This window comes from Lathyrus oleraceus, chromosome 7, assembly GCF_024323335.1.
Source record: "Lathyrus oleraceus cultivar Zhongwan6 chromosome 7, CAAS_Psat_ZW6_1.0, whole genome shotgun sequence".
Lineage (NCBI taxonomy): Eukaryota > Viridiplantae > Streptophyta > Magnoliopsida > Fabales > Fabaceae > Lathyrus > Lathyrus oleraceus.
The window spans coordinates 385,904,711-385,976,799 of record NC_066585.1 but is presented as its reverse complement, the minus strand read 5'-3'; the positions used below and the strand labels follow the sequence as shown (position 1 = coordinate 385,976,799).

The 72,089-nt window shown below is 37.3% G+C and overlaps 4 protein-coding genes and 1 long non-coding RNA gene across 9 annotated transcripts; 4 read left to right on the top strand and 1 right to left on the bottom strand.

The window, feature by feature from the left end:
• The first annotated feature begins 17,244 nt into the window (after nt 1-17,244).
• LOC127107798 (pentatricopeptide repeat-containing protein At2g06000) lies at nt 17,245-34,518 on the top strand. Its single transcript, XM_051045119.1, has 2 exons — nt 17,245-19,294; nt 34,387-34,518. Exon 1 carries the CDS (start codon nt 17,456-17,458, stop codon nt 19,019-19,021), a length of 1,566 nt encoding a protein of 521 aa, XP_050901076.1. The 5' UTR covers nt 17,245-17,455; the 3' UTR covers nt 19,022-19,294; nt 34,387-34,518.
• On the bottom strand, nt 20,734-21,720 carry LOC127107799 (GEM-like protein 7). The gene is made up of 3 exons (XM_051045121.1): nt 21,567-21,720; nt 21,133-21,443; nt 20,734-21,046 (listed from the first exon to the last, which is right to left on the bottom strand). The coding sequence occupies exons 1-3, from the start codon at nt 21,700-21,702 to the stop codon at nt 20,873-20,875; spliced, it is 621 nt and encodes a 206-aa protein (XP_050901078.1). The 5' UTR covers nt 21,703-21,720; the 3' UTR covers nt 20,734-20,872.
• Nucleotides 32,212-34,140, top strand: LOC127107795 (pentatricopeptide repeat-containing protein At2g06000). Of its 3 annotated transcripts, none has more exons than XM_051045114.1 (2): nt 32,280-33,718; nt 33,825-34,140. In XM_051045114.1, exons 1-2 carry the CDS (start codon nt 32,446-32,448, stop codon nt 33,902-33,904), a joined length of 1,353 nt encoding a protein of 450 aa, XP_050901071.1. In that variant the 5' UTR covers nt 32,280-32,445; the 3' UTR covers nt 33,905-34,140. The 3 variants fall into 3 exon arrangements, with proteins under 3 accessions (XP_050901072.1, XP_050901071.1, XP_050901070.1); XM_051045113.1 differs by having other exon boundaries at nt 33,821-34,140; XM_051045115.1 differs by having other exon boundaries at nt 32,212-34,140.
• LOC127107797 (uncharacterized GPI-anchored protein At1g61900) lies at nt 34,389-38,676 on the top strand. 3 transcript variants are annotated; one of them, XM_051045118.1, is made up of 7 exons: nt 34,389-34,545; nt 34,844-35,716; nt 36,692-36,832; nt 36,937-36,960; nt 37,830-37,976; nt 38,079-38,126; nt 38,356-38,676. In XM_051045118.1, the coding sequence occupies exons 1-7, from the start codon at nt 34,512-34,514 to the stop codon at nt 38,427-38,429; spliced, it is 1,341 nt and encodes a 446-aa protein (XP_050901075.1). In that variant the 5' UTR covers nt 34,389-34,511; the 3' UTR covers nt 38,430-38,676. The 3 variants fall into 3 exon arrangements, with proteins under 3 accessions (XP_050901075.1, XP_050901074.1, XP_050901073.1); XM_051045117.1 differs by having other exon boundaries at nt 36,587-36,832; nt 37,836-37,976; XM_051045116.1 differs by having other exon boundaries at nt 36,587-36,832.
• A 3,495-nt stretch (nt 38,677-42,171) lies between these two features.
• LOC127107800 (uncharacterized) lies at nt 42,172-44,811 on the top strand. The gene is made up of 3 exons (XR_007795825.1): nt 42,172-42,569; nt 42,665-42,884; nt 43,649-44,811. It is a non-coding gene; the product is annotated as an uncharacterized LOC127107800 (long non-coding RNA).
• Nucleotides 44,812-72,089: the final 27,278 nt, after the last annotated feature.

The window sequence follows — 72,089 nt, the reverse complement described above, 5'->3', positions numbered from 1 at the left end:
CTTGACAAAGTTATCTCTGAAGTGGGTCTTTGTGACAAGATGAAATCCATCATTATGGAAGTTGTTTCAAGTGTGAAGATGATTGTTCTTTGGAAAGGCCGTCCTGATAAATATTTTGCAACTAAGAAAGGCATAAGGGAAGGATATCTTATCTTTCCTCTTATCTTTGTCTTATGCATGGAAAATCTTTCTAACTTGATTTTTGAAGTCGTAGAGGATGGAACTTGGAAGAGCATAAAGGCAGGCAGAAGTGGACCAAAAATCTCCCATTTGATGTTTGCTGACAACCTCCTCCTCTTTGGTCAAGCCTCTGTTAAGAAAATGCAAGTGGTCAAGCATATTTTTGATACTTTATGTGGTATGTTGGGTTAAAGAATTAACTTTGATAAGTCTACTATCTTCTTATCTAAAAACACTCCTTCTAGTTGTAGACAGCAGATTATCCAAATGACCAATATGAAAGAAACCAAGTGAATAGGTCTTCATCTTGGGATCCTTCTCATTACAAGAAAAATGGAAAGTTATGACGATTATTTTGGAAGGTTATGGCGGTTTGAACAACGTAAATAGTTGTGTTGCGACAATTTTGATTATGTCAGAAAAACGTGTGTTGCTAGGTTGTATTACAATGGTTATTAAAACCGTCACTCCAACCATCCTTCTAAATAACGATGGGTAGTCAACTTCCGTTAGCAACATTATTGCGACTATTTAAACCGTCATTAAATTACTTGATGTTTTTGTACTACTACGAATCCATAGGTAAAACCGTAAGTATCTCTACAGGTAAATCTGTAGGAAATGTTTAATCAACAGGTAAGTCCGCAACTAATATATTTTTTAAAATAAAAGAAAATTATTTGTTAAAATTTATCAACCTTGACAGAGTAATGAAAATAACTTATTAAGAGATCATAAACTATTTATACAAAGTTATTCAAATTATAATGTCATAGGATATAATCTAATAAGCTCTTAAAATTATACCTTATAGTCAATTGTAATTAAAAATAACTTCACATCAAATTTTATAGCTAAACTAGGTTTAGCAAAAACATTGGAGCTTCCTACAACAGAGTAACTAGACTCCATTGGAACACATTAGAACAAACCAAACTATAAATTAAATATAGGCTCAATACACTGCATCAACCTCCATTTTATTCTCAAAGCAAGCAACATAGTACTATGAACCAGTCCTCGTGTCCATGCAAATATGGAAGCAATATTGTTTGTACTGGTACAAAAACCTTTAGTATTTGGAAACAATCAGCGCCATTGTTGCCACCGTAAACATTCCTTGAAGAATTGTGAACATTAACAAGCGATTTTGATCCCCGAGCAATCCACTTAGACGCCACCACATGTTTGCTTTATGGGATTTTTTAGAAAGTTCCCTATGAAAAAGTATGGTCAATAACAGTCAAATACAACTAATGCAGCCGCAATCACGATTGAATGCCACTTTTTAAAACTTTAGTATATTTGGCAAAACCGAATGAGACGAAACAACTTGTTACTTGTAGGAAGTCATGTGAAGTAGTACCTATAATACATTTGAAGTTGTTTTACAATATTTTCAATTATTTTCACCTTCAATTATAATTTGCAAAATATATTTCCCTAAACCTTCCTCTTGATGTTGTTTTACAATATTTCTAATACATTTGAAATAATCTCTTTCTATAATCTCCATATTAATCTATTGCTTTTGTTTGGAAAGTATCAAAAAAAGCTTAAGATATACTTTTCCATATTAGTACAATCACTAACAAGAACAAGAAAATAATAATATACGATAAGTAACGATCGTCCAAGAACATCAATAGGAATTGACGAGGCTATAACAACTTTGCTGTAAATTTGTTACCTGTGATAAAATGATTTTTGTACTTTGAAGTAAGTTCTCAAAAAAATCGCACATTAAACAAGCCACAAGCACCAATCAAAACTATTGTAGACTATAATACCACATCAATGAGGAATGTTTGAATGTAAGTATTGCAAGAACAATGTGTGCTTGTTCCGACATCATTTCAACTACTTTAAATATCCCAACAAGCCTTGGAAAATGTTGTGTATCTTGTAAATTAAACAATTTTTTCAACATTTCAGGGAGTGATACAAAAAGATGAAAAGTTTCTTACTCCTAACCTAGATTGCCAAATACGCAGTATGCGAATTTTGTAGAAATTTTCAAAGACATTCTGAAGGAGAAATACTAGTTTCCAAAGAGATGCATAGAAGCCAAAATATAGTATAGAAGATTTCACACCCTATTAACTAAGACTTATGGAGATTGAAACATAATACATAATAAAACCAAAATTATATCATATTAAGATTTTTGACCCTTCATAATAAGTACCATCAACATGTTAAAACAAGGTAACCTGCTTCTAAGAGAAGAAATCATGGTTGAAGGCTTTAGAGTAAGTAATAAATAAATTAACTCCATGTATTTAGGTGAAGAATAACATGCTTGTTCCTACACCATCAAACAACAACACTAAAACATGTAAGAAAAGAAAATAAAACAAAAAAAGAAAACTTGCTTAGTAAATCTTTCCTGTAGTTATGATATTATCACAGGTCAACATGAGGACACAGTTAATCAGAACATATTGCCACGGTAGACAAGGCTTGCCTCAGTTGTGCAACTTCAGCAAAGCAACTTTACCTAGAAAATTAACTAGATAACCAATCAAAATAAAAAAGATTCCACTAGGACTATCAATGTAACTCAAATTGAAATTGAAACCTGGAAATTGAAATACCTTCAAAATTGAATTTGAAACTTGAAAATGTAGTTAGTTGTAAATCAAAATCGAAACTGATATTGAAATTGAAAGAGAAACTTGGAAATGTAGTATGCATCTAAACCAAAATCAAAATCAAAATCAAAAATGAAACTTGGAAATGTAGTGAAAAACAAATCGAAATTGAAATTGAAAATTTAATGGGCTAAAAATCGAAAATCAAAATCAAAATAAGGGTGATATGTGATAGAAGACTTAGGTTTTGCAATTATGAGATTTAAGATAACAAGAACTATCTAGTCAAGGTTTCCAATTATAGGGAAGGAAGTCCTTTGACACCTAAATTAATTCAGTCAATGAATCCAAAGTATCGATTGGTTCTATGGAAGAGAGAGTTGCATCTAAAGTCGAGCATCGATCTCCTCTTGCAAAAGCTCGAGAACTCTTGCATACGACATACTTTTCAAATTAAGAGGAAATGGATTACAATTCATATTTAGGGGAAAAGTAAAGGGTGTCAAGCACCAAGGGAAATGAAAAATTTATGGAAAAATACTTAAAAAATGGTTGCGAGGGAGGTTACAGAAGCATCACTAGAATTTGAATGTTAGTGGTGTGAGGGAAGTTACAAAACTGTCGTGGGTTTACTTTTTAAATAAGATTCTCTATTTTTGTAAAAATTAGTTGAGGAGAATGTTAATTATCATCGTGGCACCCGTTACATATGATAAATAAGGGCAATTTTTATGTAACCATCACAACCCAAGTGTCACAAATCAACAAAATCCCTGTAGTGTCTTACTGAGAGGAATCGTAAAGCTAAACACTACCATCATTTAATTGATAAAGTCAAACAAAGACTATACCTTTGGAGGGCCAACCAATTATCTATGGCTGGAAAGATTACCCTTACCAAATCCGTTCTTGGATAACTGTTGGGTTGAAACAGGTATAACCCATCACAACTATATTATCAATAGTTTGAATATTCATCTTTCTCTTGCTGTTTATGATCTTGTGAACGATAAAAGAGATTGGGACTAATGTAGATCAAGGTTAATGTCCCTTTCGGACATTCTTGAGAAAATTGTGTGTATTCAACCCTTGAGGAAAGATTTGGGGTCAGATGCTTGCGTTTGGGGTAGAACCAACAATGACACCTTCACCACCAAAACTGCTTATGAAGCTCTCACTGATATTGATAGTAATAATCAACATGATAGGTGACCATTTATGCAATTACTACAGAGGAAAAGTTAAATCCATAACCTAGTCCTTAAGAGATTGTAGCTCTATAAGGCATATTTGTCTTAATCTTGCGAATAAAGCCTACAAGACTGTCTTTTTCAATACCAACGTGCATGATTGGATTCACCTTAACATGACCCCAACCTCAATAGGAACCCTGACTTGCAGTGGCAGGAAATATGGGCCACTTCTTCCCACTGCATCTGACTGTGGTGTAACAAGTGATACTTCAATGATCAATTCATCATGCCTTCTTATCCCGTTTCAAATGTATGGAAGTTGTTGCACCAGTATAAGCTTTGTGATGCGTTGACTCAAAATAACATCAAAAGCCAACTATGGTGATCTGCATTAAATGGGATCCTCCCGATCTGGGTTGGCTTACGTTTAATACATATATGGTTGTTGGGAAAAACGCGTTAGCTAGCTGCGTGTGTGTGTGAGGGGGGGGGGGAAGTTAGAAAGAACAATGGTAACTGAATCAATGGCTTCTCCAAAGGGCTGGGCATAACCAATATTTTGTAAGCTGAGATTTGAGGTATTTTCATTGGCCTGGATATGATCAAGAGTTAAACCAACATGAATTTATGTGTCAAAACAGATTGCAAGGAAGCTATTGAAGCCATCAATATAGGTAATAATTTAGATGGTATTTCTGGCAATCTTGTGAGATTGATTAAGAAATAATCATGAAGCTTCAAGGAAATCACCATCGTGAACATCCTGCGTGAAGACAATTATTTGTCGGTAGATTGGCTAGAATTGGCGACAATTATAGCATGAATATTTATTTGTATGATAAATGCCTCATAGAGATCCTGAAAGAGTTTAGAGATGATTTGGATGGTGTTTCCAAAAAGAAAATTTTACCTCATACCCCATAAATTATACCTATACCCCTATGTTATAACTTTTTGGACCAAAATGCCCCCATATAAATAGGTTATATTTATGAAAATTTCCTTTTTTACTTCACTTTCGCTTCAAGACTTTCGGAACATCACTTTTGCCGTTGTAAACTGGAACTCATAGAGTAAGTCTTCCGGTTCACAATAAACAGACATGAACTCTTAATAAAAGACTTCCGGTTCGCTTTATATTTGAAATGTTGAACCAAAAATCTTGTTGAAAGACTTCCGATTTTCAAACTGTTTACCGGAACTCTTCTTAAAAGCTTTCGGTTTTCATGTAATTCATCGAAAGTCTTATTAAAAGTATTCAGGTGTTCAAACTTTAATTTTTTCACACCAGAACTCTTTTTAGAAGTGTTCCAATGCATTTTTTTTTTTTTTTATTTTTATTTTTTTTATAGTGGTTCGAAGACGAGGTGCCGACGGTAGGATTCTAGATCGTAGTTTAGGACGGGGCACATCTACATCCGCAACAGAGCCGATTGGCTTTCCAAGAGGGTCGTACGATACGTCTCTTTTGGTAAAGTACGGGCGTCATGTTGCTCTACATTTATGGTTCGGTGAGGTAAATAAACGACGTATATTTATTATTGAATAATATTTGAATATTTTATATTGTGTTTTATAATATGTGTTTTAATTGTTTTCAGGAGAGAGGCCCGGAGAAAGAGTTAAAGGTTGCTGGACACAGGCTTAAGCTGACATCGAAGGTTCCAGAAGCTCTTCCATAATAGATGGAAAGTTGGGTTTCTAGGTCTGGATTATCTTCACTTTTTGGAGAACCAATTTGACGAAGATAAACACAAACTTGGTATCCGTATTTGTGAAGAGATGGCATCTAGAGACATCTTCATTTCATATGTCGTTTGGTGAGTCTCTTGTCTACTTCACTTGCCCATCAGGGTGTGTTATGGATCCCTCAAGATGTCATTAAAGAGGTTGTTATTGAACTTGTTGTTGACTACTTAGGAGTGTCACATAGTGAGGCACATGTACATGTTCGTAGCTACATGGGTTCTTACTATAAATTGGAGTGGTTATACGATTTATTCATACATCATAAAGTTGCTTCTAGCTGGGCATATGCGACTATAGCGTATTTGTTGATGTTGGTGGGTTCCACAGTTTTTGCCGACAAGACCTTTACGCTTGTCGAGGCACGGTACCTCTTACTATTTACAGATTTAGAGAGATGTTTAGGATACAGTTAGGGAGCAGTTGCATTGGTTACCCTTTACAGATACCTCGGAGATGCTTCCATGTTCAGTTGCAAGCAGCTCGATGGATATCCTACTCTCTTATAGGTATTTAATTTAATTTTGTTATTATATGTTAATTAATTTTATAAAGTATGCTAATTTAATTTATTTTGTTTATTATGTTTTTATATTATAACAGTGCTGAATTCACGAGTACTTTCCAACAGTTGGAAAAAGATGAGAGAATTGGAAACCAGTTGATAATATTGTAACAGTGTTGGATTCACGAGTACTTTCCAACAGTTGGATTCATGAGTACTTTCCATAATTACCACCTGATACAACAATAACTACATCTTCAAGGTATGACCTAATATGATTAGGAAATTGAAAAGTGAAATGTTTTTTTTTATTGTGGTTGCTTCTTTGATAATTTCAACTTCTTCGAAGCCTGTGATGGTTGAGATTGCCTCTGTGAAGATTGAGATGCTTGATCAACATACTCATGATACAAATGGTCCCTATAAACATCATATCCTACTATTTTTTTTTCCTTTCTTCTTCACTCCTTCTTTGTTTTTTAATTTCTCAGGTGGTGGACACAATAAAGTCATTATGGGGTTGGCAAGTTCACAAACCCTACTTTTTAATGTCCTTTTCCCAATAACATCTAATGATCTAAACCATTTCCATAATTCATCTATTGTGTAACTCATATTCATCTCTGATCCATCATCTGCATCTACCTCTAACTCAACTTCCATAGTTAATTTCCTCAAATGAACATGAACATCATCTATAGGTATCGGTATACCACCAAGTGTGTATCTTCCTAACTCACAAGCATAAGGTAACCCATAAGATGTTTTAAGAGTACAACCATATATTTTCCTGTTAGTTCCAACATAATCAACTCTCAATAACTCTTCAACAATACGTCTCAAAGCAGCTCGAGACACTGAACCACGCAGATTACCATAAAATGGACTTATAGGCACGTGCTCAACTTCGTAATTTTTTGTTGAAAAGAAGCTCTAATGTTGCCCAGTTGTAACCTCAAGTTGTTATTCATACCTTCCCAATATTTGACCATGTCACCTATACGGTTTCCCAACATCTACTTTAACTTCCAATGGGCAGATTCAACCCTAAAAGTAATACATATTGAAAATATTAAAAATATCACATATAAAAAAATATAACACATGCCGATTAGTCGTCTTGTTACCCAAATTTAGCACTCAATTAATCCATGCTCCAACAAATCTCTGTCTATGTGGAGTCAACCATGTGTCTTTCACATGATTAATAAATCCACTAAAATCAACACATGCCTGCTCAAGTTGATACAACCGTTGATCATACTCAACCTCATCGCTAGCCCAAACAACTTCCATCCATAATGTGTCGATCGTCTTTTGCATGTCATTCACTACATATCGCTCACATTTTTCACCAACATTTTTGTTAATGTGAAATCTACATAGCAAATTAATCGACCTAGGAAACACAATTTCAATTGCTTTCATCAAAGCAAGATCTCTATCTGTCAAAATCACTTGTAGACACAAATCTTTCTTCACAAACAATTCTTTAAGTTTCTCCAATACCTAACAAAAATTCTCTGTCTGCTCAGACTCCATATATGCAAATGCGACAGCAAAAATCAACTCGGTTGATGTCATGCTAACAATTTCAAACAAAGATTGTCTATATTTGTTTGTCTTGTAGGGGCTGTCCATAACTAACACAAAAGTAAAAATATTCAACAACTTAATTGAATCGGGATGGACCCAAAATATCTCTCTCACAACTTTCGAGTCATCCCTTTTCTACTCCAATACACATAACCTGCATCCTCAATAAGCTTAAACAAATGTTGTATCTCACTTTTATGACCTCTTATCTCTTTTTCTATCATACTCTTATGCTTGTATATTTGCATGATCCGAGTGACATTTTCTGGATCTCGGTTTTGCAAGGAAAACAATATGTGTCTAGGTGGTACATGTTGTAACACCCCGATGAAATTAAGATAATTGTTTAAATTAAGTTAATATTTATTTATTAATTTAATTAAATAATTAGAAAATTATTGGATTATTAATATTATTATTGGGATAATATTATTGGGTTTTATTATTGGAGTATATAAGTTGGAATAATAAAAAGTCCTAATTTTTTTGAAAAAGGGTTTTCACGTGAAAAAGGAAAAGAGAAGCGGCTGAAAGAGAAAGGGCAAAGAGGCAGAGCAAGAGAAGAGGAAAAGCTTGAAGCTAACGGAATTGCCGGATTTAATCAGGTAAGGGGGGTTTATCATCGTTTGATGGGTCTTATGGGATAGCATGTAATGGGTAGTGATGAACCTCTGAATTTGACTCTGGTTGAAATGATATGTGATGAATTTGTGAAATATTGATGAACGAAATTGGATGATAATTGATGAAATTGTAGGAATTAGATGTAGTAAGGTTAGCGATTTGAGAAGTTGAATGTATCTGAGTTGTAATTGATAAAACGAACGAACATGTATGAAAAATTGGACTGTGAGAGGTTGGATCTGAAGGATCTCGTAGCAGAGAAAACCCATAGCAGATCTGGAAAACTGGATTCTGGTCATACGCGTATGGCACTAGGCAATACGCGTATGGGATGGCTTGAAAATGGGGATTTTGGCGCTGGTACGCGCCATACGCGTGTGATACGCGTATCCCTGGAGTGGTACGCGTATGGTGTATGCTATACGCGTATGAGTGAAAGAGATGATGTTTTGAACGTGAAAGTGTCTCTGTTGGTACGCGTATGAGGATGTGGTACGCGTAGCATACGCGTATGGGCGTGGGCATTACGCGTATGGACTTGGTCAGGTTTGGGCAATACGCGTATGGGAATAGGCAATACGCGTATGGGCAGATTTGTGATTTTCTGAACTGTTGTTGTGCAGTTTTAGTTGTTTAGGCTGAGTGATGTACTTAGCTGAGGTATGATGTTGTAGGGATCATTTCCGTTGTTTTGAATAGTATAGGTATTAGTAGAGTGTGCTAATACTATGATTGATTATGTGGCATGATATGATATGCTTTTGTTGATGATATGTGATGGTATACATGATGATGTGAATGTATGCATTTGTGAATAGACTATTTTATGGCTTAGAGTGTGAGCATGTGTCTATTCTTAAATTGTTGTTGACGTTGCATTGCTAGGTGATTTGCATGCATATTGTGGCCTTATGGTGGTAGCTAATTCCCATGGTGAGGAATTAGTGAGTAAATCATTTTGATTGTTGTTGTTGATGTTTGCATGCTAGATGATTAGCGTGCATAGCATGGCCCATTTGGGGTGGTAGCTAATTCCCATGGTGAGGAATTAGTGAGTGAGTCACTATGTCTCAAATGAGTGGGACTAGTGAGCTTGGTAGCCGTGCCTGGGTTTGGACGGTGAGGTTGAACTATATGTTCACAAAATAGTCGGTACCGCATGCATGGAGTCTCATTGCATAATATATGTATGGCGTGTAATATGAATGGATGTATTCCAATATTACACGTGTATTTGTGTTGGTATTGTTGTGTTGTTATTGAGTATGATGTTGAATTAATATGCTGTTCCTGAATATGTGTTTTGATTAGGGCGATGAAGTGTGTTGAATTACTTAAAATAACATGATATTTTATAATACTCATTATATTGATTGAGGAACTCACCCTTACAACTATTTTTCAGGTAACGAGAAAAGAGTTGAGTAGAAGCTAATTATTGGAGTCTAGTGTAGTCTCCGTAGTGGGTCGTGCTCTGATAGATGTAACATCGGGATGGGTTGTCTTAACTTGTTTTGAATGTTTTATTGTTGGTTGAGAACCATTTTCCATGTAATGTTTTATATGATTGATGAAATTATATCCGCTGTGTTTTATGCAATTGTTTAAGTTGAAATCAATAAAAGAGCATGACCTCTATATTGTTGAATAGTGTGGAAGATTGTGTGACACCCTTAAAGGGCATGATTACTCTGATGTTATATTTTGATATTTAATTAAATTATTGGGGTATTTTAGAAGGGTGTTACATTAGTGGTATCAGAGCATAGTCGGTCGAGTCGAGTCGTAATTATTCTGTTTCCCCTGTACGGGATAGGTGTTGAGTAACCCTATCAGTACTTATTGTTTAGCTTTTTGGACTTTCAGAATAGAGATGGCTGGAAGAAGTAGAGACGATGCTGTGATTGCTGAGGCTCTGGGTATGCTAGCTGGAGTACTTGGAGGAAATCCGAATGTTGTGGGAATGGGAGCTGCTCGTCAACTGAGTGAGTTCCAGAAGAACAATCCTCCAATGTTTAAGGGAGCATACGATCCAGATGGCGCTCAGAAGTGGTTGAAGGAGGTCGAGAGGATCTTCCGGGTGACTGAGTGTGCCGATAACCAGAAGGTCAGGCTCGGTACGCATATGCTGTCAGAGGAAGCAGATGATTGGTGGGTTGCTACCCGCACCGAGTTGGAAGCTGCCGGGAGTGCTGAGGTCACTTGGGCGATGTTCAGAGAGAGATTTCTGAGGAAGTACCTTCCAGAGGAGGTCAGGGGAAGGAGGGAGATAGAGTTCTTAGAATTGAAGCAGGGCAATCGGTCTGTTACTGAGTATGCTGCTAAGTTCACAGAGCTGTCGAAGTATTACATTCCCTATGATGAGGCTACTGGAGAATTTTCAAAATGCGTGAGGTTTGAGAACGGGTTACGTCCCGAGATCAAGCGGGCTATTGGGTATCAGCGGATTAGGGTGTTTTCTAATTTGGTCGACTGTTGCAGAAGGTTTGAACAGGATACCAAGGCCAGAGCGGAAAGCTATCAGCAGAGGGTTGATAGGAAAGGCAAGAATCAGAATGATCGTGGGAAACCGTATGCAGATGGCAGAAGTTTCCAGAGACAGAGTGGGAGGAAGAGACCTAGTGGGGGAGACTCTAGTGCTCCTGCTAAGTGTTTCAGATGCGGTCGGGCTGGACATCGTGTCCATGAGTGTACCAGTACTGAGATGAAGTGTTTCAAGTGTGGCAAAGGTGGTCATTTGGCTGCAGAGTGTCGGTTGAAGACTGTAACTTGTTTCAACTATGGAGAGTTGGGTCATATCAGTCCACAGTGTCCTAAACCGAAGAAAGAGAATCAGTCGGAGGGCGAGGTCTTTGTTTTATCGGGTTCGGAGACTTCTGCAGATGATCGTTTGATCCGAGGTACGTGTTATATTAATGGCTTTTCTCTTGTAGCTATTATTGACACCGGTGCTACTCAATCTTTGGATTGTGCTGTGAGACTTAAGTTAGAGATATCTGAGATGCTTGGAAGTATGGTGATTGATACTCCTGCGAAGGGTCCAGTGACTACTACTTCAGTTTGTTTGAATTGTCCTTTGAGTATTTTTGGTAGAGACTTTGGGATAGACCTTGTGTGTCTTCCACTAGTGCAGATTGATGTTATCCTGGGAATGAACTGGTTGGTGTTTAACCGAGTTTCTATTAACTGTTTTGATAAGACTGTGATTTTCCTGAGACTGAGGAAGGGATGAGTTGTTTCTATCTGCAAGGCAGGTGAATGAGGAATTAGCAGATGGGGCGGAGTTGTTTATGCTGTTAGCAACTATGGAGGCTAAAGATAAACTGGTGATTGGCGATCTAGCAGTGGTGTGTGATTTTCCTGATGTGTTTCCTGAAGAAGTGAATGAATTGCCACCAGAGCGTGAAGTTGAGTTCTCGATTGATTTGGTACCTGGTACTAGACCGATATCGATGGCTCCTTACCGTATGTCTGCTGTTGAGTTAGCTGAATTGAAGAGTCAGTTGGAAGAGTTGTTGGATAAGAAATTTATTCGTCCGAGTGTGTCACCGTGGGGTGCACCAGTGTTGTTGGTTAAGAAGAAAGAAGGTACTATGAGGTTGTGTGTGGACTACAGGCAACCGAATAAAGTGACGATCAAGAATCGGTATCCTTTACCGAGGATTGATGATTTGATGGATCAGTTGGTTGGTGCGAGTGTGTTCAGCAAGATAGATTTGAGACCTGGGTATCATCAGATACGTGTGAAAGCTGAGGATATTCAGAAGACTGCTTTCAGAACAAGATGTGGACATTATGAGTATTCCGTGATGCTGCATTGTCGGGTTTGGGTGGTGTGTTGATGCAGAATAAGCAGGTTATAGCTTATGCTTCGAGACAACTGAGAGTTCACGAGAGGAACTATCCGACGCACGATTTAGAGTTGGCAGCTGTGGTGTTTGTTCTGAAATTATGGAGGCATTACTTGTATGGGTCAAGATTCGAGGTTTTCAGTGACCATAAAAGTTTGAAGTACTTGTTTGATCAGAAAGAGCTGAATATGAGACAGAGGAGATGGTTAGAATTTCTGAAGGATTATGACTTTGGTTTGAAGTACCATCCGGGTAAAGCAAACGTAGTGGCTGATGCATTGAGTCGGAAATCATTACATATGTCTATGTTAATGGTGAAGGAATTGGATTTGATTGAGCAGTTTAGAGATTTGAGTTTGGTGCGTGAGAGTACTCACAATAGTGTTAAATTGGGGATGTTGAAGTTGACGAGTAATATTTTGGATGAGATCAGAGAGGGTCAGAAATCCGATATGCTTTTGGTTGATAAGTTGACTTTAGTGAATCAAGGTCAAGGTGGTGAATTCAGAGTTGATGAGAATGGTGTTTTGAAATTTGGTAATCGGGTGTGTATTCAGGATGTTATCGAACTTAAGAAGAGTATCCTGGAGGAAGGACATCGTAGTGGCTTGAGTATTCATCCTGGAGCTACGAAAATGTATCATGATTTGAAAAAAAGCTATTTCGGTGGCCGGGAATGAAAAGAGAAATTGCGAGTTTTGTTTATTCCTGTTTGACTTGTCAGAAGTCAAAGATTGAGCATCAGAAGCCGTCTGGGCTAATGCAACCGTTGGCTATTCCAGAGTGGAAGTGGGATAGTATCAGCATGGATTTTGTTTCGGGTTTACCGAGGACAAATAAGAATTTTGAAGCCATTTGGGTGATTGTTGACAGGTTGACAAAATCGGCTCATTTCATTCCGATCAGAATGGATTATCCGTTAGAAAGATTAGCCGAATTGTATATTGAGAAGATTGTAAGTTTGCATGGTATTCCGTCTAGTATTGTTTCGGACAGAGATCCTAGATTTACATCGAAGTTTTGGGAAGGTTTGCAGAAGGCTTTGGGAACTAAGCTGAGATTGAGTTCTGCATATCATCCGCAGACTGATGGTCAGACTGAGAGGACGATCCAGTCATTAGAGGATCTTCTGAGAGCTTGTGTTTTGGAGAAGGGAGGTGCTTGGGATTGTTATTTGCCTTTGATTGAGTTTACCTACAACAATAGTTTTCATTCGAGCATTGGTATGGCACCGTTTGAAGCTTTGTATGGTAGGAGATGTCGGACACCTTTATGTTGGTATGAGTCCGGTGAGAGTGCGGTGGTTGGACCGGAGATTGTTCAACAGACCACAGAAAAGATTAAGATGATTCAGGAGAAGATGAGAATTGCTCAGAGTCATCAGAAGGGTTATCATGACAAGAGGAGGAAGTCACTTGAGTTCCAAGAGGGAGATCATGTGTTTCTTCGTGTCACCCCGATAACCGGTGTTGGTCGAGCTTTGAAGTCGAAGAAGTTGACACCTCGTTTTATTGGTCCTTATCAGATTTTGGAAAGGATAGGAGAGGTAGCCTATCGTATCGCTTTACCGCCGTCGCTTGCGAATTTGCATGGGGTTTTTCATGTGTCTCAGTTGAGGAGGTACATTCATGATCCGTCGCATGTAGTCCAAGTAGATGATGTACAGGTGAGAGATAACCTGACTGTTGAAACATCACCTATGAGGATCGAGGATCGAGAGTTGAAGCAGTTGCGGGGTAAAGAGATTGCCTTGGTGAAGGTAGCTTGGGGAGGACCAGCAGGTGGCAATGTGACTTGGGAACTAGAGAGTCAGATGAAGGAGTCTTATCCGGAGTTATTTGCTTGAGGTATGTTTTCGAGGACGAAAACTCTTTTAGTGGGGGAGAGTTGTAACACCCCGATGAAATTAAGATAATTGTTTAAATTAAGTTAATATTTATTTATTAATTTAATTAAATAATTAGAAAATTATTGGATTATTAATATTATTATTGGGATAATATTATTGGGTTTTATTATTGGAGTATATAAGTTGGAATAATAAAAAGTCCTAATTTTTTTGAAAAAGGGTTTTCACGTGAAAAAGGAAAAGAGAAGCGGCTGAAAGAGAAAGGGCAAAGAGGCAGAGCAAGAGAAGAGGAAAAGCTTGAAGCTAACGGAATTGCCGGATTTAATCAGGTAAGGGGGGTTTATCATCGTTTGATGGGTCTTATGGGATAGCATGTAATGGGTAGTGATGAACCTCTGAATTTGACTCTGGTTGAAATGATATGTGATGAATTTGTGAAATATTGATGAACGAAATTGGATGATAATTGATGAAATTGTAGGAATTAGATGTAGTAAGGTTAGCGATTTGAGAAGTTGAATGTATCTGAGTTGTAATTGATAAAACGAACGAACATGTATGAAAAATTGGACTGTGAGAGGTTGGATCTGAAGGATCTCGTAGCAGAGAAAACCCATAGCAGATCTGGAAAACTGGATTCTGGTCATACGCGTATGGCACTAGGCAATACGCGTATGGGATGGCTTGAAAATGGGGATTTTGGCGCTGGTACGCGCCATACGCGTGTGATACGCGTATCCCTGGAGTGGTACGCGTATGGTGTATGCTATACGCGTATGAGTGAAAGAGATGATGTTTTGAACGTGAAAGTGTCTCTGTTGGTACGCGTATGAGGATGTGGTACGCGTAGCATACGCGTATGGGCGTGGGCATTACGCGTATGGACTTGGTCAGGTTTGGGCAATACGCGTATGGGCATAGGCAATACGCGTATGGGCAGATTTGTGATTTTCTGAACTGTTGTTGTGCAGTTTTAGTTGTTTAGGCTGAGTGATGTACTTAGCTGAGGTATGATGTTATAGGGATCATTTCCGTTGTTTTGAATAGTATAGGTATTAGTAGAGTGTGCTAATACTATGATTGATTATGTGGCATGATATGATATGCTTTTGTTGATGATATGTGATGGTATACATGATGATGTGAATGTATGCATTTGTGAATAGACTATTTTATGGCTTAGAGTGTGAGCATGTGTCTATTCTTAAATTGTTGTTGACGTTGCATTGCTAGGTGATTTGCATGCATATTGTGGCCTTATGGTGGTAGCTAATTCCCATGGTGAGGAATTAGTGAGTAAATCATTTTGATTGTTGTTGTTGATGTTTGCATGCTAGATGATTAGCGTGCATAGCATGGCCCATTTGGGGTGGTAGCTAATTCCCATGGTGAGGAATTAGTGAGTGAGTCACTATGTCTCAAATGAGTGGGACTAGTGAGCTTGGTAGCCGTGCCTGGGTTTGGACGGTGAGGTTGAACTATATGTTCACAAAATAGTCGGTACCGCATGCATGGAGTCTCATTGCATAATATATGTATGGCGTGTAATATGAATGGATGTATTCCAATATTACACGTGTATTTGTGTTGGTATTGTTGTGTTGTTATTGAGTATGATGTTGAATTAATATGCTGTTCCTGAATATGTGTTTTGATTAGGGCGATGAAGTGTGTTGAATTACTTAACATAACATGATATTTTATAATACTCATTATATTGATTGAGGAACTCACCCTTACAACTATTTTTCAGGTAACGAGAAAAGAGTTGAGTAGAAGCTAATTATTGGAGTCTAGTGTAGTCTCCGTAGTGGGTCGTGCTCTGATAGATGTAACATCGGGATGGGTTGTCTTAACTTGTTTTGAATGTTTTATTGTTGGTTGAGAACCATTTTCCATGTAATGTTTTATATGATTGATGAAATTATATCCGCTGTGTTTTATGCAATTGTTTAAGTTGAAATCAATAAAAGAGCATGACCTCTATATTGTTGAATAGTGTGGAAGATTGTGTGACACCCTTAAAGGGCATGATTACTCTGATGTTATATTTTGATATTTAATTAAATTATTGGGGTATTTTAGAAGGGTGTTACACATGTCTCTTTGTCAAATCAAGGACATGCAGTTTCTCATCTGTGGTCAACCTACCAACAAAGGAATGAACTTCTAATCTATCAGGTAAACCATGGTTATGAATCCCATGTTTTACATCAATCTTCCAACCAGACCCATCTTTCGCCGGAGTCAACCTGATTTTAAATGGACATCCACATTTTTTGGATGCACTTTGGGTTCCACTATCACTATCCTTGTATTTTCCACCTTTATCACAACCAAATACTAATTTGTTACTTCTCCCTCTTTTGCATATTTCAGTATCTGAACGAGTGATAATAACTGTTACTTTATTATGGATTCCAACCTCTTTAATCCACCTGATCACCTCTTCCCGTGTACCAAATCTTTGAGTAGTTAAAAAAGCACCAGAAGTATCTACACATATTTGGGGAAGAATTTCCATACCTACACAATAAAAAGTTGTCAAAAAAATAATTAACAATGCAAATCGGAAGACTTCAAAGAAGAGTTCCGAATCATAGAAATAACACACCGGAAGTCTTTCAAAAAGACTTACGATATATGTTAGTCTGTTAACCGAAACACATATGTTAAGTGTTCCGGAACGGTATTTTTTAAAACTAAACCAAAACTCTTTAAGTAAGTCTTTCAGAACACGTTATGCATTGAATCAGATATCTTCCACAAAGTGTTCCGGTCTAGGAAAAAAAACATATCAAAAATCTTTTCTAATGTGTTCTGGTACGAGGTTGAATATTGCAATTCTCGGAAATCTCAATTAAATAGTTAAAAGTGAAATGAAAAATTGGTTAAAAATAATCAAGAATAAAATTGATATTTTAAAAAACTTATAGGGATATAAGGATAGTTGTAGAGATATAAGATAAAATTTTCTTCCAAAAATAGAGTTGTTCCTTTATAATATTTGTCTTTAGGCCTCCTTTTGCTCGAAAAAAAAAACAAAAACCAAACTACAAATCACACTACAAACATTCTTTTAATCAAGAGAATCTGAAACGTTGATTTTTATTAAAGTGGCACGTGTATATCATATAACGAAGGTTCTAGTGATAGTAATTTGCTCTCCAAAGCTGAGTATCCAAACTCCTCCTTCTACCCTGAACCCCTCCTCCACCTCCACCATCAACCATCTCAAAACCCTTCCTGACGTTCCAGATGAAACGACACCGTTTTCTTCCCAAATCGCTCATTCACAGCACGCTCTTCACAAGCTGATGACATTTTCTTCCATCTTCACCACTTTTCGAATTTCGAATACTGCCCTCGTTACCCATTACCACACTCTTAAACCCAACAAACTCGAAGCATGGTTCGTCAAAATCGTTTCAACGCTCTTTCTTCGATTCACAGACTCATCTGACGCTACATTTTCGCGTTATGTTAGTAACCACTTAACCCCTTCACTTACATTACAAATTATCAAAAGACTAAACAATCCTCAATTAGGTTTCAGCTTTTTCCAGTTCACTAAACAAAGCTTGAACCTTTCTTATTCATTTTGGACTTACAATTTTCTTTTAAGGTCCCTTTGTCAACAACATCAACATGATTCAGCAAAACTTGTTTATCATTCTATGAGGGCTGATGGGTTGTTGCCTGATAGTAGGTTGTTGGGATTTTTGGTTTCTTCTTTTGCATTTGTTGATAGGTTTGATGTTTCCAAGGAGTTTCTTCGGGAATCTTTGTGTAATAAGGTTGATGTAAATGTTGTTGTTTATAATAACTTTCTTAACATTTTGGTTAAATGTAATAGGTTAGATGATGCTGTTAGTTTGTTTAGGGAGCTTGTTAGATTCAATTTCGATATTGATATATTCACATTCAATATCTTGATTCGAGGTTTTTGCGTTGTTGGAGAAATCGATGAGGCTTTTAGGTTTTTGAATGATATGAGAAGTTTTGGTTGTTATCCTGATGTTGTTAGTTATAATACTCTTATACATGGTTTATGTAGAATAAATGAGGTAGATAGAGCAAGAGATTTAGTGAGAGAGATTAGTTTAAGAACTGAGTTTTCTCCTAATGTTTTGAGTTATACGATTGTGATATCGGGTTATTGCAAATTGAGTAAGATGAAGGAGGCTTCTTCTATTTTCAATGAAATGGTTACGTCTGGAGCTAAGCCTAGTGCGGCTACTTTTAATGCACTTATCTATGGATTTGTTAAGGCAGGTGACATGGCATCTGCACTAGGAATGCATAAGAGGATGCTTTTTCATGGTTGTTCTCCTGATGTTGTTACTTTCACTTTGTTAATTGATGGATATTGCCGAGTTGGGCAGTTGGACTATGGTTTGGACCTTTGGAATGAAATGAAAGCGAGAAATGTTTCTGCAAATTTGTATACTTTCTCTATTCTTATTAGTGCTGTGTGCAGGAGCAACAGACTACAAGAAGCTCGTGAGCTTTTGAGACTGTTGAATCAGAGTGACATTGTTGCACAACCATTTATCTACAATCCTGTCATAGATGGATATTGCAAATCCGGTAATGTTGATGAAGCTAATGCAATTGTCATAGATATGGAGAAGAAATGCAAACCGGATAAACTGACATTTACTATTCTTATTATTGGTCATTGTATGAAAGGAAGAGCACCCGAAGCAATTGGTATCTTTTACAAGATGTTGGGGACCGGTTGTTCGCCAGATGAAGTTACTATTAGAACTTTAAGTTCATGTCTTTTGAAGTCTGGAATGCCTAGTGAAGCTGCCCGCATTAAGGAAGCTGTATTTAAGAGTCAAAACACAAATTCATATATGCAGCAGTCTCTTTATTAAAGTGCTACTGAAAATCAGTGGTTAGGCATTGCCTTCCACTGTTTTCTCTTGAGAAAATACACTCATCAAGCAGCATGTCAATATTTTCTCTAGATTATCAACAAGGGAGTCAGAATTGGCAATTTCCCCATGATTATGCTGATGTTGTTGGAGATTGTTAATTTATTTCTCTCTATTCATCATTTTTTACTATGCAGTTTTATTTGACAGTCTTGTTCAATTGTAGTCATATTACCTAAAGAGTACAACGAGTTCTTCCTGAAAGAAATAAAAGTGACTGAAATATGGAATGCTTTCTCATTGAAATTTTCTAGTATAGAATGTTATAAATTCTATAAAAGCATAGGAAGATTATTATGACAATTTGCGCTGACAGAAACATTTAAAAAAAAGGTAGGAAGGAAATCCCCAGGCATAAAAGGTTGGCGATATATGTTAGGACTCTCATATGGGGCATGGGTCTAAGTGGGCTCAACACACCAACTTATCAATATCATGCTCTGGCCTGGTAGCTTTTGGCTAGAGGAGAGAGTAGCTAGAGATCAATGAAGAGTATTACAAATGGATTGGACCGTTAAACTTGTAAGACTTCCGGGTGTTTATGTGAACCAGATAACTTCTCTTCAAGACTTCCGAGTGTTTATGTGGACCAGACAACTTCTCTTAAAGACTTCAGTACACAAAATTCTTATCAAATTCTTTCAATTATTAGACAACGGTAGTAAAGTGCGGCTAGAACTCCTAAAACCGTAGCCTAAATCTTTAGGCAACGATTTTCCAGTCGTGGAATAAACGGCCGTTGCCTATTCTTTTAGGGACGGTTTTTTAACCTCTACCCACGGAATTTAAACATCGTCGCCTTAAATACAAAAGGCTACGGTTTAAGGACTACTTTTAGAGTGCGGTTTTCACTAAGCAACACAATATAACCGTTGTTGCAACTATAAAAAAACCACGGTTTACTTTAAATATCACATATGAAAAGACTACAGTTTTTAATAAGCAACGCATAAAATCCGTTGCCTAAACGTTGAAAAATGTAAAAAAAAAAAAATAGAGAATCTTCTACAAAAAGATAGGCTAACTTATGATTAGAAACATGGACCAGTCTTCTCTCATATCTGCACTCATAAAAAAATTCATAAATCATGATATTCTCCCAACATAACCATATTAGTAACCAATTATAGGAGCAACACAAATCAAAGTTATGCACTCACCTGTTGTCAAAATAGAGTATTATTAATTTCAAATTTTGAAGAACTTTGAGTACAGGGCTCCTAGCCAACTCCAGAAAAATAAATCCAATACCAAACAATGTTGACTATTTTACCAATTATAGTAGCAACTTAAATTAAAGTTCTACATCCTCCTAGGATCAAAATTGAGTACTATTAGTTTCAAATTTCGAAGAATATTGAGTACAAGGCTCCTAGCCAACTCCAACAAATGAAACCCAACATGACAAAAATACTAAAGAGGCATAGGACATACCAAACGATATTAACTATTTTATCGATTGTAATAGTAGCTCAAATCAAAAGTTCTACACCCTTCTAGTGTCAAAATTGAGTACTATTAATTTCAATTTTCAAAGAATTGAGTACAAGACTCTTAGCCAACTCCTACAAAAACACACAATGTTCAGTAATACAAGGACATTCAACTTCAAAAAGTATAAAGAGTATATGTGGACTATTTTTTCTTGATGGAGTTGTTTTCCATGTAAAAATTTATAGAAGAATATAACATTATGAATATTAAGGGTTCAATGTTAGCTTTTAAACATACTGGTTATATCTTCAATTACAGTTGCCATATAATCTCTTGTAAGTTATATCTCATATTCATCTAAGTTTGAGAAGTTGCCTGTTCCAGATATTTGTAAGTCTTATGATATTTTGATACGCCCATTAGCCAGAAATCAAAATTGTCAACTGTAGTTATATTTATGTACTTCTGTCTTGGCTTCTCAACGTCTTCACTTTGCCTCACACTCTTTATCTTCTTCACTGGAATGGAAACCTGTACATAGATATACCTTTAAGAATCTCAACAAAATGTTGGAATATGAAAACTGAGAGCTATGAATAGGTTTGTTCACGACTTACCTTATAGCGCATCCTACACATTTGTCCTTTCTTATTAAAGACTTTTATTGATCTCTCGCTGCAAAATGCAACCTTTTCGGTGGAGATGAAGAGGAGACCAGCTAGAGGGCCAGATGTGGTCGACAGATAACAGTGGCAAACTTTCAACAGCCTCTCTCCCTTTATCACACTAAAATACTTCATGAACACTTTGTCCACTCCACCCATTTGAAGAATTCTTGTCCCTAAGCTCAACTTCCTTTTTATAGTTTCAGATATGTTTGTCCCCAGTCTCACTGAAATCTCAGAATTACTATCCTGCTGCGCTTTTTCTGGTTACAACTTCCTTTACCTAAAACATTGAAACACTCTATGTAAGTATAATCATCAATACTTAATGAAATTAGAATAGATAATCGTGATTCGTCCGTCTGGAAAGGAAATGAAAGTCTTACTTTTGCTTTGATGTTGGGATGGATATTGACATGGATGAGAAGCATAATCAAGTAAGTATTTGTTATTCGATTTTTGAAACTGTTTGTGTATGATTGGAATTCCAACAACTAGCTCGTGAAGCAGTGAGGTCTGCATGTTGAATGATGAATAAGGTTTGTGTTTTATGTTTAGCAAGTAGATTGCAAGGAAGCTAGGCTCACTTGGTTAGATCAGTCCCTTTGTATTGTTAAGAGGTAGTATTTAAAGGGATGAAAAGTAAGAAGGGAATCTTGAGCCTTTTGTGGGATGACTCAACCATGATCTTGGTGATGTAATTAAGACACTACTGACATGGCAACTTGAAGGACTTTATTTAAGATAGTATTTTGACATCATGGATTGTTTGGTTGCTTTTAGGAAAACATGATAAAGAGGATATATATAAATTAGCTTTTAGAAAAATAAACTTAAAAAAGGTTAATTTTTAAAGGCTTAGAGAAAAGTTTATATATCTTAAGGAGCAAGATTTCATGGTGTATATGACATGGTGTCGGCCAACCCTTTGGAAATTAAAACAAAAAAAAGTAAAGGTTGATATGGTTTTCATGAGCAGCATAAACTTTATGAGTTGGCATTATAACTTTTGTGATGCTAGATTTGTCTAAATTCTATTGCAGGAAGGTAGGTAGGCAAAACTAAAATGTAGACAGTGTAGTAAGTTCATGTCTCGAGACATTATTTATTATTAGTTATTGGGTAATGCTAACATATTCACATGTTTTATGTTGTGTACCACTAGATACACCTTCAATCTAAAATGTAAGTAAGTGTTATATTGGTCAACCGTCTACAAACATCATCTGTAGCCAGCCTGAGGACGGATTTTAGTTTCCATTCCGTTTCTAGTTTCTGCCAGACACAAGTCCATTTCCAGTATTTATCAAACACAAATTTTATAAAATAAATTTATATTAATGATTTCTACTCTGTTTTTTTATCATAGTTTAATTTTGATTTCTATCAATTAACTTGGTAATCAATGGATTAAGAATTGAGAGAAGGGGTAATTGATTCAAATACCTAGAGATGTGAATCACTCTTTTAAATACTCTATAGTATTAGCAGATGAGAAAAAATAATAACTTCAATACGTCAAACAAAAGTTAACCTCTTAATTATTTTCCCCTAACTTTAATTATTAGAGCCAGTCAATTGAGATAAAGATCAATTGTAGTCGTTGTATAATAATTTGAAATTTATAACTTATATTGAAAATTCATAACAAGTTCAAGTACAATGAGCATACCTTAGCAGCAACAAGGCCACTAATACGAACCATGTCACACATGAAAACAGCTCCAAAGAAATCTTTCTAAACCTTCCATATTCCCATTCTATAGGATAAGAACTACCACCACGGATAAGAATTTCAGGTCTATAATCCCCCTGCTTTCTCCTCAAGTTTATCATAATCATTGTAACCAGTCAAAAGATTAACCTTATAAGACAAAGCCTCAAAAAATAGATGCTGCAGAAACCTTCTTCCCACCATCAATATAAAAACCATGACTCAAATGTACACTAGAAGGTGGGTCCAAAACCATAATCCTATCACAAAGATTCAAAAGAGTATTATAAATAGGCAAGTGCTTCCATCACCACCCTGCACACAATTTTCATGATAAGCAATAAATTCAATTCCTTTAAATTAAAGACTTAAACTACTACTTTATTCTAACTAAATAAGTTACTTTTCCAAAGAATGAACACAACTTATTCCACATGATGAATACATTATCACAAGATTATAAAGCTTTTAGAGTTCATACTCATTTAAGAGTCGCTCAAGAAAAAGTTATATAATCTACTGTAATTATGTTCTTTTGCATCCTTGAGGTTTCCGACAATTTTTTTGATAGAAACTCTACAAAAATTAAAAAGCACATCAAAGTCTAGAGATAGACCTGAAAATTAAAACAATAGAAAACACTTACTGCTTTTGATTTCATCGAAGAAATATCCCCAACATTGATCACCTCCTTACAAAATTCTTGATGTTTGGAGAAGTCCATGTACCATGTAGGTATTAAACTTGTTAAAAGCAATAAGAAATTAAAACGGATGAGTCTCAAACACTACATAAATCATGATAAATTGTAGCATACCTTTCAAAATCTAATATGACGAATGAGAGAATGAAGATGAACGAGTGAAAGCTAGGGCACAAATCTTTCGCGAGAATGAAAGGTGTTAATACCTCAGGATTGACATTAATTTTAGAAAACAAATAATGTAATCACCTCTGTTGTTTTAATATGTTGGGTTGAAGAAATTCAACATCTGGACCAACATGTCATGTACGATGTCACGACGTCAGGTCTGTGACATCGCACATGTGTAGGAAACTGAATTAATTAATTCAGTATATGTTCTGGGATCAGCAAGGATATCTGGTGAATATCCTAACTCCCAGGTGGAGGTCTTGAAGACTAAATCAGAAGATATATAGGCTCAAAATATGGAGATATATATGGAGAGAGTTTAGGAACTTGAAGACCTTGTTTGTAGCAGAATTTTTCTGCTGAAGTTGCAACAGCAAAGAACAAGTCTGCTGCAACTTTCTGAAGGCCCAAATCCAGTTGGGTGATTAGGTTATAAATAGCTGATTGTAATCTAGTTTTTGTAAGCCTCTTAGAATGAATTTTTAAGGGTGTGTGTAAGGTAAACCTCCCAATCTGTGGGAAGGTTACCATGTGTCTCTCAGTGGTAAACCTGAGAGTGTTTGTCACTCAAAGCCTGTAGGCAAGAGTGATTATGTTCTTGAATGAAGCTGTGAAGCAAGTTCAAGGTGTTTGCACATTACATTGTATTTGTAGTGATAGGAATGGAAACTGGAGGTTTCTATCTAGGAGTTCCTAGGTATAGATTGCATTGGGTAGGGATTAAGTGATGAGTTGTAAACGGGGGAGTTTAACTCTGAATTGATACTACTAATAGTGGATCTTCTTCCTGGCTTGGTAGCCCCCAGATGTAGGTCATGTTGGACTGAACTGGGTTAACAATTTCCTGTGTTTGTTTTCCTTCTGTATGATATAATCATGTCTGCCAAACTGAGCATGTAATTCAGTCTGTTCAGCAAGATAATAGCAGACCTGATACATAGCCTTCTGTTGGAATGTCAAGCAAAATGTTTTGACATTCATCAACAACAACACATACTGTATAATAAGCTGAGGATCTCAGTTCAGTATGTAGTGAAGTCTGGATTTCAAAAGCATCACAGACCTGGCCATAAGATCATTGTGAAACTGTCAAACTGGGTGTCTTGACAGTTCTTCCAGTAAGCTGATACTGAAGTATAGACTGGTTGGTCTTTTACAGTACAGCAAATTTAGCCCAGTCTGTTTTCAGGAACCAAACAGACTTAGCATATGGTTCTGGACTTGGATGTCAAACGGGATGTTGTGACATTCACTCCTGACTGCATATGCTAAATTGTTGGATAGTTAGTTTTTCTGTTTCAGGATTTTTCTCAGGCTATTCTTCAGGAATCCACCAGCTGAACTAAAATCTAGGAAACTAACAACTAAGCTACAATTAATGAACCTGGCAAATAATATATTTGTTAGCTCCTTAATAAGTGGAGATTAGTTTAACTTGTTACAACCTTTAATTTAGGAAATACAAGTACATGACCAACAAACTGGAACAATGTAACAGATGATATCCGTGTAGGAAAACAACAGAAGTGAAGGTTATGGTGCACATAACAAATTGTTCCTCCTCTATAGGATGACATAGAAGGAGAGGTTGTGACACTGTGAAAAGGTGCACAATAGTACAGAGTGTAATAACTGTCTTGCTGTAATAAGTACAATGTTAGATCAGATGTCATGACTTGAAGTAGAACATCTGAATACTGACTACACCAGAATTTCAATTGGTATCAGAGCAGGCATCCTGTTCTGTCTCTGGATGAGATCCATGGCTGATACTTTCTGGTAACTGGCAAGGAGTTATGTTAGTACTGATGCTGGAACCTGTGTAAGGTTCTGTAATTCCCTGAATGGTCCCTTGAAGTAGGTGGATGGACTGTTCATGACAGGAATGGTGTGTACCTGTCTCTGGAGGTTGGCAATTGGCCTGTGTGTGGGACAGCTGTGCCAGCACTAAATCACATTCAAACCTGGTATGGCCTTGGAGGCAAATCTGGTGAAGTGTGTGTTCATAGGTTGAGTTGTATTATGATTTCCGCTGCATAATACATGGCAAAACTCAAACTCTGATGTAGTTTCCCCTCATGTGGATGAAAGGCTGCTGTGTTCAAGATCTCATCATAATCTACTGTAGATGTCAAAGATACTTGAGTCTCCTCAAGTCCACTCATCATGACGTTCTCACTTCAGGATGGTAAGAGTCACTTAATCACTGATTCTCTTACTCTCTTGAGTAGTGTATATGAAGACCTTGAAGACCTTCAAGGAAGGTGTGTTCCAAGGAGGTGGAACCAATGTTCTATGTGATGTTAGAACATGTTGTTCAACAAGTATGCAGCTACTGGTTGAAGAGCAGATGTTTTTAGGGTTCAAACAATGGGATAATACTGTTTGGAACCTACTCCTGACCTGGAAGAGGAGACATCTGTGTGTGCTAAGTTGACAAGAGCAGGGTCAACTGGGTGTGTGCTCAAGAAGGTCATCCCTAGAAGTTGAGCTGGTTGAGATGTGACGTTGTGCAATCTCCTGCTGTTAGGCATCTTCCTGCAGTTTGATCAGGGTTGGATAGTTGTTCCCTGAAGTACTATGGTGTGTTGGAAGACAAGTCTCCTGGATGTTAGCAGTCAATAATGGGGTAACCTGACTGTGATATCATTTAAGGGGGTGTAACCATGAATCTTGTTATTCAAACACCACGTTCAGAAGTGGCAGTTCTTACTAGGAGTGAGAATATGAAGATTCAGTGGTTGGTTGAGGTAATATGCTCTGGCAATGCATATCTACTATTGACTGGTGATGGTTGTCTCACTAGTACTTATGGTCAGCTGAAGTCTGATTGGTGTGACCGGAGGAGTTAGTTGCCTCTGGTAAGGGATGATGGATGTCATGTTGAGACATTTGTGTACAATGCATGGATATTGGTGTGGAGTTTCCATGATTGTTAATTTGAGGGGGAGTTTTGGTTAACCTCCTCACGTTTGGTCAGCCTAGGGTCAGGTTGGCTGTTGACCTATGTCACATGGGTTCTGGTTGATGTGTGACACATTTACAAGGAAGGATTCATCTCTCTCATTCCTAAGGGTGAATCTAATCTGGAAAGAGTCTCAAGACTATTAAGGTACTTGCAAGCAGAAGATGTTGACACTAGAAGAGTATTTTCAAAGTATTCTTATGGTGGAAGTATCTGAAAGGATGATTGGGAAAGGATTTAAGATCAATGTCTACTTGTGCCAAGTGCAAGTGTTTAATTGATTATCCTTGGAGCTCAAGATAACTGATGTTCTTAAAGATGTTGGAACATCACTTCTTCAAGACCCTGTGCAGAATCACAGGAAGGACAGTACATTGGCTTATGATCTATCTCTTTGGTGGCAGCAAAAGCATATGATCTCTGAAAAGGTTTCCTGGCAAGAAACATGTTCAGCCTTGGTATGTACAAGAAGAAGAAGACATCATAGTCTTGATGGTGGTTACTTGGATCAGTTTATTTCTGATCTAGGTAAGGAAGTGCATTAGCTTATGCACACTGTGAAGTCAAGAACAAGTGGAAGCAGTCTTGATATCATGGAAACAGCCTTGCCTTAGGATGTGGAATCCTTGGTAAAGCTGAAGGGTTAGTGTCTAACTGGTCCTTCTGAAGACTCATACATCAGAGTGTCTGATGTCTTTGGAGAAGAAGCAGGGATTCATCAAGGTGTGAGCTTGGATGACTTAACTGCAAACTTGCAGGATGGAGGTTGTTTACTCAAACTTGGTTCCACAATCAAGTCTATGAGAACATTGAACTCTTGTTCTGTGAAGGGAGGAAGTTCTTTCAAGTGGAAGAAGAAGGAGCTGAATTCAACAGCTGGATGTCAAAACACAATGTTGTGACATTTGGCTCAACATCAGATTCTTAGTTGATGAAGTGGCACATCAACTTAAGATAGAAGGGTCTGCAGGGTTGTAGATTGGACACTTCAAAAGGCTTGAAGTTCAAATTTCACCTGGAAGGTCAGAATATCTTTGGGAGAAGTCTGATACACGTGGAGAGGTCAAAAAGCAGCATTTGACCTGTTCATATGAGAATTCATGAAGGAGGTAATCAACCAGTGGCATTTGGTCTATCTCAGAAGTGAGTTCGAAGAATCAAGGTAATCAACATAAGGCAACTGATTAGTCTTGAGGAAAGTCTGAGACAAATTACTTTTGAACTGAAAAGTATTAAGTTGAAGACAAAAGGAGGTGCTCTCTATTCATCTCTTGGAGCCTGTGGTAGAAGTTCTGAGCTATCTATGAAAGACTGTCTCTGGTAGTGGGATGAGAGTGTATATATCCCAATGTATGTCTGGGTTCCTCTGGCCCAAGCTGAGGACTCAGTAATATCTGAAGTCTATCAGATAGTGCTCCTTGTGATGCTGTGAAGGAAGTCCCAGCTGATGTTAAGACATCTTGTGAAGTGATCTTCTGTTCTGGTTAGAAGAGAAATTGACACAGAGTGTGGAAGTGTTCAGCCAAGAGGGTTGAACAGAGGGTGCGCTCTTGAAGACATGAAGATGCGTCTTATGTTTTCCTTTCATCAAGTGGTCTGGAATCTTTTTGAATCAGGAAGTATGTGAAGGTCCAACCTTGGGGTGTTGGATATGATCATGTGTGACCTCTAAGAGAGTAGGTTGCCCATGACAGGGGGAGTTGTGCCTGTCTGCTGCAAGCAATCACCAAGCTTGTGGTCTATGTGCTCTCAGATGACTAGATAGTTATCAGGATGCTGTGATGTATGTCAAGACTGAGTGAGCAGAAGAATGTCTGACCGGATGTCATGACATTGCCCTAGACATTGCTGTCAATTCCTTCTGAATCTTAAAGTCATTAGGAATTATGAGGGTGATGTGGCTAAGTCTGATAAACCAGAATAAGACTGATGGCTACAGCTGTGTGGTACAGGAGGAGTAACCATCAACTGAAGTGTGGAAAGCTGGCTGTAGCAGTGCTAGGTGTCTGGAGGTATGACAGAGGTCTAAGTTGAATAATGGCTGAATGCAGGAATGTTAAGACATTGCGTGCAACATGTCTGACTGCATATATGGAATGGTCTCCATGTACTGGAACGGCTGTTTTGGAAAAGAAACAGTCAAGAGCTATAAAAGGTATTCAAAGATAGTCTGAGATTTGGTTGGTGATTCTCTGACTGTTTCTCAGCAAAAATAAATGCATCTTGACCAAGCATTTATTTCTACCGGAAATTCCTAGGCACAGGCTGGACTATTTAAAGGGTGCAATAGCCCTCTTCCTCTCACAAGAAAAACACTCCATTCTCAGAATCATGGGGTATGTTAAGGTTTGGGCAAGCTGCGCCTGGATCTGGTTTTGTGAGGGCTTCCTTTACAAATGTTCAGCTAAAAAGGGGGAGAGAAATATCCTGGGGATTCTGGGGATGAGAATGTACCAGAAGAAAGCCAACTGTGGATGTGGCAGCAAACAGAAGTTGGCATCAGGCACAAAATCCACCAACTGGGGTTTCCACTTGTGTCTTGTGATCTGAGTTAAGAAGACAGTTGTGCCTTGTGATCTGAGTTACATTGTCTATGTACTCAGCATTACATATTCTTCTGGAAGCTCTCCGGTTGAGGGGAAGGGTTCTGGTACAACTGTGTATTGTCCCTCTTCTTCCTCATGTACACCAACATTGGTGTTCATGGCGGGGGAGATAATAACAGAGGATTATTTGTTTTAGCTAAAATTTGCCAAAGGGGGAGATTGTTAATACCTCAGGATTGACATTAATTTTAGAAAACAAATAATGTAATCACCTCTGTTGTTTTAATATGTTGGGTTGAAGAAATTCAACATCTGGACCAACATGTCATGTACGATGTCACGACGTCAGGTCTGTGACATCGCACATGTGTAGGAAACTGAATTAATTAATTCAGTATATGTTCTGGGATCAGCAAGGATATCTGGTGAATATCCTAACTCCCAGGTGGAGGTCTTGAAGACTAAATCAGAAGATATATAGGCTCAAAATATGGAGATATATATGGAGAGAGTTTAGGAACTTGAAGACCTTGTTTGTAGCAGAATTTTTCTGCTGAAGTTGCAACAGCAAAGAACAAGTCTGCTGCAACTTTCTGAAGGCCCAAATCCAGTTGGGTGATTAGGTTATAAATAGCTGATTGTAATCTAGTTTTTGTAAGCCTCTTAGAATGAATTTTTAAGGGTGTGTGTAAGGTAAACCTCCCAATCTGTGGGAAGGTTACCATGTGTCTCTCAGTGGTAAACCTGAGAGTGTTTGTCACTCAAAGCCTGTAGGCAAGAGTGATTATGTTCTTGAATGAAGCTGTGAAGCAAGTTCAAGGTGTTTGCACATTACATTGTATTTGTAGTGATAGGAATGGAAACTGGAGGTTTCTATCTAGGAGTTCCTAGGTATAGATTGCATTGGGTAGGGATTAAGTGATGAGTTGTAAACGGGGGAGTTTAACTCTGAATTGATACTACTAATAGTGGATCTTCTTCCTGGCTTGGTAGCCCCCAGATGTAGGTCATGTTGGACTGAACTGGGTTAACAATTTCCTGTGTTTGTTTTCCTTCTGTATGATATAATCATGTCTGCCAAATTGAGCATGTAATTCAGTCTGTTCAGCAAGATAATAGCAGACCTGATACATAGCCTTCTGTTGGAATGTCAAGCAGAATGTTTTGACATTCATCAACAACAACACATACTGTATAATAAGCTGAGGATCTCAGTTCAGTATGTAGTGAAGTCTGGATTTCAAAAGCATCACAGACCTGGCCATAAGATCATTGTGAAACTGTCAAACTGGGTGTCTTGACAGTTCTTCCAGTAAGCTGATACTGAAGTATAGACTGGTTGGTCTTTTACAGTACAACAAATTTAGCCCAGTCTGTTTTCAGGAACCAAACAGACTTAGCATATGGTTCTGGACTTGGATGTCAAACGGGATGTTGTGACATTCACTCCTGACTGCATATGCTAAATTGTTGGATAGTTAGTTTTTCTATTTCAGGATTTTTCTCAGGCTATTCTTCAGGAATCCACCAGCTGAACTAAAATCTAGGAAACTAACAACTAAGCTACAATTAATGAACCTGGCAAATAATATATTTGTTAGCTCCTTAATAAGTGGAGATTAGTTTAACTTGTTACAACCTTTAATTTAGGAAATACAAGTACATGACCAACAAACTGGAACAATGTAACAGATGATATCTGTGTAGGAAAACAACAGAAGTGAAGGTTATGGTGCACATAACAAATTGTTCCTCCTCTATAGGATGACATAGAAGGAGAGGTTGTGACACTGTGAAAAGGTGCACAATAGTACAGAGTGTAATAACTGTCTTGCTGTAATAAGTACAATGTTAGATCAGATGTCATGACTTGAAGTAGAACATCTGAATACTGACTACACCAGAATTTCAAAAGGAACTATGAAGAAAGTGACGACACACAATTCTGTTCTGATAACAGTACAACCTAATTTCGCGTTCCTAATCTCAAAGAGTGAAACCTAATTTCACGTTTCATTTATGATAAAAGTGAAAATTATATTTTAATTAAAAATATTATTATATTCTATATTAAACTAAATGGACATTGTAATCACTGAAACATATATAACTTAGTGGATTGGTGATGTGTGTAATCCCAAAGAGTATCAGTTTGAATCTAGATTTTTTTTTTTTTTTAAATGCTGAATAATTAAATTTCAAAGGCTTGCTTAAACGCATTGTACAACAGGTCGGGGGTTCGAACCCCATCTTAAGTAACGTTTATTATAGCTTATTTAAATTCAAGCAAAAGTTATCTTTCGCCCACGCTCCAGAATTGTTGCTTATGATGCAAAGGCGACGGTTATATTAAGGCCACACATGTAAAATCGTAGCCTAAAATTAATAGACAACGGTTCAAATCTAAAATTTAAAATTTCGTCAACAAAAAAAAAGTGCGGCTTAACCCCTTTTACACAACGGTTTTTCAGCCGCGGTCTATTATTCCATTGCCTAAAGTGAAAAATATTGTAGTGTATGTTAAGTGTTCCGGAACGGTATTTTTTAAAACTAAACCAAAACTCTTTAAGTAAGTCTTTCAGAACACGTTATGCATTGAATCAGATATCTTCCACAAAGTGTTCCGGTCTAGGAAAAAAAACATATAAAAAATCTTTTCTAATGTGTTCTGGTACGAGGTTGAATATTGCAATTCTCGGAAATCTCAATTAAATAGTTAAAAGTGAAATGAAAAATTGATTAAAAATAATCAAGAATAAAATTGATATTTTAAAAAAATTATAGGGATATAAGGATAGTTGTAGAGATATAAGATAAAATTTTCTTCCAAAAATAGAGTTGTTCCTTTATAATATTTGTCTTTAGGCCTCCTTTTGTTCGAAAAAAAAAAACAAAAACCAAACTACAAATCACACTACAAACATTCTTTTAATCAAGAGAATCTGAAACGTTGATTTTTATTAAAGTGGCACGTGTATATCATATAAGGAAGGTTCTAGTGATAGTAATTTGCTCTCCAAAGCTGAGTATCCAAACTCCTCCTTCTACCCTGAACCCCTCCTCCACCTCCACCATCAACCATCTCAAAACCCTTCCTGACGTTCCAGATGAAACGACACCGTTTTCTTCCCAAATCGCTCATTCGCAACACGCTCTTCACAAGCTGATGACATCTTCTTCCATCTTCACCACTTTTCGAATTTCGAATACTGCCCTCGTTACCCATTACCACACTCTTAAACCCAACAAACTCGAAGCATGGTTCGTAAAAATCGTTTCAACGCTCTTTCTTCGATTCACAGACTCATCCGACGCTACATTTTCGCGTTATGTTAGTAACCACTTAACCCCTTCACTTACATTACAAATTATCAAAAGACTAAACAATCCTCAATTAGGTTTCAGCTTTTTCCAGTTCACTAAACAAAGCTTGAACCTTTCTTATTCATTTTGGACTTACAATTTTCTTTTAAGGTCCCTTTGTCAACAACATCAACATGATTCAGCAAAACTTGTTTATCATTCTATGAGGGCTGATGGGTTGTTGCCTGATAGTAGGTTGTTGGGATTTTTGGTTTCTTCTTTTGCATTTGTTGATAGGTTTGATGTTTCCAAGGAGTTTCTTCGGGAATCTTTGTGTAATAAGGTTGATGTAAATGTTGTTGTTTATAATAACTTTCTTAACATTTTGGTTAAATGTAATAGGTTAGATGATGCTGTTAGTTTGTTTAGGGAGCTTGTTAGATTCAATTTCGATATTGATATATTCACATTCAATATCTTGATTCGAGGTTTTTGCGTTGTTGGAGAAATCGATGAGGCTTTTAGGTTTTTGAATGATATGAGAAGTTTTGGTTGTTATCCTGATGTTGTTAGTTATAATACTCTTATACATGGTTTATGTAGAATAAATGAGGTAGATAGAGCAAGAGATTTAGTGAGAGAGATTAGTTTAAGAACTGAGTTTTCTCCTAATGTTTTGAGTTATACGATTGTGATATCGGGTTATTGCAAATTGAGTAAGATGAAGGAGGCTTCTTCTATTTTCAATGAAATGGTTACGTCTGGAGCTAAGCCTAGTGCGGCTACTTTTAATGCACTTATCTATGGATTTGTTAAGGCAGGTGACATGGCATCTGCACTAGGAATGCATAAGAGGATGCTTTTTCATGGTTGTTCTCCTGATGTTGTTACTTTCACTTTGTTAATTGATGGATATTGCCGAGTTGGGCAGTTGGACTATGGTTTGGACCTTTGGAATGAAATGAAAGCGAGAAATGTTTCTGCAAATTTGTATACTTTCTCTATTCTTATTAGTGCTGTGTGCAGGAGCAATAGACTACAAGAAGCTCGTGAGCTTTTGAGACTGTTGAATCAGAGTGACATTGTTGCACAACCATTTATCTACAATCCTGTCATAGATGGATATTGCAAATCCGGTAATGTTGATGAAGCTAATGCAATTGTCATAGATATGGAGAAGAAATGCAAACCGGATAAACTGACATTTACTATTCTTATTATTGGTCATTGTATGAAAGGAAGAGCACCCGAAGCAATTGGTATCTTTTACAAGATGTTGGGGACCGGTTGTTCGCCAGATGAAGTTACTATTAGAACTTTAAGTTCATGTCTTTTGAAGTCTGGAATGCCTAGTGAAGCTGCCCGCATTAAGGAAGCTGTATTTAAGAGTCAAAACACAAATTCATATATGCAGCAGTCTCTTTATTAAAGTGCTACTGAAAATCAGTGGTTAGGCATTGCCTTCCACTGTTTTCTCTTGAGAAAATACACTCATCAAGCAGCATGTCAATATTTTCTCTAGATTATCAACAAGGGAGTCAGAATTGGCAATTTCCCCATGATTATGCTGATGTTGTTGGAGATTGTTAATTTATTTCTCTCTATTCATCATTTTTTACTATGCAGTTTTATTTGACAGTCTTGTTCAATTGTAGTCATATTACCTAAAGAGTACAACGAGTTCTTCCTGAAAGAAATAAAAGTGACTGAAATATGGAATGCTTTCTCATTGAAATTTATCAGTTAGTTTATTGGTTACTTTACCAAACAGAGCCTTAACTTTTATTCTTACTTCTAAGTGCAGATCTTAAGCTTGGAGTTTGAGGTAGTAGTCCGCCTCATCTCCTATGTGAGGCCATTTGGCTTTTCAACGGCTTCAATTTGGTTCTCCCGTGTAAAAACTCAATGTCCCCGAAGGGCTAGGAAGTTATGGGCGGCTATCAGGATGCTAATTATTATAGAGGTAAGCAATAGTAGTATGGTTTCGATTCCTTATTAGCTAATCATGAATTTTTGTAGGTTTTCATAAGTTGCTGGTTGTATTTGTATGCTAACTCTTGTAGTTTTGTTTTATAAACCCGATTATGGTAGTGTGGGTTATTGTTGGATATTCATGCTGCAATATTTAATTTGTCATGTATCAAGAAATTCTAGATTAGAGTAATGCACATTTATACAAATTGTTGGTTTGTTTTATCTTTGAACATCATTGTTTAATGACTGGTATGTATGCTAAGTCAGTCCATGTTTAATTGTTGTAGGTTCTTGGTGCTGTCGGCTAATTTTATTTGTCATCTGGCTTCCTACTTTCTTACATGTGACAGCACAAGAATCACATGCCGACCATAGGCGAACCACTTCACTAGTTGAGTTAGCTAAGGAACCTACTTCTGGAGATTCTGGGCTCTTTGACCCCATAGAAATATCACCTTCCGTCATACCTAAAGTTCCATTTCCCACCGAGTCTGTCCGACCAATGTATCCTATTCCTTATGTCCCAACCAGATATGAACCAGTTTTAACTGGTAAGTGCCCTGTAAACTTTTCGCGACCAGAAATTTCAAATATCCTCGATAAAGCAGCATTTGATTGCTTTGGGCCTTTGGCATCCCTTGTAGGGAATGTCGTATGTTGTCCACAATTTAGTAGCTTAATCCACATCTTCCAGGGTTTCTTTGGCATGAAATCCAATAATCTGGTTTTGTCAAATGCAGTTGCTGATCATTGCTTCTCTGATATTGTTAGTATTCTAGCTAGCAGAGGGGCAAATAATACAATACCCACACTTTGTTCTATTAAATCATCTAATCTTACAGGCGGGTCATGCCCTGTGAAGAATGATTCTACTTTTGAAAGAACAGTAAACACAAGTAAATTAGTTGAGGCCTGTAGAACTGTTGATCCACTTAAAGAGTGTTGCAGACCTGTTTGTCGGCCTGCAATTATGGATGCAGCGCTTCAGATTTCTGGCCGACAAATGATGATAAATAATGACAATATGGCTGGGGAAATGAATCACACTGATTATCTAAATGATTGCAAAGGTGTTGTTTATTCTTATCTTTCCAAACAACTATCATCGGAGGTTGCAAATAAAGCATTCCGGATACTATCTGCCTGCAAAGTCAACAAAGGTACATTGTTTAACTAGCCCATTCTTAATGTTGTATATTTGGGTTTGGAGGGTATGTCAATGGCATGACTAAGCATGTCATTAATGAATAATTTGGGATAAATAATATCTGGATTTAGGAAAATGTATTCAAGTGATTTTGTGTTGCTGGTCTTAACCTACCTTAGATTTCAAATTATTTAATTATTTTTTTGATGTATTGGTTATTTCTTCTTATTTTTTTGGGGGGTCTAGTCTAGATAAAGAAGAGAAGAAATAGGGACTTTTTTTTTTCCGCAAAGAAATAAGGACTTTTGATTTCATAATAATGGGGCTATATGATTGTTAATAAATATGAGAAAGTACCAAGACCTTTGAAATATGTAATATGAATAATATGATTAATAATGACTTGATACAAAAGACTGAGCACTAACCCTAGTTTATTGGGACACATACAAGATTCCCAATTTTTAATGTATAGGGAATCATGATAATAACTATGTGATATGGAAATTAATCTTAAGGGATATTTTGAGATAAGGAACTAATCTTATATGATAAACTGGGATGTCTAACATACTCTCAACCCAAGATATTCTTAGATACTTGTATCCTAACAAGTTTATTACTTCAATAGAAAAGGGGCTGGGATTCCTTTTCATTGTTGTACTAAGATTGCTAGAATATTGTATAGCAATGCACATCCTATTAACATTTTTAATTAACAAAATTTCATTATGGTATCCTGTATAAATTAAATTTATTAGAGGATCTTCTTGAAAACATGTATTCACGACATATTAAAAAATTAAAAAATTGTGTTCCACAAATTGAATTGAAACTGTTTTTGTTTATTGTTTTATTAACTCGGTAAATCTTGCTTGTGCAGTTTGTCCTTTGACTTTTAAGGAGCCTTCAGATGTAATTGCTGTATGTAAGAATGTAGCTGCTCCTAGTCCTACCTGCTGCAGTTCATTAAATACATATATTGCAGAGACACAACAAAAAATATTAATTACCAATAAACAAGCTATAATATGTGCAACACAATTTGGATCGATGTTACGTGGAGGTGGGGTGATGACAAATGTTTATGAGCTTTGTGATGTCGATTTGAAAGATTTCAGCATACAAGGTATTTATACTTATGCTTAAATGATGTCCAAATTACTTACTACCTATGACCATTATTTGAAAATCTCTAACTTAATTCTTCTTTTATCGTGACTATACATGGAGCTTTGCTAGCATTTGGAGTACAAGGTTTACTGCTTTTTCCACTCCTTGAATTTTGTTGATTGCTGTTATTTATAATTTGATAATCTGTTCTCACGAGACTTCGGAATTTATTTTATAACAATGTTGGTTAAATATGATTTCACCGTTTGAGAATTATTTCACTCATGTTTTAGTAGAATATTACATTAGATTTTGTTAGTTGAACTTGAACCGGCATGTGGGTGATATTTGGATTTGTTAATAAGAGTGTGTTTGGATTAAGGGAAAGTAATTTTTTTAAAGAATTTAAAATAATTTGGCCAAAATCCATTGTTTGAATAAAAAATATGGAGAATTGCTGTGTAAGTTAAATTTAAGGAATTTCAAATGACACGTCAAAGTAAGGAATTTGAAAATCTTCTATTTAATTCGAATGTCAAATTTGGTTATTATTAATCTTTCAAATTTTATAAGTTGCTCCCCATATTCTTTTGAAAATTTCAAATTGACCCATAACAGTTTCAAACATTACAAACTTGGTCCTAATAATTTTCAAAATTTACAAATTGGCCCCTTTAAATATTCAAATATTGCAAATTGGTCTCTTTTTAAAATTTTTAATTAACAAAACTTTTAAAATTTATAAAACTAACCAAAAAATTTAAGAATGAATTATTTTAATACTATATATCCAAACCAAAGAATTTAAAAATGAAGGGAATTCAGTTGAAGCATTTGAATTACGTAGAATGCTAAATTCTCTAAAAACTTATAATTAACTCATCCAATCAAAGATTTCTAAGTATAATCTTTGTTTATTCTTACAATTATAATCAGTAAGACAAGGACAGCAAAGACATACTTTTTGTCAAGGTATGATTGAATTGTAAGTTAAATTGATATTGTTGGTTTAGATGCAGGATGTCTACTCCGAAGCTTGCCGGGAGATGTGATATTTGACAATTCATCTGGTGTTAGTTTTACATGTGATTTAAGTGACAATATTGCTGCACCATGGCCCTCATCATCTTCATTTACATCTCTATCATTCTGTGCACCTGGTATGAGTTTGGACCAAGTAATTTTCACTTGGCTTATATTTGGACTTGTTAGCATATTGTTGTTAGCATTTTCTTACATTGGCTTTATTTGGACTTGTGCAGAGATGTCATTACCAGCATTACCAATTTCACAGTCATTGAAAAACATTGGTGCGTGTCATTTTGCTTCTAATTCCATTTTTAATTTTTCCTATAAATTTATACCAGAGGCTGTCTGTTTGTCAATTAAATATAGATTATTTAAATACTACTTCTTCCTGGTCTGGTTATGCCTTGAATTTCTTCCCTGAGGATTACTGGTTTACTGTAGTTCTAGCTACTTATGATGCCAATTATTACTGAGCAATATATTGACTTGTGAATATGGTGTATTGCGCAGGTTGTAATTCTGGCGTGGGTTTCCTTCTTGTTATATTTACATTTTTTGTCAGTATTGTTGTACTGAGATTTTAGGGTTTTGAAGTGTGTCACGAAGGCATTTCAAAGTGTCTGGCAAGGGTTTTGCATGTATATTTTTTAATGGCCTCGTTGTATAGCATCCCCCCTCTCTCATCGCCTTTCCATGGGTCATATGCCTGTTTGATCATTAATGAGTTAGTGCTCATTTTATTTAGGATCCATAGTTGTTCTGTGAAGGGTTTCAATTGTTTTTTTGTGAATGAAATGCGGCCAAGTAGGGACAAAAGTTAGCACACTGAAATTCTGTTCTTGATATACCACACCAGTAACAAAAAAAAACGATATTTTTTTTTTTGAAAATATTGATTTTTTTTCCATGCGTCATATTTTAATTTTTGGAATATATATATTTTTTTAAAATTGGTATTTTTTTGTATTTTAAAAAAATAATTATTTTTTGTATTTTCGTTAAAAAATGATTTTTTAAAAAATAAAATTGACTTTTGATATTTTCCCAAAAACTTATTTTTTAATTTTTGAGAAAAATCATTTTTTTTTATTTAAAAAAACTGATTTTTTTCTAAAAAAATATACTTTTGTATTTTTGAAAAAATGATTTTCTAATATTTGAAAAAATTGATTTTTTTTTAATTTGATTTTTTTTTATAAATTTAATGGAGAAAAAAAATCAATTGAATCATTAAAATGTATTAGATGAATTGAATGAATTTTTTAATGGATGAGTTGAATGAATTTTGTTTTAATAGAACCAAGTTAAAATCAAATATAGACAAAATATTGTTCAAAGAATGAGTGAAAATATAGCACTTCTAATTTAAAACTATTAGGTTTCTTAAGTTTTTTCTTCTCCCATTTCTACTGCCAGTAAGGTGCACATCGTTAAATAGAATATGCAACGTACATTCTTTTTCACCCTAACCATCTCTTATACGGATCCAATAAACTATGTACATTCAATTTGTCAAGTATAGACCTGTGTACTTACACAAGCAAAACAAAAAAATAAACACGCACTAACGAAAGAGAAATAAAAAGACAATTTGGAGGACATTGTAGAATCTATAACTTGGATAATGAATCTGTCAAGCTTAAACTCAATGAGCTCCTCCATGAGCTGTTTGTTCCATACATATTGCGGGTCAACCTATTTCCATAGTGACTTACTCATTCATCCTCCAGCTAACTCGTTTCTTCTCTGCAAGAAAAGCCATGAAATTTTGTGACTCCGTAATGCAAGCTTTCAAAAGTGGGTGATATAGGTATTTTAACAAACAATTGGTGGGCAAAAGCTGAGAACAAATTATTGTTAACAACTCTTGGTTTCTTTGATGAATCAACCATCATCGGAGAAATTCCGTAAATGCTGCAACATTTGTATCAGTCATCTATGGATTAATATGAGAAACAAAGGAAAACAGATATTGAAGAGGAAGATGATGTTGGTGGATTTAACAACACGTGAAAAATACATATGTTGGCACGACGACGATGATGAGGTTGAATTTGTTTCCATTTCTTTTCACATTTACCATTGTATCATCGCATGTTCTATCCATACCCGATCTAATCCTTACCAAGGTTGATCATCATGTAAGTCATCTCATCCCTTTCATTTCACCGTTTAGGGTTCCAATCTCGCCTCATTTCAATTTCTCAGATCTACTATAATTCTATGTTCTTTACTCACGATCAAAATGCATTTTCTTTTTCATAAAACGTTGTTGAACCTGATATTTCGTTGTTTATTTTGTTCTTTAATTGAATGTGCACTTAACATGCTTTGGAAATTGGATTCATGTAATATAATAACATATGATGCTTAATAAAAGAAGAATTATGGCCACCTTTGCATTTCTTATGCCAAAATTGAAGCTTCTGGTTCATTTTTTATGCAAACCCTTTGACAATCACGTGACTGGAATTTTCTAAAATTAATTTTAGTTTAGGGAGGTTTAAAAAACCCCACAATCTAACACTTTTTTTTTGGCAGTCAAGCTTGATGTCGTGACGTGTCACACCAGCTTTGGTTAGACCAAATATAAGGTAGTGACCAAAATTGTAGAGGAAAAATTTTAAGAGTACCATTTTTTAAGAAACATTTTTTAGGGACTAAAATTAAATATTGTGATATTTATGAGGATCCGAAAGACATTTAATCATACGATATATTATACTTTAATATATATATATATATATATATATATATATATATATAATATATATATATATATATATATATATATATATATATATATATATATATATATATATATATATATATATATATATATATATATATATATGCAGCATGTGCTGCAACACAGGGTCCCAAATATTAGAGGGTCCAAATTTTTGAAAATTTTAATTTTTTTTCATAAATATTAATAAAAATAAATAAAATGTTATTAAAAAAACCTCAATAATCGAAAAAAATATTATAATAAAAACTCAATACATACAAAAATCAAGATTGATCAAAATTTAAAATAATTATAATTACATTTATTTTTAATTAATATATAATTAAATTTTTGATATATATTTTTTAATTATTATAATTGTGTTTTAAAAAAAATTAGGTCTATTTTTATAATTAGAACGGGGCCACGGATATAATTGGGCCGACCATATATATATATATATATATATATATAATTCGAAGTACACAATGAAGTCAAAATAAAATAGAACCGAAAATAGTGTTCCTAAAACAAATATTATATACTACTACGTATGATGTACTCAGACCCTGGTCCTACACGGTCTCGTGTACTACAATGTCCCACGTGCCTTCTCCATCATGGCATATAGAACACCCATCACCTCAGTCATTCAAAAAGAGTCCTCTGTCTATACATGTATGCCCAATCTCCATGATACGACGACATTTAGGCAACACATCAACAATATGATCTGCCATAACCTGCTCCTCCTATAGTATCTCCTGATGAGCTGGCCTAGGTGGATCTCATGTAGCATCAGACATCATATAAGGATGTGACATCCTGAAATACCACTGGATATAGCTGTGTACAACACTTCAGTCGCTATGAGGTATGGTACTATGTGCCTCATCCAATATCAGATGATTAAGATAATCATCAAATATGGTATCCATATCTCTACATGTCATAGTGAGAGCACTACACTTAAAAGGGTATATGGGAATAACTAACATTTAGCCGAACTTCCAAATGACGCGCTTAGGCAGATAAGGATATGTTAGATGTGAACGACATGTCAACCATCCATAGTAGAAGGAAACGCCGTCCAATGGATGCGTCTCACGCTGATCTACATAGGAATGAAAGTGTATATCCTTTGCTACCATGCGGGCAAGATTCACTCTGTATCACTTCATCGCCTGATTCATTATTAGCGGGACAAATGTAGAAGCACATGGCATATCCTCAGTGTAGGTCGGCACACATGACCACCCGAATATGCGTGGGAAGTGTTGGAGGATCCCAGTCGGAAAATGGTACATATGAATTATTAGTAAAAGATGAAGAAATGCACGTCAATAAAACTATATCATCCGGATTTATTAGTAATGATGAATTAAGCTAAAGTCAACAAAACATGTCAATCCCTAAATAACAAGAAAATAAGAAAATCCTAATTTTAGCCTAGCGGGAAATATCAGTGGAAATTCTATTTAACAAGAATTAAATAAAATTACCATAGTTAACTATGGGCTAATTGGGATTAATAATTAATTCAATGGGCTTTGGGGGTGTATAATGGATAAGGAGGTGTATGGATGGAAGGGTGAACAAAGTTCACCCAATGCTTCGGCCCAGACTTCACATGCGCGACCCAGGTTCTACAATATCAAGATGAATCAAACGCTCAGGTCAAACATGGAAGAAAACTCACCTCGGTGCCGGAAAATCTCTCTCGGTGGCCACACAAGCTAACATGAATCGATGGGTGATCCGATCTTGTTTGTGCATCGCACTTCGTCCTTCTCTATGATTTGTATCATCGTTGTTGTTTGTTAATGTCGTCGTGTCGTTGATGTTGAATTGAGATGAAGATCGAGCGCCACATTCGCGCCATGATGAAGGTTGAAGATGGAAGTGTGAACCAGACCATGGTGTTGTCGACAAAGAAGAGGCTGCGATGACTATTGCATCGAGATAAAGATGATGAACTCGATTATGTGATGAGGTCTCCCCTTTTCCTATATTTTCGTTCATATTCTTCTCTTTACTGTGCTTGGGTTGTGGTTCTGAATTACGTGTGATTGTTGTGCATGGTAGCAGAGAAAATTCACTTTGAACTCGTTCGCAGTGATTGAAGGATGCTCTTTGTTAAATCTTGGTGGTTGCTTCAGAGAAGTGAAGGTGATGCCATGGTGGATCGAAGTTGTAAAAATTCCAAGTGTGAGGATTGCATATTTATGGTGAATCGAGAAAATCTACCAAAGTGAGTTCTCCCCGTATGTTGCGATACCATTGAAGATGATGACGAAAATGCGGACATGTGAGTTCTCTTATTTTTTTCAATCTTTCTGATCCCTTTTCTTCTGTTTCTGTTCTATTTTTGATTTCTCACCTTCGCTCGCATTTGTCGGTTCTGTTGGTACCCTGTGTGCGTGTTGAAGGTGGAGAATATTGTAGGTTCTCTTATGCTTCTTCTGTTAGAGGTTGTTGGAGGTTTTCAGTTCAGTTGTGCTATGGTGAGGATGGAGAGTTGAGGGCGGTTAGAGGTGAGGTTCAATGGAAGTTATGGTTGTGAAGTGGAGGGTGAAGAAGTGAAGTTGCAAGGGTTTGGAGATGAGGGTGGTTTTGTTACAGCAGGTTGAAGGAGTGGGGTTGTGAAGAGTTGTTAGAAAATGGAGGGGTGAAGTTTGAAGTTGTTATGGAGGATCCCCTTTTCTGCAGAATGACTTCCAAGTTATTAAGAGGTTTCAATTCAATTGGGGGTTTTGTTGACAGTTAGAATTTCAGTTGGAAATTCGGTTATTCGGTTAGAGCGTTCTGTTAGAGAATTGTGATGTAGGTTAGAAGTGAGATTGAAGGTTTGGTTCTTATTATGCAGTGAGAGAGGAAGGTGAGAGTTTGTTCCTTTAAGGTTCTATGATGGTCCTGTTTTGAATGTTTTTTGTTGAAGAGAAAATGAAAATCGGTTATGGAGTTATGATTCTTCTGTTAAGATTTTGCCACTTAATTCTATTATGGATTGTTTGAGAGGTGAGGACATCATTTTTGTTGTTTCGATTAACTTCCGTTTTCCTTTTTTTACAGGGTGTTCCACATGATCTGTTAGTGATTCCTTTCCCTCCTTTGCCAGTTGTTGGGATTGGATTTGCAGGTTCTTATGGAAGCGGTTAGAGGAGTGCTGGTTATGTAGTGGAAAATGACGGGTTGTTGCGAGTTTGGTTACGGTTGGTGTGAAGCTTCCGGTTTCGTCGGTTGAGAAATTGGAAGGGTTATATGGTTCTTGGAGAGTTGAGGGAGAAGTTAGAGTATGTTATTGAAGTTTGTTAGGGGAGGTCTTTGGAGTGATGCCGATTTTGGTTCGGAATTGGAAGAGAAAATCAAGTTTGTTGTCCTCTTTGAGGAGGGAAGTTATTTTGTTATAAAAACAGTTTATTTGAGAAGTTAGTTATTCTGCAGGATGTTCAATAATTATTTTGAGGTTTTTTCGGTTTAGAGGTAGTTGGAAGTTGTTATCAGTTAGGAGAGAAGATATCGTTAGGTTTTGGTAGATTGGCCCAAGAAAAATGAAGACTGAGAGAGGGTTTTTGGAATGGTTGGAGCATCGGTTGTGGAGAGGTTGGATGACGTGGAGGGTGGTAAAGATGCTAAGAAAAACCTGCTTCATAGGCCATTTAGATCGATAGTAACCAAGAGTGCATTCATTATCTCTAAGAAAAGATGGCAAAGAATGATACTCAACAAGCTGGTACTTAACCTTTTTCCAGCCTTTTCCTTTTCCCTTCATTTCCAGAACACGCTTCTCGATCGTTCTCCAACAAACCAATTGAATTATCACATCCCATTCTTGTTCAAATTGAATAAGGTGGTTTAGAAGAGTGAGAAAACGCGATGGGGAATGATAAAATCATGATTAGGGATTAATGGAGAGGATTTAAGGAAAATGAGAAATGGGAAGAAATGTAATGTCTACGATGTTAACGACAGAAGAATCTTGGATTGTTATAATTTTGTTGTAAACTTGAAATGAGCCTTGTGAATTGAAAGATGGGTACATGCAATTTCTGTTGTGATTTTGGAATGTATGTGGTTTGTGGACCTAGCTATCATGGCTCATGTTGTATAATTGTAGGGTTTATTGTATTTTTTGATTGAAAACCTTGTATATGGATGTAACTGGATGGGTGATTGTATGTTGTAATTTTGGATATTTTGTAATGATTTATGTTATGCATTTGAAGTTATTGTAATGTTTATGGTTGTAATGAAATGTAATTTAGAAATTGAAATTGTAATAGAATTGATGTATCATGATTGAAAATGAAAGGTATTGAAATGGTTATTGGATGGACAAGAACCTGGATCAAATGGCTTAATGTGAAAATGAATCATGGACATGGTTTTGAAATGGTACATGAAATTGAATGTAGTATGGATTGTGGTTTGAAATTGTAGTTTATGGAAATGTATAAGTTGACATTGAATGGGTTTATGATGTAAGTTGAAAATGAATTGGTTTTGGATTTTGGATTATAAAGTGATGGATTTTTAATCTTGGATTATTGTATTGAAATTATGAATCACTTTTGGAATGGAAATCAAACCGAGTATTGAATGGTCGTAATTGTAATTGAATGGAATAAAAAATGAGATTGGTTTATGAACACGATTCAAAAGGTGAAAAAATGAGATTGGTTTAGAGTGGTTAAAAATATGGAAATGAATCAAGTTTCTTAAAATGGACTTTGGTTAGGTGGTTGAGATTGGGGTATGACAAACCTCGGTCTGAACGTCCTCAATCCTTCAAACAATTTCTGCAAATTGATTAAATGTTACTTCTTTGTATGGGATTTTGCAATCATATCATCCACATAGCACTCAATCTCCTTATGGATCATGTCATGGAATAGGGTTACCATTGCATGCTGGTAAGTTGCCCCTGCATTCTTCAAACCAAAAGGCATGACCTTGTAACAAAAGGTTCCCCAAGGTGTGATAAACATGGTCTATCCATGTGTTCTGGAGCCATTTTAATCTGGTTATAACCGGAGAAACCATCCATGAAAGAAAATACCGAGAACTGCGTAGTGTTGTTGACTAATACATCAATGTGAGGGAGCGGGAATTCATCCTTGGGACTTACTCTGTTCAAATCACGATATTCAACACACATATGTACCTTGTTGTCTTTCTTAGGCACATGAACGATGTTAGCTACCCACGGAGGATAAGAAGTAACTTCCAGAAAACCTACATCAAATTGCTTTTGCACTTCGTCTTTGTTCTTTTTAGACATATCTAAATGTGTCCTTTGAAGCTTCTGCTTAACAGGTGGATACTCTTCTTTCAAAGGTGGCCTATGCACCATAATATCTGTGTCGAGCCCAGGCATGTTCTGATCAGACCAGGCAAATATGTCAATAAATTCTTCCAATAGATCAATCAACCTTGCGTTCACACTTTCCTCTAAAGAAGCCCCTACCCTGACCTCTTTCATGTCGTCCTCAATTCCAAGATTCACAACCTCAATGTCTTCTTGGTGCGGTTGGATGACCTTTTCTTCTTGCCTTAATAACCTTGCTAACTCTTTAGGGAGTTCACAATCTTAATCACCTTCTTCTTCAGCTTGGTAGATCGGATTGTCAAAGTCATAACGAGCGATAACAGAATCGTTGTTAACGGAACCCGAGGTGGTCATGAATCTGCATTAATGATGTTTTTTATACTGTTAGGAAGTGTGTGGTGAAAAGAAAATATTTCCATTTTAAAAGGAAAGATAACAGTAAAACTAGAAAGACATTGATCAAAAGATTTGAATGCAAAACATCCTTTATTTTATGATAAAATTTAAAAATGAAACAAGGTGGCCCTACATGATTCACTACGCCTTGGGCAGAGCGTAAGAATTATTGCATGATAAAAGAAACAAAAGAAAATTACTCCTGATTGAGCATGACTTGGATGACATCATCTATAGTCCAATTGCAGATTTCTTCACCTGGAACGCTTGGTCGAATCCAGTTTCAATGTCATAATCACTGTCATCATCATCATCGACAACATTGGCCTGATCATTACTAATAAATCCAATTTCAAACTCTGATGTAGTAGTCACACTTATCTGAGGCCGGTCAATAAAACTATAGGCAACTAAACACAAGTTAGAGACCATGACTAGTAAGACAAACTCCTACAACTTGCCATGCCAAAAGAAAAGAAGGAATGCCTTGTATGGATTTTAGGTTTTTTGCTTGACCAAGAAGCAACCTATCTTGGACACAAAGCATCTCACTTGATCTTTGATCAAGTTGAGTTTGATTTGGATCAAAGAAGGTTAAGTCTCTCATATGTCAAGACTAACTACAAATCATTAACTCATTGGCCAAAATAAAAAGAAGAAGATGAAGATGAAATGAAATGAATAAAAGAGGAGAATTCAAATGACATAATCAAAACACAATGATCAAATGTGAATGAAATCAACATCAACCAATGGTAAACAGAAGAGAAATGAAGATTAGAGGTCAACAAAGTCAAACATATTTTTGGTATTTTTTGGAATTAAAATAAAACATAAAATAAAATGAACAAAAAATATGGTCAAACGTCAAATTCAATTCAAATCAACTTCAACAAGTCCAATTGAATCATCATAGGTCTAACATGGTCAAACAAGGTTTGACAAATTTTCTCAACATTTTTTGAAAACAAAAACTATTTTAAAACAATTAAAAACAAAGAAAAATAACACAAATGAACTAAAATCTCAAATAAATCTCAAATAAATTAAGAAATTGATGAGAATATTTTTCATAGACTTATCATGGTCCATATGTGTTAAGAAAATATTAATGGAATTTTTGGATATCAAAAAGTATTTAAAATGAATTAAAAACTATTAAAAACAAAATAATTCACAAAAAATATTAAATGGAATCACAAAAATAATTAAAAATCAGATTATGAAACTAGGTTTTTCAAGAAAAATTTTAGTGTTGGTCTCATATTTTTGTGATTCCAAATAAAATAGTTATGAATTTTTGAAATAAAAAGAAATAAAAGAAAATAAAACAGAAATTAAAAAAATGCCAAAAATCCAGGAGCGCTGGATCCACTTCATTAATTGACGTGGACAAATCCAATGGCTCAGAAGCGCACTTCCATGGTAGGCATGAGTCAAGCGCGAAACACACTTATTTAAAAAAAGTCAAAAGAACTAAAGGCCAAGATTAGATCAAATGAGTGAGATCCAAGGGGGAAGGCGGTTCCACGTGGGGACGGTGGTGGAAACCACCGTCTTCTTCGATGGACCAACTAATTTCGGCCACTAGTTGCAGGTTTTTAAACCTCAACCAAAATGCACAAACGTAGTACCAAAATGAAGCTGGGGTGATGTACATCACCCCTGTAACTTTGGATTGTGCTCAAAGTGTCTATGGAATGAGAAATCTGAGCTTGAATTTCTAGGTATGCAAACTGAAACTTCTCAAAACATGAAATCAAAGCCACCACTGGCTTGCCTCTTGCACGAGGACTTCAGAAAACCATTTGAACACAAGCAATTCACATTGTATGATGAGATTCAGATCAAAACAGTTGGATCATATACCTTTGAAGAGCAGCTTTGATCAACACGATTCCTTCCAACTTTTGCTTCCAATTTGATCTTGAGATGTGATATGAATGCAAGGCTAAGGAATAAGTCTTGAAGATCAACTGATTTTGTTGAAATTCAAGCTTGAATTGAGAAAATAAAAATAAGAATTCCTTTGGTGTGGTGGGGTATGGATTTCAGCAGAGCTTCAGGTAGCCTTTAGGTTGAAATTTGAATGAGGCAAGGCATGTATTTATAGCTGAACTGCAAGCAAGCAAGTGCCAAACTCGTGTGCATGAAGCTTTGAGTCCTCCATGCATGGGCCTGTATAGGCACATGTGAGGCCCAAACTTGGATGAAAATGAATGCTGAGCTCATTTGAAGAGGGTTTGGACGCGCAATTTTAATTGCAATTGCTTGTGCATGAAGATTCAAAGTGAAATGCATAATTGGGCCTAAAAGTTCACCTCTTCGAAAGTCCCATATAGAAAATCCAAACACAGGCATGTGAGTAATGGTTAGAAAGGTCTTGACATAAGAAACAAAAGCTATGTTTGGAAAAAATCCATTTGGAGTTTGGAAATTTGTGAAAATTGGCCTTGAAGTTTGAGGTACAAAGCATGTCTTTGAAAATTTTGCCAAAAGTGGCCAACTTCTAGCCCTTCTATTTTAATGGTGCAAGCCACAAATGGACAAACCTCCAACATCAAAGTTGTAGATCTTTTCAATATGATAAATTTAGGCTTAAATTTTGCATCATTTGGATTTTTTATGAGAAAGTTATGGACACTTGAAGTTGGACATTTTCAAAATTCAATGGTTTTGATCCAAAGTGACCTATAATGTTTTGTATTATCACATGTGTTTATTTTAGGATTATGAAATTTTGTACAACATAAAATTTTAAGTAGATATCTTAATATTTCCAATGCAATTGGTATCACCTCAAAACCATAAAAAATGAAGGTGTTAGGTCCTTGGGAAGTTGACCCAAAATTAGGGTTTCAGTCAAAATGACCTATAATGTTTTGACGTGAATGATGAGCTTCCAAGTTTCAAATGAATTTTTGATGAACATGAAAGTTGTTCATATGGTTATTTATAACATTTTTTCTCTTGGGGTCATCTTAATTTGACAAACACATCAAATGTTAGGTCTCAGTGGATCTCAAAATAGTCAGATGACTTGACTGGTCAACTTCTCAAGTCCAAACTTCAAATCTTGATGAATGAATGATTGAGGATACTCACATAAGCTCAAATATGCATAAAATAATGAATTAAAGAACTTCCCTTGATTGAATTTGATCATAGGTTGAGGTTGCTTCATGAGCAAGGCACAATTAATGCACAATTGAATTAGGGTTTCCTTGGGAAGCAAGCCTTAAGCCCTTTGGTTTATCTTGATCAAATTGGAAAATTGAGATACTTGGGAGACATATATGATGATTGAGATCTTTGGGAACCATTTTCATGCTTGCTTTCATCTTCATCTAGCCACTTCATTGAGCATAGGAGCCTCCTAGGAGCAAGGGCACATGTGATCACTTGAGCTTCAAAACAAAAGAAGTTAGTGACATATTTTTGTGCTTTTGGTTAGTAAAAAAAAATAAGAAAGGAAATAATATATAATTCAAGCATTCTTGGTGGTCTCAAACCAACTCATACAAGTCCCAACCCTAGGGTTAAGGAGCCAAGATGCTATGATCCTTGAGGCAATGCAATGAGCAATGATATGATGCCATGAGCGATCTTAGGGTCAAAATTAGGGTCTTACATATGCCCCTATTTAAGCTCATTCTAGCCGGAGATATGAAGGTTAAAATCTTCATCTCGACGAGGTAGAATGGGCTTAAATAATAACAAAGAGACGAATTTTGGTCCCTAAGAGACCTCATGATGCAAATGTATGAATGCAAAAGTTAATACTCTGTGGGGCATATGGCCACAAAGGAAAAAAGAAATCAGAGAGACCGAAAATCCATAGGAGTAACACACTCACTAGGGAGACAGAGACTCTGGGGAGAATAGGGTAAAATGTGTGAGCAGGTCACGACTTGAAAACTTGCTGGGAGACACGAAGGGATCCCATTGAAAATAAATCGATGGAAAGACTCGAGCTGACGCAAAGATGCATGTATTAGGGAATATGCCAATACAACAAACTATCCACAAAGGATACTTTGGATAAAAATCCGAACTCAGACAGGGAAATCCATGAAGGATCCAACTGAGGAAGAAACAAACGAGATATTACCGGTTATTGGGTAATAAACTCAAAAAGAGGCATGTGATCAAAACACCGGTATAAGGGTGAGAGAACAAACATGCTCAGGGAGAAAGAATATCTAAGACCGGTATAAGGGTGAGAGATATCAATCATCCGAAACATCTGAGGAAGACCTAAAAAAGGTATATTTCAACTCAGGAAAAATCTGACTCCATAGGGGACAAAAAGTCATAATAGGGAGCAGAAGGAAGGAACACCAGGGATACCGGTTACTGGGCATATAATAGGTGACCAATCAGGCGTGAATTGGGAAAATATCCAAGATACTCATCATCCAAAAAGGAAGGCTGAAAAAGCAAACTCAATTTACAGGATATGCATTCGATTTCACAAGGAAATACGAATCTTACTCAACTAGGGAAGAAAAAGACTTCGATTGAAGAGCGCATGAGATATATTATCTATTACCGTCAAAACGTAGATAACATACTCGCATGGAAGATTATCCACAACCGGTACTGGGTTAATAAAGGATAAATCGTCCGAAAAGAAAGGACATTTGGATACCGGTTACTGGGTATAAAATGATGACCAATCCAAAGGAGAAACAATCATTACCAAATAAGGGTGAATGAAAGATGACTCGCAGGGGATAAATTGCTAAAAAGCAATCATCCAAGAGATATATCATCAGTTACTGGGTGATATACTCAAAAAATGAAGGAATATCAATACCGAAAATTGGATAAAGATAACCAACAAATATAGGATTACATCTACCGGTTACTGGGTAGAAAACCACAGAAATAGGACTTACAACTACCGGTTACTGAGTAGAAGGCCATAGAAATCCACTGGGGAAAGATGAACAATTACTGGTTACTGAGCAATTGAACAACTAAACCACAGGGAACTGCAGGGGAAATAACAAGAAAGGAGTCAATCTAGGAACAAACTAGAGAGACACAATGAAACAAGACTTAACCCAATGAGGATATAACTCAGGGGAGTAATTCCATCCCAATATATATTTAGGGAGGAAACTGAAACAAACATCATCCATGAGGATATAACTCAGTGGGGAATAATGAAGGAAAGATAGGCACTTTCTGCCTATAAGGCTGACTCTATATGGAGAGATCAGACACCAACATCTGCTTGGGGAAGAACATTTCACCAACAGCAGGAGATAACAAGCAAAGATATATGGCGAAGAATGCAACATGAATATATGAATGCTGTGATTATGCATGTATATGCATGGTTTATGTATGATTAATGCTGAAAGACAGACATATCTAACACAAACAGGTCCGAGAATCAATGGACGGACATCCGGTATAACATCTCAAAAGAGAAAGGCCAGGCCCACAGGAGAAATCAATTTTGGTGGGGAGCATCAAATACCAGGAGACACCAATCACCGCTGGGGACAAAGGCCACTGTTGGGGAAAGGCAAACTTCACAGAAATAACTGCCGGGGATCTTCCGACAATTCTCGGGAACTTGCAGAGATATCAATAAGATCTGACATAGAAGAACTCTACCGGGGATCTTATCAGGGGATTGTGAGGAATTCTGTGGGGAACAATCACCAAACAGACACACATCAATCATTCTCTTATAACTGCTGAAGAGACATCTCTGCTACCGGGAGAAGGAACAAATCACTCCGCTGGGGAAGGAAACAATACATCTTCCTCAAAAATCCCTCAATATCGGAAAATGTCTTCCACTCAGAGGAGATACCAACGTCAAACTGGGATCAGGCAAAGTCAGCTAGGGAACAAATAGAGTCACTGCCAGGGATTTGCTGATGAACAGTTGAAAGATCCATCGTAGAGGAAACTTTACTAGGGAGCTCAACACAGATAAGATCCATCGTAGAAGAAATTCTACTGGGGAAACTTATCAAGGAATGATATGAAACTTTGTGGGGAACAACCACCAAACAGAAGTTCCAACAATCAAAACACTTCCTCTTATCTGCTGGAGAGATATCTCTGCTAAGAGGAGAGAGAACCAATGCTCTTCTGGGGAAGGACACAACATCTTCACCACCAGCTCAACTTAGAGGAAAATTTTCCAATAAGGAGGGAAAACAAATCATCAGGTTCTAATCAGGCAACTCCACTGAGTATAGACTGCTGGAAACCATATTGGGGATAATCTGCTGTGAGTAATCCTACTAGGGATGAGTTGTACGAAAACCTGCTGGGGAGAAACTACAAGCCAACCTGCTGAGGATAACTACAAGTACCTCCGGAGGAACTGTCCTGGCTAAGGGAATCAGGGACGAGTCCTACGCCAACACGTGCCATGCTAGGGATGAAAAAGGGGAACAACCCTTCACCAACTGCTCTAAGCAACTACTGCTGAGGAGGTATCTGAAAGATGGCCTTGCAGGGAACACATGCTTACTCCTACTGAAGACTTCTACTCATGCTGGGAATTCCTCCTCACTATGCTGGAGATTTCCATTTATGTTGGGGGAAGACCAACTTCCTCGGGAATAGATAGCATATCAACTTTTATCAATCTATAAGGGATTTTAGGTCAGTCCACACAAGGGATGACAACCATATAGTTGATAAAACACAACTGCTAGACTCAGACTCTCTGGAGAGTTGAGGATGATAGAGGAATACACATCTCTAAAAAGATCAAGGCCAAAACTCCAGGCTCTCTGGAGATTTGATGATGTATCACCCTTCTCTGCGCTCGCTGGGGAGACAACCTGAAAGATGATGGAGAGGATACAAACATGCCAGAATATGAACAAATGTCTTACCCTTTTGGAGATCGTACTATCCTTGGGAGAGCACTAAAGACATTCCATTTATCCTTTCAGTCATTGTGAATGTTCACTTTGTTTAAAAACAATTTATAAAACTTTATTTGTTTAAAACAATGATATTTATCAATTAAAACATGCAAACATTTATTTGATAGAATGGTAGTCCGCAAATGGCGAGACTCCATGGATCTTTACAAATTTGAAATTGGTGATATGTATTGGAAAAAGGGCTACATTGAACATAATGACCATTTCTCCACCAACTTTGAATCCAATGTATTTGAAGCTTCAGCTGACGATGACTGAGCGAGAATCTTTGACAGAAGACAGCTTGTAGAACAAAGTCTTGTGAGGATGCAGTTACTTGCCAAATCCCTAATTTTTGCCTAGATTTCCCCAGGGTGAGGTACTCAATCTAGCGGGATATATATATTCATTATTTCATGTCTCTAACTTTTGCCTGGACCGCCCTTTCGGGTTTTCAATCCACCGAGACGCTCATTTTTGCCTAAGTCGCCCTTTCAGGTTTTCAACTTAGCGAGCTATTCTGTTTTTATATTTAGGCGAAGTATTTCTTAACTGCATCTGAATTCACAGGACGAGTGAAATCCTCCCCATCCATAGTTGTAAGTATCAAAGCACCGTCTGAAAAGGCTCTCTTAACAACATATGGACCTTCATAGTTTGGAGTCCACTTGCCCCTGGAATCGGGCGCGAAAGACAAAACTTTCTTGAGCACGAGGTCACCTTCTCGGAACACACGAGGCTTGACCTTCTTATCAAAGGCTTTCTTCATCCTTTAATGATATAATTGACCATTGCACATGGCAGTTAATCTCTTCTCTTCAATCAAGTTCAGTTGGTCATAACGACTCCGAACCCATTCAGCCTCAGTCAACTTGGCTTCCATCAAGACTCTCATTGATGGGATCTCAACCTCCACGGGGAGCATAACCTCTATGCCATATACAAGAGAGAAAGGGGTTGCCCCTGTTGAAGTGCGGACAGATGTACGATAGCCATGCAAGGCAAATGGCAGCATCTCATGCCAATCTTTGTACGTAACAACCATCTTCTGGATAATCTTCTTGATGTTCTTGTTAGCAGCTTCAACAACCCCATTCATCTTGGGTCTATAGGGAGAAGAATTATGATATGCAATCTTGAACTCGCTACACATCTCTTTCATCATCTTGTTGTTCAAGTTAGATCCATTATCAGTAATGATCTTGTCTGGCACACCATAACGGCATATGAGTTGATTCTTGATAAACTTCACAACCACCTGCCTGGTCACATTCGCATACGATGCCGCTTCAACCCACTTGGTGAAGTAATCAATTGCTACGAGAATAAAACGGTGACCGTTTGACGCCTTTGGCTCTATCATGCCAATCATGTCAATTCCCCACATAGAGAAAGGCCATGGTGAGGAAATAACATTCAGAAGTGTCGGGGGAATATGAATCTTATCCGCATAAATATGACACTTGTGGCATTTCTTCACGTATTTGCAGCAGTCAGAATCGATTGTCAGCCAATAGTAGCCTGCTCTCAACAGCTTCTTTGCCATAGCATGTCCATTGGAATGAGTACCAAATGAACCCTCATGGACTTCAGTCATCCACAGGTCTGCTTCGTGTCTATCCACGCATCTGAGCAGAACCATGTCAAAATTCCTCTTATAAAGCACATCACCGTTGAGGTAGAAACTACCAGATAATCTCCTCAAAGTCTTCTTGTCTTTAACAGATTCCCCAGGCGGGTAAATCTGAATTTGGAGAAAGCACTTGATATCATAATACCATGGCTTATCATCTTTCACTTCTTCAACTGCAAATATGTGAGTTGGTCTATCCAAGCGCATCATAGTGATATTGGGGACTTCGTTCCAATATTTCACCATAATCATAGAAGCAAGCGTAGCAAGAGCATCTGCCATCCGATTCTCGTCTCGAGGAATATGATGGAAGTCAACTTCAGTAAAGAAAGTTGAAATCCTCCTCGCATAATCTCTGTATGGGATGAGGCCAGGCTGATTCGTCTCCCATTCACCCTTAATCTGATTAACAACAAGGGCTGAATCACCATAAACATCAAGATGTTTGATCCTAAGATCAATACATTCTTCTAAACCCATAATACAGGCCTCATACTCCGCCATATTATTCGTGCATTTGAAAGTTAGCCTTGCTGTAAAAGGAAAATGTGTGCCCTGAGGAGTAATAATCGCTGCCCTAATACCATTTCCATACTGATTAACAGCGCCAGCGAACACCATACCCCATTGGGACCCCGACTCTGGCCCTTCATCGAGCGTAGGCTCATCGCAATCTTTCATCTTCAAATACAGAATCTCCTCATCTGGGAAGTCGTACTGAACAGACAGATAATCCTCACTTGGTTGATGTGCCAAGTAGTCAGCCAAGATACTACCTTTAATAGATTTTTAAGCTCGATACTCAATGTCATACTCAGACAACAGCATCTGCCAACGGGAAATCCTCCCAGTTAAAGCAGGCTTCTCAAAGATATACTTGATTGGATCCATTTTGGATATTAACCAAGTCGTATGATTCAACATATACTGACGCAAGCGCTTAGCAGCCCAAGCCAAAGCACAACATGCCTTCTCAAGCATTAAGTACCGAGACTCACAATCAGTGAACTTCTTACTCAAGTAGTATATAGCATACTCTTTCTTCCCTGATTCATCTTGCTGACCCAATACATAACCCATAGAGTCATCAAACACGGTCAAATACATAATTAATGGTCTCCCTTCAACAGGCAGAGACAGAATTGGAGGCTCAAACAAATACTCTTTAATACTGTCAAAGGCCTTCTGGAAATCTTCGGTCCAATCATGACACTGATCTTTCCGTAGGAGCTTGAATATAGGCGCACATGTGGCAGTCATATGGGATATAAATCTGGAAATATAATTCAAGCGGCCAAGAAAACCTTGGACTTGCTTCTCAGTTTTGGGCGCAGGCATCTCCTGTATTGCTTTGACCTTGGCAGGATCAACTTCAATACCTCTTTCACTGACTATAAAGCCCAATAACTTGCCGGAACGGACTCCAAATGTACACTTGTTCGGATTCAAGCGGAGTTTGTACTTCCTCAAACGCTGAAAAAGCTTCAGCAAGTGCTTTACATGTTCAACTTTCGTTCTCGACTTCGCAATCATATCATCAACATACACCTCAATCTCCTTGTGCATCATATCATGAAACAAGGTAGTCATAGAGCGTTGATACGTGGCTCCGACGTTCTTCAAACCGAAGGGCATCACTCGATAACAGAATGTTCCCCAAGGTGTGATGAATGTTGTCTTCTCCATATCCTCGGGTGCCATTTTAATCTAATTATAACCGGAAAATCTATCCATAAATGAGAAGACATTGAATTTAGCTGTATTATCTACCAACATATCAATATGTGGTAGAGGAAAATCATCTTTCGGACTAGCTTTATTGAAGTCTCGATAGTCCATGCACATTCGGACTTTTCCATCTTTCTTAGGCACAAGCTCAATATTGACCACCCATTGAGGATATGTAGAAGTCACCAGAAACCCCGCATCAATTTGCTTATGAACTTCTTCTTTAATCTTCACTGCCATATCAGGATGAGTTCTTCTGAGCTTCTGCTTCACAGGCACACACTCAGGCTTCAAAGGCAGGAAATGTTGCACAATATCAGTATCTAGACCAGGCATGTCTTCATACGACCATGCAAAGACGTCGACATATTCTCGTAGCAACTCGATCAACCCCTTCTTGACAGACTCTTCCAGGAGTGCCCTAATCTTCACCTCACGATTGCAGTCCTCAAACCCCAAGTTGATTGTTTCCAGATTCTCAAGATATGGCTGAATGATCTTCTCTTCATGCTCAAGCAGACAGGTAATCTCGTCAGGAATCTCTTCAACATCATCTTCTTCTGCCTCAAATACAGGGGACTCAAAGTTGGGAGATGGTGTTGGATTATTATGTTCAATGGGTTTGATCAACCTTCATAATGATTTTGGATATAAAAGAGATTTCAGAATTCAAGCAAGGCAAATCATTATGCAGATGAAAAGATTGATTTTATTCTCTTTTAGGGTTTTATGGTGATCACCAATTTCATGCAAAAAGCAAAAAGGGAAAATAATTTGGAAAAACAAACATTTAACATGTAATTTTTGAATGAATATCATTGTATTAATGTGCCAACAATGTCATCACTTCTGCTTTTGGCATGTGAGAAGGGTTTTTTAAACAAAATGAACATATTACATGGACTTGTGGATAACTGTTGGAACATCAACAACGACCCAATTATTGCAGATTCCTCCAAGGATGACAAAGCTGCCAAGGTCTTCCTCTTCATCATCTTCCACTATGGCAGCAACCTCTTAATCTTCAACAGTGTGGATGAAACCTCCACTCTAGAACAACCCACGCTCGTTGGAAATGCCTGAAGAATACCCTATGCCAGCCCGGGATTTATTATCTTCCAGCTTGATCATTTGTCCTAAACCAGTAGTTGCACCATGCTTAATGGCCAACTTCGCATCATTGTAGGAAGCAAATGAAGAAGGTCCTTTCCTTGAAGGCTCAACAATAGATAAGGCTTGGAACGGCGTCTCAACCTCATCCTCAGCATCTGTGTAGGAAAAGGAAGATAAATGGCTAACCAAGAGAGACTTCTCTCCCCCTATCACCACCAACTTCTTATTCTTAACGAATTTCAACTTCTGGTGTAGGGTGGATGTCACGGCGCCTGCCTCGTGAATCCATGGTCTGCCAAGCAAACAACTATATGATGGGTGGATATCCATGACCTGGAAAGTGATCTGGAAATCACTAGGTCCAATCTTGATCGGGAGTTCAACTTCACCGATCACAGTTTTCCTCGATCCATCAAAAGCCTTAACCACCACTCCACTCTGCCTCATGGGAGGCCCTTGATAAGAAAGTTTCGCCAGAGTGGATTTTGGTAACACATTGAGCAATGATCCTGTGTCTACCAACACATTAGACAATGTGTCATCCTTGCAATTCATGGAAATGTGTAGAGCCAAATTGTGGTCTTTTCCCTCCTCGGGAAGATCAACATCACAGAAGCTCAAATTGTTGCAAGCAGTTATGTTTGCAACAATTCTATCAAACTGCTCAATAGTGACATCGTGGTCCACGTATGCCACGTCCAACACCCTTTGCAAAGCTTCGCGGTGTGGCTCAGAATTCATCAACAAAGATAATACAAATATCTTTGATGGAGTTTGTAGCAGCTGATCAACAACATTATACTCGCTCCTTTTGATGAGCCTCAGCATCTCATCACAGTCCTCTTTCAAAATGCCATGCTGGCCAACAGAGACAAGAGTTTTAGCAGATTTATCAACAACAGCAGGGTCAACGCCCTTCACAACAAGTGTCGGATTCGAAGAAGTCCTCACAGGACTGACAGGATTAACAATAGCAGTTCTTCTCACGACATCTTCGTGGGGTTTCAGCGGCGCCGAGAAAACACGACTACTACGGGTCACACCACTAACGTCTGATATACTCACAACAAAGGTGGAGGGCAACGGCACCTCCTTCCCATCTTATACCATAACTGCATTGTACCTGTAGGGCACTACTTTATCTGATGAATACGGGACAGGGCCTGCTGGCTTAATTACAAGAGATGGAGAAACCTTCTTCTTGCTGCCATCATATTTGACAATAATAGGTTCTGGTATTCTGAAAACAGGGAAAACATCAACTTCATCCTTGTTACAATTCTGAAGTACCTCAATCATACGCTGATCCAACATCTCTTGGATGTCCTTCCTGACTTGTCGGCATCCTCTTTCGTTGACAGTGCACACCTGGCACCTGTCATGGTCATGCTCAAAGTGATTGTATCCACATAACAGTCTATGCATCTCGACCAAAGATTTCCTGATATCATTGACATACAGGACTTTATATTTTCCAGGGTAACCCTGGACCATGTTCACAACAGCTTTCCCATGCTCGGGCAATGGGTTCTTCTTTACATTAGGACCTACGTCCTCGAAAAACAAAATCCCACTTCTAACAAGGTCTTGCACCTTGGTCTTCAGGGGATAGCAATTCTCCACATCATGTCCGGGAGCACCGGAATGATACACACAATGTAATTCAGACTTGTACCACCACTGAGGGTTGGTCGGTACAGCAGGTGGGTCTCGTGGAGTAATTAACTTTCTATCTATCAGAGATGGATAAAGTTCAACATAGGTCATTGGAATTGGATCAAAAGTGACCCTCTTCCTATCGTAGTTAGTGCTGGTGTTATTGTTGTTTCGAGGCTAGTAGGCCTGCTGTTGTGGACGATGTTGTTGTTGATAATGTTGTTGTTGTTGTTGTTGATGTTGAACTTCCCTGAAGGCAGGTGCTATATGAGCCACCTGGTGTTGGCTGACGGCAGGGTGAACAATCTTCCTTTTCATAGAGGGTCTTCTTTTGATATGGGAAGACACGACATGTGCCTCTCCCTCCTTCTTCTTTGCAAAGCCCCCATATAGCTTTGCAGAAGAGCCTTCATCCTTAGATAGACATCCTTCACGGACTCCTTCCTCTAGCCTCATTCCCATATTCACCATTTCGGTGAAGTCCGAGGGAGCACTAGCAATCATCCTCTCGCAGTAGAAAGAGCTTAAAGTCTTCAAAAAGATCTTCGTCATTTCTTTCTCTTCGAGGGGTGGCACGATCTAAGCGGCCAACTCACGCCATCTCTGGGCGTACTCTTTGAAAGTCTCCTTCTCTTTCTGGGACATCGCCCTCAGCTGGTCCCTATCGGGAGCCATATCAACATTGTATTTATATTGCTTGACGAAAGCTTCGCCAAGATCATTGAAGGAGCGGGTGTTCGCGCTGTCCAGACCCATGTACCATCTGAGTGCAGCATCGGACTGGCTGTCTTGGAAGTAGTGGATAAGGAGCTGATCATTCTCGGTTTACGTTGACATCTTGCGAGCATACATCACAAGATGGCTGAGAGGGCAAGTGTTTCCCTTATATTTCTCAAAGTCAGGAACTTTGAACTTAATAGGGATCTTGACATTGGGCACAAGGCATAACTCAGCAGCAGTTTTACCAAAGAGGTCCTTACCCCTCAGAGTCTTCAGTTCCTTGCACAACTCAAGGAATTGGTCATTCATCGCGTCCATCTTCTCATAAACATCTGGACCCTCAGATGGCTCAGAATGATAGATGGTGTCTTCGACTCTAGGTAACGTGTGCACAATGGCAGGTGGCACAACAAGGACCTGGCTAGATGCCGGCAGAGAAGTGAAGGTTGGAGCTAAACCCTCGGGCACAAAATTGGCGGGCATTCCCCACGGGAACCCGACTGGCATAGGAGGCGCAAAGTGAGCTGTTACGGCAGGCACAGTTGAGGAAGCTACCTCTGAAATAATCGTCCTCGCGGGAGGAGTTGTAGGAGTTGGAGATGATTGGCTCTGGGCATCCAGCACTGACTCCATCATGGCAGTCAGCCTAGCTATTTCCTCTTTCAGTTCACGGTTCTCTTGCTCCAGATGATCCATCAGCTTTGGAAGATTTTCCCTGGGGTTATACCGGTGCGTCAGCTTGTCTTTAAAATAAATGAAGAGCAAAGAGTTATACCACTGATCAGAGCTGAACAAAACCTGATTATGCATATGATGCATGCAATGTTTGTGCATATGATTTATTTTTATTTGAGGAACTTTATAGAGATTTATTTGCAAATATTTGGAAATATTAATCTTTTTAGACATATATGGAATACTCAATAGCAATAATATTTGGAAATTTTTTTACACCAATGAAGAAGTACAGTTTCGGTAACCAAATACAATACAAGAGAGAAGGAAAATGAACATCCTATGGAACCCTAGAAACAATCGTCCAAAACTCTCGAGACCGGAAGATAAGCTGGACGAAGCCTCTTCACCTCTCTCTCATAAGCTGCTTCCATATCTGCCTTCTCCTTGGCGAGTCGATCATACATCCTCTTCCAAAACTTGGAAGACTGAGGAAGAAGAGAAGTAACCACATCATCAGGCTCATCAATAACCTGATGCTCCAGAAATTCTATCATTGCATCCTTATCTCTAAGCTGCTGAAGAAACTCTTCTCGCCACGAACCCAAGCACGTGAATGGTCTTCATCTCTCAACTCCTCTACTCCTTGGTTAGGGAGGGTTGATGGCCCAACCATAACCATAGGGGTAGGTCTCGGATAGTCATATGGCATGCGGTACTCAGAAGCTCTCTTTCTCACCCAAGAGGTATAGGGTTCCAAAGCTATACAATTCTTCGGACCGAGCTCTTTCCTTCCCTTCCTATGAGTCTTGCGCCAAGCGCGGACCATTCTGCTCTTCAAGTTCTGGGGATCTTTACCCTCCTAAAAGAACACACCTTCTAACAAAATATTATTAGGTTTATCCTTTAAGGGGAACCCAAGATGACGGTGAGCCAAAATAGGGTTGTAGTAAATTCCACCACATGTACCAAGAAGAGGCACATTGGAGAATTCACCATAAGAGTCAATAATCTGTACACCATCATAAACACGGTTGTACAAAAAGATATCATCATTAGTGAGAGACATAAGTCTCGTGGACCACCGTAGACATCCCTTGCTCTCCTTGAAGGCAAGCTTCTGCGGCAAGTGCGAAATAAACCACTTGTACAACAGAGGAAGACAGCACACAATGGTACCACCACCCTTTGCATTCCTCATATGCAAAGAGAAATAAGTGTCACCCAACAGAGTAGGAATGAGATTAAGAGTAGAGAAAATCCTAATAGCGTTCACATCCACAAAGGTGTCGATGTTGGGGAATAACACTAGCCCATAGATGAGAAGTACAAATATGGCTTCAAAGACGTCCTCACGCATGGCCTTCCCAAACAAAGTAGCTTGGGTGATGAGAAAATCAGATGGGAGACCTTGAATTCCACCTTTGGTAGTCATATGAGCAACAATCTCAGATACATCTATGTGAAGCAGATCAACAATCTCTTGGGAAGAAGGAACCCTCTCCAAGCCACTGAACGACAACTGATCTAAGATAGGTATACCCACAAGATAGGCATACTCCTCAAGTGTAGGCAAAAGCTAGAAACCCGGAAAAGTGAAGCAACGGTACAGAGGATCATAGAACTGCACCAACACACTCATCAGACCTTCATCCACCTGAATAAAAAAAATAGACTGGAGCTTTCCATGGCGAGCTTTGAACTCCAAGGAATCTAATACATAGGATGTCAAACTCCTTAACTCTTTCAAGTCGGGTTGTCTGAAACTGTACTTCTTCATATTCCTTCTTTGCTTATCCATGTCTGAAAATTTGCAAATAGACCTCTTAAGTTCCTTGAAAATTTTCTCATTATTGATGATATGGATATGAATGAATGCATGAATGCATGGATGCAACAATCACACTCAAGGATCAAGCAAGTCACGCCACACAAAGGTCACGGGATGGATCAAGTCATCCTCAGTATCAATCATCCATTTTGGTGGATCATGGTTTACACCTTATCAACACCCAAGTTCCATTGATATTGAGGATATACGAGAACGGATCAACCGCAAATCAAGGGTTTGTTGTAAGTCACGAGCATGGAGTCTCGGTTAAGAACCATCCAAAGGGAGTGTACTATGGTTAAACCTGACAATCATGTTCTAAAAGATGTTCCCGTAGTCATCATCTCATCTTTCGGATATTATCGGATAAAACGAATACTCGTATTCCAAAAATATTCTCAAGAGTGACTCTTATGAGTGTAGTATCGCATAACAATCGTATCAAATCTTACACTTCAACGACCTTCGCACTACGTCCTAAAATAGGCCAAGATGGGCTAGGTAATCTAAGGTCCTTGGCTTCTAAGGTTTATATTGGAAAGAGCAATGCCTAACCACGACTACTCGTGTGAAATTATTGATCCCAACAAAACCTCCACCAAGTGAATGGGCTTGCAAGTCAACTTGCTAAGGAATAACTCCACACAAGTCAACAAGACTATTCCACTCTCCTATCATAAGTGCACTCGAGTTTGGGTATAGAACTCATCTCACAAGAGACCACCAAACACACAAGTAATTGATATATCAAGCAATTCATACATTGCAAACAATACAATCATCCCAAATTTGCACAAAAATGTGTCACAAATAAAGATAAATATACAATACAACAAAGGAAAAAGTAGGCTAAACCCACTAGGAGTGTTAGATCCCCAGCAGAGTTGCCACTTTTCTGTAGCGGGGTATTCGTTACCTTTAGATTTATTGACTAAATCAAAAGTAAATCATATAATTCGAGTCGTCACCGCACTTCTATTTATCCAAAGGAAAGGTTAGAAAGCGAACAAAAACCAAGTAAGAAGTTTTATCAAATCAAAAACTAATAAAAATGTCAGAGATCTGGGTAAGGGGGTTGGTTATGCAATGGGAAGGTTTTAAACACCCAAAACATCCTTAGTACTCTAAGGGAGCCCTTTTTGCAAAGATGTATTATAGGTTGGTATTTGTAAAAATATTTGTGCAAACATGATTGGGGAGATGAGAAAATAATATACATATTTACAATTTTGTTGTTTGAATGGATGAACCCATTGCCTACCAACCATCACAAAGGTAGGATAAAAACCTCGTAGTTCGGGGTAAAAATCTAAAAATATTGGTGAATTGATTTGATCAAAAGCCTTAAGGTCTTTTGTTATCAAAGGGAGAAAACTCAACCTAAACCAACAATCCATCATGTGAGGAGAGCTTCAACATACTAGTGAGGGATCCACCCTATAATAAGTATGGAAGAATTATAGTCCAATCACTAAGGATGAGGTGAGGTTTACATCAACCACACTATGATAACTCAAACCTATGGCTAATGTTTATGAAAAGTTTTTAACAAAGGTGGTCATTGGAACCATAAAAACAAGTTGAAATGAGTTGTATTTACAAGTTAGAAGTATTCACAAAAATGAAGTCAAAGTTGACTTAAGGTTCATTCAAAAAATAAGTATTAATGAAAAGAGTTTGAAGAAAATCAAAGGCATAAGGCCTAGGTTTCTAATTAGAAAACAATGTCAATGTTTGCACAAAATGAGTTTGGCTTGGGTTAGAATGGAGAGAAGAAGAGAAGGGCTAGTCCAAAACATGCAAAGATGAGAGAAGAGATAAAACCCTTGGAGTTCCTTTTCTTGAGATCATAAAGATGATCCAAGATGCTCCTTTCCTTTGGACTTAGCAAATAACTCAAGCAATCAAACAAATATTATATTCAAGCTCCTAGGATCTCCACTTGGGTTGTCTCTCTTAACTTGGATACTCATGACAATGGTCCTTCTTACTATCTCAAGTTTGGAATCCCTATCACACAAGAACAACCAATCACAAGGTTCACAACACAATATGAATAATGGACAAAGAATGAGTTTAGATTAGGGGTCCTTTGAAGTCAACTTTAAGATTTAGCATTCTAAAGGCATGAGGCCTAGTTGCTCTTCAACAAGTTTAGCATTCTAAAGGCATGAGGCCTAGTTGCTCTTGAACTCCTTTAAGCATAGGTAAGGTCCTAATTCTAAGTCTTTTCTCCTTTTTGCATTGGGTTCACACAAACAAAGACAAAATAAGCACAAAGCAACAATATGTTTATATACAATAATGTGCTCAAATGAGCAAAAGGAAAATGGCATACACATAAAATATGAGCTCAAGTGAGCAAAGGGAAAAGGCAATATGAATAAATGAGCAAGAAAGTAAATTGCATTAAAGTAAATTGCAAGAAAATTAAATGCTTGAATTAAAGTTAGTAATTAGTAGTTAATGTTAGTGTGTCATAAGACAATTTAGCGCTATATTAAGCAATCGTAAGTGGACTAATGTAGCAGTCACACCTATCTGAGGGCGGTCACTAAAAACTATAGGCAAATAAATACAAGTTAAAGACCATGACTAGTAAGCCAAGCTCCTAAACTTGCCATGCCAAAAGAAAAGAAGGAAGGCCTTGTATGGATTTTAGGTTTTTTGCTTGACCAAGAAGCAACTATCTTGGACACAAAGCAACTCACTTGATCTTTGATCAAGTTGAGTTTGATTTGATCAAAGAAGGTTAAGCCTCTCATATGTCAAGACTAACCACAAATCATTAACTCATTGGACAAATAAAAAGAAGAAGATGAAGATGAAATGAAATGAATAAAAGAGAGAATTCAAATGACATAATCAAAACACAATGATCAAATGTGAATGAAATCAACATCAACCAATGGTAAACAGAAGAGAAATGAAGATTAGAGGTCAACAAAGTCAAAAAATATTTTGGTATTTTTGGAATTAAAATAAAACATAAAATAAAATGAACAAAATATGGTCAAACCTCAAATTCAATTCAAATCAACTTCAACAAGTCCAATTGAATCATCATAGGTCTAACATGGTCAAACAAGGTTTGACAAATTTTCTCAACATTTTTTGAAAACAGAAACTATTTTAAAACAATTAAAAACAAGAAAAAATAACACAAATGAACTAAATCTCAAATAAATCTCAAATCAATTAAGAAATGATGAGAATATTTTTCATAGACTTATCATGGTCCATATGTGTAAGAAAATATTTTGGAATTTTTGGATATTAAAAAGTATTTAAAATGAATTAAAAACTATTAAAAACAAAATAATTCACAAAAAATATTAAATGGAATCACAAATAATTAAAAATCAGATTATGAAATTATATTTTCAAGAAAATTTTAGTGTTGGTCTCATATTTTTGTGATTCCAAATAAAATAGTTATGAATTTTTGAAATAAAAAGGAATAAAAGAAAATAAAACAGAAATTAAAAAAATGCCAAAAATCCAGGAGCGCTGGATCCACTTCATTAATTGACGTGGACAAATCCCATGGCTCAGAGGCACGCTTCCATGGTAGGCATGAGTCAAACGCGAAACACGCTTATTTAAAAAAAGTCAAAAGAACTAAAGGCCAAGATTAGATCAGATGAGTGAGATCCAAGGGGGCAGGTGGTTCCACGTGGGGACGGTGGTGGAAAACTGTCTTCTCGGTGGACCAACTAATTCCGGCCACCAGTTGTAGGTTTTTAAACCTCAACCAAAATGCACAAACGTGGTACCAAAATGAAGCTAGGGTGATGTACATCACCCCTGTAACCTTGGATTGTGCTCAAAGTGTCCATGGAATGAGAAATCTGAGCTTGAATTTCCAAGTATGCAAACTGAAACTTCTCAAAACATGAAATTAAAGCCACCACTGGCTTGCCTCTTGCACGAGGACTTCAGAAAACCATTTGAACACAAGCAACTCACATTGTATGATGAGATTCATATCACAATAGTTGGATCATATACCTTTGAAGAGCAGCTTTGATCAGCACGATTCCTTTCAACTTTTGCTTCCAATTTGATCTTGAGATGTGATATGAATGCAAGGCTAAGGAATAAGTCTTGAAGATCAACTGATTTTGTTGAAATTCAAGCTTGAATTTGAGAAATAAAAATCAGAATTCCTTTGGTGTGGTTGGGTATGGATTTCAGCAGAGCTTCAGGTAGCCTTCAGGTTGAAATTTGAATGAGGCAAGGCATGTATTTATAGCTGAACTGCAAGCAAGTGCCAAACTCGTGTGCATGAAGCTTTGGGTCCTCCATGCATGGCCTGTACAGGCACATGTGAGGCCCAAACTTGGATGGAAATGAATGCTGAGCTCATTTGAAGAGGGTTTAGATGTGAAATTTGAATTGCAATTGCTTGTGCATGAAGATTCAAAGTGAATGCATAATGGGCCTAAATGTTCACCTCTTCGAAAGTCCCATATAGAAAATCCAAACATAGGCATGTGAGTAATGGTTGGAAAGGTCTTGACATAAGGAACAAAAGCTATGTTGGGAAAAATCCATTTGGATTTTGGAAATTTGTGAAAATAGCCTTGAAGTTTGAGGTACAAAACATGTCTTTGAAAAATTTGCCAAAAGTGGCCAACTTCTAGCCCTTCTATTTTAATGATGCAAGCCTCAAATGGAAACCCTCCAACATAAAGTTGTAGATATTTTCAATATGATCAATTTAGGCTTAAAGTTTGCATCATTTGGATTTTTTATGAGAAATTTATGGGCACTTGAAGTTGGACATTTTCAACATTTAATGGTTTTGGTCCAAAGTGACCTATAATGTTTTGTATTATCACATGTGTTTATTTTAGGATTATGAAATTTTGTCCAATATAACATTTTAAGTAGACATCTTAAGATTTCCAATGAAATTGATCACCTAAAAACCATAAAAATGAAGGAGTTAGGTCCTTGGGAAGTTGATCCAAAATTAGGGTTTCAGTCAAAATGACCTATAATGTTTTGACATGAATGATGACCTTCCAAGTTTCAAATGAATTTTTGATGAACATTAAAGTTGTTAATATGGTTCTTAAGAACATGTTTTCTCTTGGGGTCATCTTCATTTGACAAACACATCAAAAGTTAGGTCACAGTGGATCTCAAAATAGTCAGATGACTTGACTGGTCAACTTCTCAAGTCCAAACTTCAAATCTTGATGAATGAATGATTGATGATACTCACATAAGCTCAAATATGCATAAAATATTGAATGAAATAACTTCCCTTGATGAATTTGATCATAGGTTGAGGTTGCTTCATGAGCAAGGCACTGTCAATGCACAGTTGAATTAGGGTTTCCTGGGAAGCAAGCCTCAAGCCTTTGGTTTATCTTGATAAAATTGGAAAATTGAGATACTTGGGAGACATATATGATTATTTATAGCTTTGGGAAACCATTGTCATGCTTGCTTTCATCTTCATCTAGCCACTTCATTGAGCATAGGAGCCTCCTAGGAGCAAGGGCACATGTGATCACTTGAGCTTCAAAACAAAGAAGTTTAGTGACATATTTTTCTGCTTTTGGTTAGTAAACAAAAATAAGAAAAACGAGGATAATATACAATTCAAGCATGCTTGGTGGTCTCAAAACAACTCACACAAGTCCTAACCCTAGGGTTAAGGAGCTAAGATGCTATGATCCTTGAGGCAATGCAATGAGCAATGATATGATGCCATGAGGGATCTTAGGGTCAAAATTAGGGTCTTACAGAGATCCATCAAAAGCCCTGACTATCAAGTCGCTTGGGTGCAATTCAACTCCTGCATAGTCAATCTTCATCAGAGCGAACTTGGGTAGCACATTCAAGGATGATTCAGTGTCCACCAAACACCGGTATAATGTAATTCCTTTACTTATAGAGATGTGCAGAGCTTTATTGTGGCTGCGTCCTTCAGGAGGGAGATCAAAGTCCGTAAAACCCAAACCATTGTCAGTTGAAATACTGGCCACAACCCCTTCTAACTGGTTAACAGTGATGTTTTGCGACACAAAAGCATAACTCAATAATTTCATCAGGGCATTCCTATGAGCTTCGGATACAATAATAAGGACAATATTGAAATCTTAGATAGCGTCTGATACAGATGATCTATAACTTTATAGTCATTTTTCCTGATTAATCTCAATAATTCTTCAACTTCTTGAGACGAAGAAGTTCCAGGCACTGCATTTGGAGCATTAGTTGGCATAGATTCTGAACTATCACCCACCACTTTTTAACCTTATCTTTCGCCAAGGCACCATCAACATTATCTTGAGCATTTTGTGGAGAATATAGCCTACCATTTCTGGTAATTCTTCCCGTACTGGAAAAATTATCAACATTCAAACTTGTGTCTTCACTTGGTTTGTCTTCGGAAAGCTTCCTTCTTGCTTCACTCCGGGGTAGTAAACATCTGACCCATAATGCCAAGGCACAACATTCTCGCTGGAGTAAGGAATAGGACCAGGCAACATGATATTCAAGGGAGTAGGCCTAGTAGGCGTTGAAATATTTGTGGAAGTATACGAAATGGAAATTACCGCCACATCATTTTCTTCAACTTTCTCATATTTCATAATCTGATCGCACTGTGTAAAACACTCATCGATCAAATTTGAATCCCAGTCTTCTGACTAACAAAACCCTCGAGCTGACTCTGGCACTTACAACAATCTGGGAAGCACCTAGGAAAAACACCATTATTGATTAGGTAACTTTTAATACACAACAAAGGAGTAGACAACAAGTTCACATCCATTATCAAATTTAAGCTCTTACCATATTCCACAACATTAACAGTAGGTCTGGTATGAGCTGACATCGGGTTTTGAATAATATTAGGTCCATTGTCCGGGGTGAACTGAATAGCCTTAAAATCCAACAATTCTTGCACTTTGTATTTAAGGGCCCAACAAATTCTAACATCATGGCCTACACCGCCATAATGAAATTCACATTGGGCATTAGGCTTATAACCTTCAGGGAGCCTTTCAGGAGGAGGTGGCATGCCCCTCAAATTAACCAATTTCAATTGCAATAAATGTTGAAGACTTGAGAATAAGACATTGGGAGTAGATCAAATACTTTCTCAATTCTGGGTTGTCTTGGCTTATTATAATTGCGACGAGGAGCGGTCTGCTGTTGTTGTTGTTGTTGGTGGTGGTGATACTATGGTTGTTATTGATGTTAGGGAGTTGTGATGACCGGAATGGCCACAACATTCACTTGTTGTTGTTGACGTTGATGTTGATAGTGTTGTTGATGTTGTGGTTGGTATTGTTGTCTTCCTCTGCCCCTCTGAGCGTAAGCAGCACTTGATTCACCCTTCTTCTTCTTAGGGTATCCACTAAACGGCTCTTAACAGCCCACTTGTAGAATTACCAGTATTGGCCAACTGAATTTTACCCATTTTGAGAACCAACTTCAATCTCTCCCATCCCATTACCAACTCAGAAAAACCAAGAAGTGCTACCCACCATTATGTCATAGTAAGGACTTGTAACCGGTACCCCCCATGAACATGTCAACAGTTCTCTATCCATCAATAGAGGTTGAACTTCCAAGCTTCCCAAAGGGGATCTCTCATCCATCTCGAGAAGGGAGTCCAAATTAACCTCGGGAATTTATAAGAAAACATGTCCACCTCTACCAGTATCCATCTTTAGGGAAGACTTAAATAACGAGAATCAATAATTTAAAAACACCTGGAAATACAAAGACATGTGTGTTAAGAGAATGAATATAACGATGCTTATAAATGTAAAAATGGTTTCCATATCAATGGATAGCTGTTGTGCTTGATAATAATTGAATGCCCCAAGTACAAATGTTCGACGTGATTCTGAGAAAACTGGGTATGATGAAGGTTTATTTTGTAACACCCACCCCCAACTTAGAGGTAAGTTCTAATCAGAATAGAACAAGCTTCTAAATGGAAATCAGAGTCAATGGTTCTCATGATAACACTTTGTCTAGTGCATAAGGCATGCAAGACAAGTGTATTCCCATTAGAACTCATTTGGGTGTGGTATGTCATAAAAACTATTATGTGTCAGGCGCCACGAGAGCTTAACATGACTATCCACTCTCAACCTATGTGTCACTGGCCTGGGTAGTGGGCCTTTACCTCATAGTAACATCCCACTCAACTGAAACAGAATATCCAGCAACCAGCACAACAACAATATCCAGAATATGGAAAGCAATAAAATGCAATGAAATCAATACGCAAGTAAAACATAAATAAATAAACACCCAATGAAGATAAAACAATCAAGAGCTAGACTGACTTGCTTAGGGAGTCCCCAGCAAAGTCGTCTGTTGGCGCATCTCGAAAAAACAGGCACACAAAAAAGAGTCGCCACCAATGTTATTTATCCCAAGAAAGGGAAGGGAATCACTGAGTAAACTACAAAAAAGATGAATCTAATGGTCTCGCAACCAAGATACGGGTAAGTGAGTCGATTACGGAAGGGGAAGGTATAGCACCCCTCACGTCTGTAGTACTCTACAGGATCCACTCTTGTTGATCTAATCAAAAGGGTGTGTTTATTCTAAAACTTACCAACAAAAAGGGAATGCATGAAAAAAAGATTGAAATATTACAAACAAAAAGAAATTTTTTATTATTGTGCTCGCTTAGGTTTTGCAACCCAATGCTTACTTATCAATAAAGAATCAGAGCACCGTAGTTCTTCTAAAAAACTTTGGTTTGTTGGTGCTTTTTATGGGTAACCACCTTATTGAAAATTTTCATAAGAAAAGCCAAGCGGCAAAAGAAGTTTGATTGGTTGGGTATTTTTGTTGAAAGAATACACCAAATGATCCACCCAAGGCATGAGGCATCTGAGTACTTCTCCTATTGTTAAAAGAGTTCAAGTAGTATTAGAATGTTTTTGGATTTTGATTGAGAAAAGGATTTTGTTTTAGAATGAATGAAAAGAGGAAATAAAAATCTAAGGTAAATCTAGAGAGATCCCTAATGTTGACATGCAATAGTGGTCTAAAGTTAGGATAAAGGGGGACATCTACCTAAATTAGCATGCAAATATTGACCTAGGTTTACGGATCCAAGGGTCTACCTAATGTTGTCGTGCATGGTTAACAAACCTAAGGTCCACTTTAGTTCAATCTTAACCAAGAATGAACCAAATAAATCTTATGCGAAACATGCTATCCACACAAGGAAAAGATCTAAAGAAGAAGAAAAATCCATATCAAGTCATGGAAGAAAAGTTAAAGTAATCCATATCAAAGCATGAAATAAAAGAAAACGCAATACCATATCAAGTCATGGAAGAGAAAAAGCAATAGCAATCCATATCAAGTCATGGAAGAGAAATAAAGAAATAGCAATCCAAATCAAGTCATGGAAGAGAAATAAAGCAATAGCAATCCATATCAAGTCATGGAAGATAAATAAAGCAATATCAATCCATATAAGTCATGGAAGAAGATAAGGTAGTACAAAAACAATCCATATCAAGTCA

Bases quoted from the DNA above. Each gene is read 5' to 3' on its own strand.
- LOC127107797 (XM_051045116.1), top strand. From the start codon at position 34,512: ATGGGCGGCTATCAGGATGCTAATTATTATAGAG. The intron at 35,717-36,586 runs GTACATTGTTTA...TTGCTTGTGCAG, and splicing joins TGCCTGCAAAGTCAACAAAG to TTTGTCCTTTGACTTTTAAG. The intron at 36,961-37,829 runs GTTTACTGCTTT...TTGTTGGTTTAG, and splicing joins GCTAGCATTTGGAGTACAAG to ATGCAGGATGTCTACTCCGA.
- LOC127107795 (XM_051045115.1), top strand. From the start codon at position 32,446: ATGACATCTTCTTCCATCTTCACCACTTTTCGAATTTCGAATACTGCC.
- LOC127107799 (XM_051045121.1), bottom strand. From the start codon at position 21,702: ATGCAGACCTCACTGCTTCACGAGCTAGTTGTTGGAATTCCAATCATA. The intron at 21,444-21,566 runs GTAAGACTTTCA...AGTTGTAACCAG, and splicing joins ATCCCAACATCAAAGCAAAA to AAAAAGCGCAGCAGGATAGT. The intron at 21,047-21,132 runs GTAAGTCGTGAA...ATCTATGTACAG, and splicing joins TGTGTAGGATGCGCTATAAG to GTTTCCATTCCAGTGAAGAA.
- LOC127107798 (XM_051045119.1), top strand. From the start codon at position 17,456: ATGACATTTTCTTCCATCTTCACCACTTTTCGAATTTCGAATACTGCC.